Source organism: Arachis hypogaea, chromosome 2 (assembly GCF_003086295.3).
Source record: "Arachis hypogaea cultivar Tifrunner chromosome 2, arahy.Tifrunner.gnm2.J5K5, whole genome shotgun sequence".
Lineage (NCBI taxonomy): Eukaryota > Viridiplantae > Streptophyta > Magnoliopsida > Fabales > Fabaceae > Arachis > Arachis hypogaea.
In genome coordinates this window covers 99,706,753-99,778,841 of record NC_092037.1, presented here as the reverse complement: position 1 = coordinate 99,778,841, position 72,089 = coordinate 99,706,753, and the positions used below count along the sequence as shown (strand labels likewise).

Sequence of the window (72,089 nt, the reverse complement as noted above, 5' to 3'; positions counted from 1 at the left end):
TACAGGCCTCTAAAGCCCTTTTCATTGATGCGCACTGATCGGTGAGAAACCCTTTCGGAGCGTTTCCTCCCATGCAACGAAGCCAGCATTGAAATAACCATTTGAATGATTCAATTTCTTCGTTCTTCATCAAAGAGCATCCGAGAAGTGTTGACTGACCGTGGTGATTCACCCCGACAAAAGAACCACACACCAAATTATACCTGAAACGAATTACCATGGTCCAGAATGCAAAATCATTAGGTACACCCCAACAAATGCTTCGAATACACCCAATGAAATGGCCAATATACACCTCTGCTGCGAATTCGTAAAAATAAATTAATTTAGCATCATAAACAGGGACAGTTTGTTACCTGTTTGTATTGTAGGTGGTGTCGAATGAAATGACGTCTCCGAAATACTCAAAGGCGGCTCTGCTTCTTGCATCGGCCCAAAAAGCCAGCTTAATCGATTGATCATCCTCGAGTTCGAGCTCAAAAAAGAAATTCGGATTCTTCTCTTTCATTCTTAAGAAATATTTCCCGAATTCCTTTGCATCTTCTTGTTCGGAAACATTCCGCACTTCCCTGGTAATGTAATTCCTCACGTCCTTTTCGATAAAATTTAACTCGCGGTGACCCCCGGCAGCCGCAACAAATGATTGGTAGGTTTTGCTTGGTCTGATACCAGCCTCATCGTTATTCTCTATCGTACGGCGAATGGACATGCTTAGTTCCCTGTGCTGTTTGAGCATCTCTGCTTTGCTTGGACAGCAGGGGTGTGAATGATCCAGCACAACCTTTGAAATGATCCAAGAACCGACATCCTTCAATGTGTGTATATAAATTCTTGCAGGACAGTTTAAACCGGCTGTCGGATTGGTCTTCTCGGTTGGAGATATTTTAGATTTCCATTTTCCCTCTCTGCTACATGTAATCAGTTGATTCTTAATCTCGTTTCCCTTCCTATTTGTGCACCGAACTCTTGTAGAGAAACCTGCAGCCTTGGCGTAGTTCCTGTAAAATTTTCCAGCATCTTCAAGGGTGGTAAAGGTCATTCCGACCTTCGGAACAAGCTCGTCATCAACAACCGAGAGAGGCTGCACAATACACCGTGTCAGAACTGTGAATACACCCATAGATATGATACAAATACACCCAATCATGTCTAATATGATACACCCGAACCGAAATAACTCAACTACAGAATGACCTTTAAAGCCATAAACTGTCAATACACAGACTGCAGAATACACCATGTCAAAAACTAAAAACACACCCAATCATGTCTGATATAATACACCTGAACAACAACAACTCAATTAAAAATAACAAAAAACCAATAAAGTGTATATACACCCACACTTCTAGCTAAAATACACCCAAAGAAGAATTGATCTACACCCGAGCATCTGCTATAAATTCCAGGTAATTAATCAATGTTGAGCAATTTTTAAACTACACAATGCTATACAAATTACTGTAAATCAAACCTCAGGAACTTCGTTAGATCCATAATCCACTTCGCCTGGATTCAGCACACAATCTGAGCTTGAAGGATCCATTATCTTCAAAACGAGTTCAAACTTTGATTTCAGAAAACAACAAATCAAAAGAAAAAACGAAGCTCGAGTTGCAGAGAGAGAAAAAGATAACGTAAACGAAGAACATACCAGTGAGAAAAAGAGAGGAAAAGATCGATGGAGAAGAATGAGGGAAGACGCGCGAGAAGAAGAACAACCAAATCTCAAAATAACGAAAACGAAGAATGAAACAAATATTTTAAATTTGGAAGTTAGATATACGCGGGATATTATATAGCGCGTGTAATCAACGTACGTGGAGAAGCGCATATTTTAAATTTATTGTTTAATAAACTTGTAAAGCATACAAGCCCTAATGGCTTGTATGCAGAGTTTTTCCGTATATAAAAACCCTTCTTGTTTAAGTATGTATTCTTAAAAATTCTCATTGCCACATAATTGTCTTTGTATTAAATGTCTTCAGCGGATTTTATCAACAAAAAATATTTTTATTTCACCTTTCTTTAAAAAAAAAATAGATATTTAAGCGTGTCTTGTTTGGAGATTTAGATCTTCTAAAGTTTAGATTTTCACTTTAGAGAATAAAGTTAAATTTTTCACCATTAAATATTTTTTTCTCATATTTTTTCTTGATTCTACCTATAAAATAAATAGTGATAGACCATACTTTACCCTCTAAAATAAGTTTCAAAATTTAGAGTATCCAAATTTTTTATTTGGATAGTAGAGTTGAACTGTTGAACTGTTTAAACTGTGTTCCAAGTTCATTGGAAAATTGAGGAACTCAAGTCAGTCAAAAATGTAGTAATCATTATAAAATAAGTAACATTAGCTTACCTTAGATGAACAATAAAAGTGGATTAATCCTTTTTTTAATTTTCCCCATATCTCTTTTCTAACTATATTTGTTATTTCAACGTCTGACAAATTATTAACATGGGATAGAGTAATAGCACATGCACTCACTTCCGTAATAAGTTTACACCACTTTTTAATGTCAATAAATTTAAAATTAATGGAAATAAATAAAAAAAGAGAAACAAAAAATTGGGGAAAACGACAAAACAAATCAAATAAAAAGGGTTGAACTAGTTATTTTATGAATGAATATTTTTAAAATTATTTTATTTGTTTTTATCTCACTTCTCATTCTCATACAAATGCGTCCAACAATATTTTTAAATTTTTTCTTGAAATTAAATAACGAAGAAAAATTATTTTGTCTCACAAACTATAAGTTAATTTTTAATTTTTACTTAAATAAAAATAATATGCTATATTAAAATTAGTAAATATTAGTTAGTATTTTCTAATACTACTATAATAATAACTTTACTTATTAAACAAAAGAAAGATAAAAAATAGTGGTTGATATTTTTTTATTGAAAATAAAAAGATTCGAACCCGCAACTTCTCAAGTGAATATAAAGAGACTATGTCATTTAATTTATAACTCATCAGTAATTGATATTAAATCTAATTATTCATGTTCTTTCATCTGTCGATTTAAGTTTTTGGTATAAACATATAAGTGTTAGACATAATATTAAAATTTTTATCATAAAAAAAGTCTGAAAAAAAAAGGAACTTCAAAAATCTACGCTTCAAATAAAAAAAGAGTAGTGCTAGGGAGCCAATGACCTAAATGTACAATCTTTGGTTTATGAATAAAATGAACATCACCTATACTATCCAGAATAACCATCCGGATACCAGGGATAATAAACATCTCATGTTATAAAAAGCTAATTTTGGGTTCACCAAGGTTCGAACTTTTGACCTTACGGATCTGGAACTATAATATCATGTCCTGAAACCACTCATCCCAAAAACGTAACTTGATAAGACAATGTAACACTAATAATCATATCTCTAATACTTTCTAAACCTTCATTGTATGTTTAGGTCATTGGCTCCCTATACTTTCTCATAAAAAAAGCTCTTGTATTCATGTTAGATATATTATTTATGTATTTTTTATTAATTTAATTTTTCAGAATAAATGCTTTTATGATGTAAATGAAATATATATGACGGTTTCAGTGGCTAAGAGAAGGGGGGTTGAATCTTAGCCCCCTTTTTGCTTAATTGCACTTGCTGACTTGTTGGACCAATTCTGGAAACTTTTAGTCTTTTTATCTCATCACTGCACACGAGACTTTTTCTTTTGTCTCGTCCTTAGCCACGAGACTTTTCTTTTTGTCTTGTCCTTAGCCACGAGACTTTTCTTTTTGTCTCGTCACTTGGCACGAGATAATTTTGATTTTGCTCCTGTGAAGTAGAAACAGAAATTGAGTAGAAAGGAGAAGAAGATTACACCAGATATATCCTGGTTCAGCTGCTAAGTGCAGTGCAGCCTACATCCAGTCTCCATCACAAAAATGATGGAATTTCACTATAATCAATCTGATTACAACTTGTAAAGTGCTAACCCAATTTACAAGGGGATTCTCACAGAATCATGAAACACAACACAGATGTACAAAGAAACTCTAAGACATCTATGGCTTTTTCTTTTAATTTTGCACTCTCTGCCTTTTTTCACTCTATGGCTTTTTCATACAAACCTCACTATTTGCCTTTTTCCATGAGACTCAAGACATGACAAAATTAAACAGAAAAATACTGAACAGAATACATTGAAGGAGAAGAGAAAACTGTTAGCTCAGGTAGCTCTGAGAACTCTGTGCCTTGCACTCTCAAATTTTTTCCTTTTTTCAAACAGTGGTTGTTCACCCTTATTATAGAAGAGGGAAGCCTCCACTTATTGAAGCCAAAAACCGAACCAACTTCTTCCTCCTTCAACAAACAAAACCGGTTCGGCCACATAGAGAGAGAAGAGATAACCATGCAAAACCCAACATGCAATTACCTCTAGTCTTTCCTTGATCATCACTCTTCATCAATCTGGGCACTCCATCCTTGGCTTCCTCTCCAAGATGGATTTCTGGCCCTTGATGCTTCATGATGATGATGACTTCATCTGCTTCAATCTCTGCCTCAACCATCACTTCGCCACTCTAGCTACTCCCTGTGGTGGTTGAGCAGAATCAAAGACAAGCCATGTTTCAAGAATCTCACATTGCTGGCTGAATCTTCATCCTCCATTTTTGGTATGGAGAGGCTAAGATATCATCACCATATCTTACCATATGTGATAAGAATCTCAGCCACTATATACCTTTCTTTTTTTTTTCGTACCATCAACTCGATGGTCTTTATGCATGCAACTTCTTCTTTTTCTTTGTTGATGAGCATAGCGTCCATAGCTTCCTGGACAAGGACCGAAGAAAGAAGCAAGAAAGAGATGAGAGAGAATAAACACCTTAGAAGAAAAGCAATTCAATGTGATAAACCACTTTGTTGGTAAAAGTTGCTTTTACTTCCCTAGCTTAGAGTGGCGTGTAGTCATAATGACCATCAATCAATTCAGCTGAACTTTTCTCTCTCATATTTCCCATGTATTAATTGATAATGTAATAGATTTTGAAATCCATCACATGGTGAAATACTTAGATCCGTTGGAAGCATTTTGCTTTCATTTTAATCTTGGTTTCGGACCAAGTTTGGAACCATTCATCACAAATGAGATTTGGGCTTGTAGCATTGAAGTTAGAACTGGCCCAATTAGTTAACATTTGCTTTCCTGATGAGTATTGTTTCGGATCAAGCATGGAAAAATTAACCATGGGCTTGGTTGTAACAATATTGAGTTTGGCCCATCAATAAGAAATTCAGCCACTAAATATAAGTCATGCATCAAGGCTGATTATTGGGCTTAAACCAGAAACTCATTTCTCGGCCCAACATAAAATCTGCACAATAAAATTATTAATTAAGCAAATATGAATCAAGATCAAATTAATAATTTTATAATTAAATATTTTAATAATGTTTGTTCATCATCAAAATTAAATAAGAGTTTTCCAAACTCATCAATATATAAAAAGCTAAAATACATGTATAAATTCATAAATTTAATTTTAAAATATTATCAATATAAAAAAAATTTATACATATATCTAATTACATAATATTACGCCAACGAAAATAACTATCTTTTACGTGTCAATTATATGTCAATTATGTAAATGACCATCCAAAAAATACGAGTATAATTGAACGACTATATAAATGATTGGACATCAAAATTAAACTCTAAATTTATACATTATTCAGAAGAAGTGAAGTGAAGTGATGATATCCCCGGAATAAATGTGGTAGATGCTTGAACTCAGAAAGATGTCGGATAAAAGTGACCAACACAAGTATGGCAAAGACACTGACCCTTCAAATTTCAAATAAATATTAACTAACCGAAATAATAATGGACCATGGTAAAGCCATATCCTACAAAGACTATATAAGGTCCCATATACGCAGCAATGGAACTTCTATATGGATAAGCCATGGAAAAAACTTCACCCATTTTTCTATGTTATACATCACATGTTACTAAACCCTACATGTCAATGCATGCATTATTATTATTATTGAAGTGATATATATATTATAAATTACGTATCATGCAATTGTTGAAGCGTATTTCAAGTTCTTTTGTTGCTTTCAATACTTGTCAATAGAAATGAAATTGTCTCAACTGAATGTGACTGAAGCATAGATATGTAATTAAAGAGTGTTGAAGAAGTGAGATTTGAAATTTTGGGGTTTACATTGTTACCTGAATTTTTAATTAGGAAAAGAGATAATTAAAGTAATTATTTTATTAATTTTATATTGAATTTATTTGATGATTATCCCATCAGATATTAAACTTGTCTCTAACCGCTTTAATTAAAATTTTTTACAGAAATATTTATAAATTATCCACTAAAATAGAGGGGGAAAGTAGTAGTCTTTTGCTAGACACCAATCTTTGGTTTTATTTTCATTTTTTTTCATTACTTTTTTATTCGAAAACATAAATAGTTCATTAGTATATATATATATATATATATATGTATGTATGTGATCAAAATTAATATAATAAATCAGTCTTCAAAAATTTTTTAGTCGAACAATTTAATTCTCAATAAATTTTAATTATCAAATCAGACTCTAATTTTTTATTTTGCTAGATATATCAATTTTCATAACAATTTTTGTAAATTTTTAAAATTCTTATGTCAGTCTTTTATATAAGTAAATAATTTAAATACTAATTTATCTAAAAGATAAAAATTTAAAAATTCATTTAATAATTAAAATTTATTAAAAATTAAAATATTCAACTAAATATTTTTTAAGAAATTATTTGGACTATTACTCCAAACAATGTTGGATAGAATTGAATTTACTTTACAAAATAATTATATATATTATACGATCTAACATAATACTATATGTTTTAAAAAAATCATGCTAGCTAAGAAAAAGAATGTACCTAGCATGTGGAGAAGAATAACTTTCCACCTTGATTCTCTGATCTTATAAATGATTGGAGTGATGTGTGTATTGCATATGCCATACAACATTAGTTGATTGGGTCCAATATAATTTAAATGTTTTCTTAAAATCTATATTTTGTTATATAGAAGGAGGGATAGTTCATCTATTCTTTTTAGCTCTCATTAAACTGAAGATAAGATTACGACATATAATGCAATAACATTATTGGCATCAATGGACCAATCAGGATTCATACATATACACGAAGAGGAAAAAAAAATGCTCTTATTAGGAATGAAGTCCACTTGATAAAATATTATACAAAAAAAAAAGTTTTGTTTTAATTAATCTTAATTATAATTATTGTATTAAAATTATGCTGTAATAATAATTTCGTACATTCGCTTACACTATAATTATTATTATGACATGGTACTATATAGAACTTTTATGATCTAAAATTAAAGATTCAAAATTTAATTTTTATTGATAAAAAATTTAGCACAATCCATTTTTAACCTATAAAATATGAACATTGATACAGACATAGAATACAATATGATACGAGACATAGGGATACATAAATTTTAATTTTTTATAAAACACGTAGATATTGCATATATATAAATTATAAAGTATTTTTTAGATAAATTATAATTATATTTTAATTAATTTTAATTTTTTTAATATTTTTTAATTATATAAAATATTTAAAATATTTTTTACATTACCAAATAATAATATATATTATTTTTAAACTCATTTAAGAATATAAATTAAGAATAAGGTTGGATACAATTAGGAATGGCAAGCGGGAAAGTCCGTTCCGCCAGAAGCCTGCCCTTTGGCGGGTTGACGGGCTATTTTTTTTTTTTTACTATTAACTACTAAATAATATATATAATTTCACAACCATATAAATATTATAATTTCTAAAGGAATAAAAAAATTATATTTTTTATATTCACAAATATTAAAATTTTTGTAATTATAAATATTGTCTTTAAAGTAAAATAAACATAATTCAAAACATAATTATAAATATTGTCTCTAAAGTAACATAAATATAATTTAAAACACTCAATTTTCATTTTCATACTCTTGTAAGTTGGGTTGAGAAAAATTGAGTTTTGGCCGAAAAATTGCAAAAATACCCCCTTGCTAGAAACAACTAAGTCCAGAGGAAAAGTCCGCCCGCCCCGTCAAAATCTACGGTTTAAGCGGTGCGGGTTAAGTGAACTTTTGCTCTTTTGCGGTTCTAATTTTTCATCTCGGCCTGCCTTTTTGGCGGGTTACGCAGGCCAATTCTAGCGGATTAGGTCCGTTTACCACCAATAGATACAACTGATATATAATGATATTTAAATGTGTCAAAACTAAAAAACTATTTTTATTTTTATTAAGATATGATTAAATACAAAAATACTTAAACACGTGTGTCAAACGAATGTTAAATGAATATTATATCCACAATGTGTTTGACATGTAGAGATAACAACTTAAAAAAATATGGGTGCTTCATAGTTTAACCAATAAAAACATAACAAGATTAGAAAAAGAAAATATTAATTACAAGCTCGTTGGCAGTCACTTTAGTTGATCAGTTGAATCGAAGAAAAGAGAAAAATGAAAATTTGTATGAAGAATGAAGTTGTAAAGCAAGAAAACTGGCTGGGAAAGAAAAAGCTTTTTTCCTCTTTTCCACATTCTTTGTGTCTGTTTGTCGCACACTTCAACAAGGAATTAAATACATTTTTTTCCTCCCCTCCATAAACATAACCTTAACAACACATTTAGAGTAAACCTTCTAATCTAATTAATGATTTTGACCTACCAAAAAAAATGAAGGATAAAATTGTATTGTTACTTAATTATTTTAAAAACTAAATCTTTCGTTTAAGTGACAAGTCAATTAATCATTTTATGTAAAATTAATTATACGTAGAAAAAGATTAATATATATCTGATTTTTAAATAATTAATAAAAATTATGTTGTCCTTCATATTTAGTTTTTAGTAAAAAATGATATCTATTATTTACAGGTAGACAGCAAGCTATTGGTATATATGTAAATATTAAATTAGTAAGACTCATTTTATTTTAATTTGTTGTGAATCAATTTAAATTTAGGGTATTAAAATATATTTACATACAAAATTAAATTAAAGTTTCTCAAAAAAATATAAAAATAATGAAGTATACAAATAAAAGTGAAAGGGTTTATAAGTGAGAAAGAGATTGCAAGGAATTTGACAAAGTGGCAGAAATACAAGAGCATGTGCATTCTGCTATGCTCACATGCAAGAGTGTAATGCATTTTCTTCGAATTGTCTCTGCACAAAGAAAGAAAGATTATCATAATAGACACACACACATCATACATTTTATGTTAAGTCCTTATTTTCATTATCAGATTCTGGCATTGCCATCTACCTCTCAATGAAAAAGCCTGACATGAAATTCTCTCATTATTGCCTTAATTGGAACTTCGAAAAATGCTATTTAGAACCTCCAAATCTCTCCAATAGTCTTTTCACTATTCAGACTCTAGTCAATTTATCAAGTGTACCGAAAATATCGGTGATCCAGTTGTTTTAACTGTTAATTTTAATTAATATATATTATATATATTTTTTATAATTCAAATCAACAGTTAAAATAACTGAAACACTAATATTTCCGATATACCTAAAATTTTTCCTAATTTATTAGCATATTCACATACATTAGTGTACTTATCAAGTTTCACTTCTAATTTTTTTAGATATTCTTTATATTTAACTTAATTTTAAGAATAAGAATTAATTTTTGATGTACACAATCGTTTAACTAGATTTATATATTTACATGATTTTTTAAGTGGTAAATTTAAAAATTAATTATTTTATTGATGTAACACGATTGATTGTTTGTGTAAAATTGTTTTATATTGACAGTATTTAAAAATTAAATTTTTTTTAATACTTAATTTTTTATTTTTATTTATTAAAATAATAAACTAGATGTTTATAAACATCTCATATTTTAGCGTCCAGAAATTATCTCTTACAAGAATCGTTTTTTTTTTTTCAGTTTCTTATGTTTTATTTATTTAAATAAATTGGATGTCTATAAACATCTCACATTGTAGTGTCCGAAAATGATCTAGGATTTAATATTTTTTTTCCTCTTTCTTATCACTTTAGTCCCTTCTCCCTTTGTATCTCAAGTATTTCCATTTGATGGGGTGATGAAGTGATGTGATGTTCAAATAATTGAACCCTTTATAGCTTAAGTTGGTTGGCTTCATAACTTGCTTTAGGAATAGACCCAATTTTTCATCACCATGCAACGCATGATTATTTGCATGTGCACGTTGTATAAATATAACAATGGAAAAGCTAGCACTTGTGGATCATACGCATGGATAAACCTTTAATAATATTCTATGGGCTATGTTAATTAACACTAGACTAAAATGTATTTTTTGTTTTTAAAATTTGACAAAAATTTTAAAAATATTTTTAAATTTTATTTTGTTTTAATTTTATTTCATAAATTTTCGATTTACATTAAATATCTTTTTAGTTGACGGCTAATTTATCAAAAAATTTAGGACTAATTTAATTAATAATAATTTTATAAGAACAACTTTTAACACAAGCAAATCAAGTATAATTTTTATGCATTTTTGTTGGATTGTTCTTAAATATTTTAACAATTAGCTATCAGTTGTATTTTTGATGAAATAAAAATTTTTTGAGATGAAATTAAAATAAAATAAAATTAAGGGATATTTTTAAAATTTTTACTAAACTTCAAGGACAAAAAATATATTTAATCCTTAAAACTACTAACTAATCTTTCCTTTCTTCTAAATTAAATAATGATGTCATCTTATAGTTTATACCAAATTTTCTAGGGATTCTTTTTTCAGAAAAAGATAATTAGTTCCATCAATGCAATAATATAATTTTTGTATATTATCTTTAATTTGGACACTGTGTAAATACTTCAATTTACGTGAGTCTTTTTAAATAAAAGTGAATTTGAAGTTCTAAGCTGTTTAATTCAATCTAGTAGTGACTAAAAATGTATTCTCACATGATGATGTAGATGTATATAATTCATGTGAAATAATGTTGGAATAATGATGTACCTATATATTGTAGAACATCAAGCAACTGAAGCAAGAGTTGGGTTGCACAAATTGATGATCTCTTAGAATATGGTTTGGCCATTGTGAAGTCCCCTCAAATTGTCAATCTTAATTAGATGAGAAATGTTATATAAACATGGTTTTGAGTTTTGAGTTTTGACAATCAAATAATTCTAAATACGGTTGTTATTAATTAATTAATTAATTAATTATAATTGAATTTTTTAAATTAATAAAATAAAGAAAATACATGGTAGTCGTTAAAAGAATATTAATATTAAAATAATATTTTTTATAAAAAGTGTAGACCAGTGAGATTGTTTTGAGTTTATGTAGGATCCATAATATACATATTTCCTGTTTTTGTATAATTTATCTGCGAAAATTGCTGTTTTATTAGTTTTTTTTTTTAAATTTGCCTTGTCAAAAATAGCTTTAAAACAGAACTTTATTGGGCTCCTGGTTACATATAAGAATAAACTGTTAAGCCCAAATATATGAATAAAAAACTTGAAAGGTGGAGCTGGCCTGTGAAATTTAAAAATTCCAGACCAAAACAAAAAATGGTTTAATATTTATTTAGAGAACAAAAGATAAATGGTTGAATAATCTTTACTTAGTCTATTTTAATCTTACTAATTACTATAAATTTTTTTTTGGGTGAGATACTATAATTTATTCATGTAATTTTCTGCTGATAAAAGCTCACCACTCAACATGGTAAGAAGCTAAGAGTGTAATCAATTGTGCTATGAAATTCCTTTACTAAGTTCTTATATAATGTATGAGTGAGTTATGATGAATGACAAAATTTACATTGTAATATTTAAACATCATAATAAAACAAATTAAAATGAAGACCGGTAAATAATCCTAGAGCACAGCACTTAAATTGAACTTTGACATTATTTTAGATAAGAATTTAATTTTGATATACTGTCATTGTAAAGTAATTTTATATGTGTATCTAATTAGGTAATGCCATCTTTTATATTGATCGCGTGAATAGTCATTCAAAAAACGGAAATAATTCTACATCTTTATAAAATGTTTTAAACTATTAGTATATCAAAATTAAACTCTTTAGATAATGCACATTATTTGTGAAATTTTAGTACATATACTGAGGATACTACTATTAGAAAGGTGGGGATGGTTAATGAGACCAGCAACCATAAACCTTAATTAATTACCACAATATCTCAACACACGAGAGTTATACATATACTAATTATTATACATAACACTAAATATAATAATCTACCATATACTATATGATTCAACTAAAATTATAGAAGAATGGAATGCCAGTGTTGTTCAACCACTCACTACCCTGTATGAACTCACCAACAGTGAATTGGCTTGCTTCATTGGAACTATTAATAACCCTAAAACCTGGCCAATTAACTCTACCGCTTGTGTTTGAACCTGGCCCCTTATTCATATACTCACCATAATAAAGTGTGTCCAATGCAAATGTCTCATTCCATTCAAGCCACCCTTTCGGATCAATCAGATCCTCCATGTAAGATCTAAGGTACACCGTTCTCGAGTATAGTTTCCATGGCCTCCCTAAGTAACTCTTGAACGACGATTTGACCGGAATTAGGTCCGATGCGGCGGCGATCTTGCAATTCAAGATCGAAATTCCGGTGTTCTGGTTCGGATCTTCTCTGCCTTGTGCGGTGAACAGATTCTTCTGATTCTCGTTAGGTTTTCGTGCGTAGAGGTTGCAATTTTGGAAGAGTACGGCGGCGTTGCCGAATATGAAGTCAACGGTGCCGTAAATGTCGCAGTCGCGGTAGAATTGGCGCATGGAGTGGACGTAGAGGGTGTCTTGGTAGCCGACGAAGCTGCATTTGTAGAAGGCGGAGAAGTCGGCGCCGCTTCGTAGAGCCACGGCTTGGTGCTTGTCTGGCCCGGCTGAGTTCTCAAAGGTTATGCCCTTAGCTACGAAGCCTTGTCCTACCACAGCTGCATGCATATAATGCAACAAATATTAAGTTTAGGTAGAAACTCAGGTCCCGAAGTGATAGTTGATAGTTTTTTTTTTTTTTTAAACCAAAGGTAGGAAACTCGAACCGACAACCTCTTAATTGAGTATGAGGAGATTATGCCATTTGAATTATTATTCATTGGCTAGTTGATAGTTATTAGATGACAATTTAATTAAATTTATTAATTTATTTAAATTACTTTTTAGTTTGTACTTTATGTTTAACTTGGATGGATAGTGAGATGAATTACAATATTTTAAAAATCGAACCAAACATCGAAGTGGCAAAATAAAAAATTCGAGTAATTTATTAGCTTTTGATAAAATCTTTTAATTTTTGACCACTTCACTAACAATTGATCTTTAACCTGAATAAGATTAATTTGGTAGTTGATTTTCGATTAATCAAATCGAATTAACCCGTAATCTAGTTTTTAGAATCATGAGATAAAGCATTGAAATTGTTTTATAGTAAATAAACATTTCATGAAATTATCTAATCTTGCATTATTATATATTATCAGTAATAAAATTAAATAATTAATTTTATTATTTATAAAGTCATTTAAATTTAGATAAATGTATATAATTAAATCACTATGTTAAATTCTTTAGATTAAATTGATAAACTTGTTAGGATAAGTGACTACCACATAAAAGAGAAAATATTAATTAGGTGATTAAATGAATAATTTCGTTAGATAATCAACAAAAATTTAGTTAATAAGTATTTTTGAATTGTATTTTATATAAATTAATTGTCATTAATTAATAATTATTTAAATTTTATTTTAAAAAATATAAAATTAATTATTATTAATTACAGTTATTTAAAGTTAATTGATTAAGAATGATTTATCCTTACTTTTCTTTAAACGAAATATGGAAGAAAAATTGCTATCCAATTAATTAGTTTAATTTAGCACTAAGTTCCTTATCCTTTAGCATTACTTATTAATTGGTCATAACTCATAACATGTTACAAGCTATCATTGTGATAAGGCACGCAAGCGTTTTGCAAGGATTCTTAGTTTCTAACATTTAAACTTTATTGTATGTGAAATTGACCTGTCAGATAAATAAAGTATATATGTTCTTAAGAAAAGTAATTTTATACGCTGAAAAAGCCGAAAACAAGGCATAAAAAAAGCTAAGAAGCAAGTGGGCCTAAATAACTATTCTGAAATGTAGTTGGGTTAGTGTGATGAGTAATAGATTCAGATCCAGAATATGATTCCCCTTTAGTTGGGGTTTGAACTTTGAACATGTGGACCCTGTTTATTTGACCCAACTCAAAGGCAACTCTTCTTTTCAGGAATAAATGTATATGTACATCTTCTAACATTGACCATATGGCCATACCAAGATAAAAAAAAAAAAAACTAATAACCAGCTAAAAAACATGACATATCAAATTGCCTGTTCAATTAGTTGCGCAAATATTTATATAAAAATAATAATTTAAATATTAATATAATATATTAAAAAATTTAATTAAAAAAATATTATTTTTATACTAAAATCAGCCATTAAAATCAACCATCAATATATTTATATATAAATACATGTATAGTTTAATTTATTTTCAATATATATTTTATACTAATAACTGAATTTTGGTAGTTGATTTTGGTATACACATAGCATAACTCTTTAATTAAATTATCTAGTAATTTTCACATTATAGTAACATTTTAGATTTTAGGTTAAGATGATATCCCTCAACTGTATCATCTATAGTTAAAGACTTACACACACTTGAGTATTCTCTTATTTTGTCTTTGTATTGCTTCAGAGTTCAATTGTGTCGGTACTGGGGAGCTACGAAAATTTCAGTTAAAACAAAGAAATTAAAAGTTGTCGGCAAGTGATTATCCAAATCTATGTTATTTGAAAAAAAAAAAAACTAGAAAGGACATTATAGAAATGCGTTACTTGCTAAGACTCTCATGATTCATGAAACCGAAGCAACTGACACAATGAAACATAATTTTGAATTTTCTAATAAAGTTTAAATATTAACCAAAAACAGATAAATAATCATAACATACAACAAAAATGATTTTGAGACATACAAGAAAAAATTTAAAATATTTAATAATTTTAATCATTAATTTTAATTAATATATTATATATATGTTTTATAATTTATATAATATTAATTAAAATTAACAACTAAGTTTCAGAAATATTTAAAATTTTTCCAAAAGTTTATCTCTAATGAGTACATATCGTTCAATATCCAAAGGTTAACACATTGTATATATGGGACATAGAAGAAGACACTTCATACCCCCAAAATACATGCATCATCGTACAAATAGCAGTATTAGTATAAGTACTAAAGGGTAATTATTTTTCTTTTAACTTATTTTTATTTTATTTTTATCTTTTGTCAGCTAAAGATAATATATAACGTCTGACCTAAGGCACATACCACGTTTAGATAGAACGTGTGTGGGTCAATATATATGTCATAATCTGGTACAAATTAAAAATCTCACTGTACTATTAAAGCAAAATTTGTTAACATTTTACTCATTATTGATGAAGTAGATTAAATGATCATGGACAAGAAATGTCTCACCCTCATAAAAGTTTGCCTTTCATAATTTAATTATCCTACGCAATATATTTCTATATATAATCTAATCTAATGGTGTTTTATTATGTAATGATTGAAAAGGAAAGTTTGTACATATATATCTACTACTATATTATGGATGGAATCATATGGACCATAGCCTATAATTTTTTCAGCATTGTATTCAATCACGAAATATCATCGAATGAATCCTCTAAGATTTTAAAAGGGCATAGCCTTTTTTCCTTTAGACTTTTCGTGGTTATATTATTTCTCTAAATTTTAAGCAAGTGATGAAGTGTCCCACAATAAAAGATATGTAGCATTACCTAACTAAATTGAGTTGGTCTAGTGATTAACTCACTAGTTCGTTTAAGCAAGTGTCGGGAGTTTGAATCCTGTCTTGTATATGCAGCAATCCATTGGTCAACGGCAAACCCTTGAATGGAGCTCAATGCTCAATACCGCGACGGATTAGTTCTTAACTTATCGGGTAGAGAGATACCGTAAAAAAAAAAATGTAACATTTTACTTTCTAGGCTCTAACTGTAATAAGCTGGGTTGAAACTATAGAACCCTCTATTATTATTTATCATGTGTTGTTTCTAGATTCAAAAGATAGGGTTTTATTGTTGTAAATAAATTATACAACAGGAAATTTCTTTAAATTTTGATATAATATTCATAAGATTTTGAAATATCAATAATTTATATATATATTTTTAAAAGTTAAAAATGAAACTCAAACTTAAAATTTTTAGATAAAAATAAAAAAATTATGTCATATGAGTTATAATTCGTTGGCATCGATAATTTATATCTTATTATAATTTATAATACAAGTTTAATGAAGTAGTTGCAAGATGCCTTTGAGAAACCCAATGGTGCCCGTGTTACGTGTATAAGAGTTCAAACCAATATATTATTTAAAATAATTTCCCAACAATTTGTTTTACTATAAGAGTTCAGCAACCAAAATCAAGGATTTCAGTATCATTGTTGAGATAACATGTGAGCTCATTATTATCAAGTTGCCATGCTTTTGTTGTCTCTTCTATATTTTTTTTTAAAAAAATTGTTCCCTATTTAATTTGTCTTTAACATAACAGCCACACCTCCTCATAATAATAAACCAATTTTCAAACTTTATTAAGCCATTTCATGAATCTCACTTGTGATTAATGACAAGGGCCTGCACCAGTTTTTGTTTTCTTCCCTTTATTTTTTTAATTATTGTGTAAAATATATATGAAATAATTCACACCAATATGTATGTCTCATTTCCAATAATCAGTAGATATAGATTTATGAAAATGAATAAGGGTGAATTATAAAAAAATAAAACTAAACCTACCAAAATATTAATAAATTTTTAACAATATATATGAATTTTTATAAAGTTTAATTACTCTATTAATCTTTATAGTTTTGTCAAATTTTTAATTAGGTTTCTATATTTTTTTTTCAATTGAATCCTTATACTATTTTTAATTTTGTAATTGAGTTTTTTCATGTAAAAAATATTAAAATTAATAGAATATTTTTTCTAAAATACATGTTGTAAAAAATTTAATTAAGTTTTTAATTATGAATATCTTCAATTTGTAAAAAAATATCCGATTAACTAACTCTAATATTTTTTAACTAAAAAAAATCTAATTATAAATTAAAAATAGTATAAGAACTTAATATAAAAAAATATAAAAACTTAATTATAAATTTAGTAAAACTATAACAACCATCCAAATAATTAAACTTTTTGTAACTAACAGTTTTAAAAAAATTCTAAAAATTATTTTACCATCACTCGACTTATTAATCTTTAGTAAATAATTTTAATACTTCACTCTAAAAAGAATTAATAAGAAGTTCAAATAATTAAAAAGCAGAAAAAATTAAAGAGAGAAAAATGGTTACCAACAGTAGCTGATTGAAAAGTGGTCCAGCCATCGACAACATTCCTACTTGCCTTGAGAATGGTCCTTCCAATGCCATCTCCAATAAACATCAAATTGGTCTTCTTTCTAATTACTTCCACATTCTCGAAGTATGCTCCACTTTTTATGTATATCACAAACCTAATATATATATAATCACACTTAATAATTAACAAAATGTTAACTAAATCATAACATGTTAACAAGGCATTATTATTAGTTTATTACACTTATTGTATGTACTTTTCTACACCTAAGATTCTTTTTGTACTTTGAGATAAAACTATATTAGGCTAGATTCATCTATTGTTATATACTAAATAAACATATTCTGTTATTTGAAATAAAAAAATGTGGTTAAATTTTTAGAAGACATAATTGGTGTAACAATGAGTCAAAGTTGAATTAAGTAAAGGATAAGAAGTTTGATTACTGCATTTTAATTTCATTCTTCAAAATAAAAATATTAGTAATAAAGTGCATTATTCATATATATTAAGTAGAGTCCAATATGCTGTTATAAAAAAAAGAGCAGTTAATTTTTAAGTTGTGCTAATTTAATATACAAAATAAAATAAATACACTTGCCATTTTTCTTAGCTAAATCAGCTTCAAAGCTCTTATAAATGATCATTCATATGAGATTTTGCTGAAAATGTAATGCAATGAGTGAAAGGCATGAATGATTTTCTTTAAATATAGTATAAAATAATTTTAATAATATAATATATACCTGGTTGTGCTGGAATTAGGAGCCATAGCTACAGCTTCACCAATAGTAGTAAAATTTCCAGAACCATCTTTAGCCACAACAACATCAATCTTAGTTTCATTCACATTTCCACCTTCTAGAAGCTTCCTATCCTTAGCAGAAACCCATGAAGGGAACCCTTTCTTCATTGTTCCATATTCAGCAAACACTTCTTCTTTCTTCAAACTTGTCTTCACTTTCTTCAACATTGCCAATGAGTTACTAACATGATGTGATATCTCAATCACTTTCTCCTCTATCAACCCTCTCACAGCATTCCCATTTTTGCTTTGTGAGAAACCATCAAGACAAGTGTACAAATTTGTCATTGCCCCACTAAGTAGAGTTTGCAAATCTTGGTTGGAAGATGATGATGATGATGGGTTTTTTGAGAGATCAAGAATGGTGGTGTTGAGTTCTACTATGGTGTCATCAAAGAGTTTGAGACAATCATCTAAGGCTCTTTTCTCAATGGTGTTGAGAGTGTTTTGGAGATTCTTGATTATGGTGGTGCAGTTGTTGGATGAAGATTTGACTTCATGGACTGTGTGGTTGACTACTTTGGAGATTATTTGCGGCATTGTTTTTGTTTCAAGGTTTGGGAATGTGGATAAGGTTGAGACACAGAGATCAGGGTAGAGTGTTCCTTTGCATTTTGAATGTGCTACTAATTGGATATGGTTTTGGAAATGGAGATGTTTTTTCCCTTCTTGTGGTGTTGTTGATTTGAAATTTGGGGCTTCAATGAAATAATTGAGATGTGTTGCTAAAAAGATCAGTGCAAAAATCATGGATAGGATTGGTATAAAGGGGAAACATGGTGATTGTTTTCTGAGGTTGTTCATTGTAAAGAGCTTAAGAGGCAAAAATAAAAAGTGTAGTAGAAGGTTTGGTTAAAGGTGTGAATGTGTGGCTGTGTAGAGTGCTATATATATAAAGAGAAAAGAAAAATAGTATTTGAACTCATTTTACTTTTACACACTCAAAATATAAAGAGAAAAGAATATCATGCTTTTGTGTGTAAAGTTGAGCATTGCATTTGATGTTAAAAAAGAAAAAATGAAATGTGTTGTTTGAGTTTGAATTTTTCTGTAGATTATGTCACAGAGATGGCATGAAATTTGACCCTTTTTGAATTTATATTAGTTTTGTCAAATAGGATCATAATGTGGCATGGATTTTAAATGCTGTCTAAATTAATGGTTCTTAAGAGGATGAAATGTATGATTATGTGTGACAGCTTTTAATCATTTTGGCTCCTGGTTTAAGTGTTGCAGCTATGCAGCTAGGAAATGGAATGAAATTTGCACCCAAAGCATATGATTTGATTTTCAACTTTGTTGCTATCTATTGTAAATTATATTATTTTACTTTTGTAGTGCAACAATCCTACACAAAATTATAGTTTAAGAGACTGAAAGTAAGAAAAAAAAAATCAGAAAATGGAGAAAGAAAGCAGAGTTGAAGGGACTATGTTGTCACACACAAAATAGAAGAGGAATACTATAATAATTAACCTCCTACTACCACAATTTTTGCCCTAAGCACTTCATATTCGTAACATAGCAACATTCTGAATGCATCTTCATTTGTTAAAAAAAATGCTAGTGTTTATAATTTTACATGATTTGCAGATGACATTTTTAATGATATTTTGAATGAAAGCTGTAATAGAGAAGATCGCGATATCCTGGTTCAATTCCAGCAGTAGGATCTACATCCAGTCTCCATCACAAAAAATGTAGAATTTTCCACTATAAACAAATTCAAGTTACAATTATCAATTCAAGCCAAATACAAAAACAAATTTACTGATGAGAGTGAATTACAATTACAATTCTATGTCAATAAAAATTAATAACAATAATGCTTATTTATCAACCTATAGTACTATGCTGTTACATACAAAACATAGAAAATCATCTATAAACCGCAACTAACCTATAACAGCCATATCAGAATTACCAAACTCAGCCTAATCTTTGCTTAGTACTAACATGCAAAAATTGCTGCTACCACAATATTTGCCCTATGCACTTCATATTTATAACATAATAACTTCCTCAATGCATCTTCATTTGCCCAAAAAGAAAAAGGCAGCTGGTGCTTAAAAATTTATTTTATTAGATAGAGATATTTTATAAAATTATCGCATGATTTTGCAGAAAAATATGCAAATGACAGTTATAATGATATTGTGAATGAAAGCTGTAATAGAGAAGATGAACATCACGATATATCCTGGTTCAATCCCAAAATGGGATCTACATCCAGTCTCCACCACAACAAATGGTAGAACTTTTCACTATAAACAAATTCAAGTTACAAATACCAATTCAAGCCAAATACAAAAACAAATATCTCAAATGCCACTCATGGCTTTTTTTTTATGTTATCACATCCTAGCTCTCTTGCCTTTCTCATGACAGAAATTGATGCTCACTTTCTAAGCTCTCTCTTTCTTATAAACAGAATAATTCATATCAGCTATCCTAAAATAGAATGAAATGATGAAGACATGAAAACTCTCAGAGAAAAAAGATAATTGCACAATATCAGTCAAAATATATAAGTAAGTTTTTCCTTCCTATTTTGGCTTATCGAAATTCTGTTCTACATCATTTACTTCTTCTTTTGATTTTGTATGAGGATGGTGTCTTCCATGAATTCAGCTTTCGTATTGATGCAGAGACCACACCTCGTGAAATCATTCTTGACCAGGTTCCCCTGCTCTCCAAATTGAGCTTACTCCAACTTTGCTTCAATTTGTTTCTTGCTGCACCAAAACAAACACATTATAAGAACTCATACAATTTTGGCTCAGCACACATTAACTTATACCAAATCCAACAAAGGGCACGGGCAAGCAAGCAGGAGCAACACCAAGAAAGGTAATGAAAGACCTTCCATTTGGGTGTAAGACAAGGCATGGTGGTGCAAAAGTAGCTGATTGAAATAAGAAGAAAAACCATTAAAATAGAAAAGGTAAAAAATGGAAGGGAAAGATTTCATCATTCTCAAGGTATGATCCTTGAATTAACAAAACAAGCTTCAATAGACAGAGAAGCATCCTTACAAGAATGGAGGTGCACAACCGAACTGCATTAAATTGATGAGTCCCAGAAGAATCATTTAATGTCCCTATACATGAAGAACAAAGAAGAAGAAATTAGGAAAAAAAAGACCAAAAAATTGACATTGTATACCATTATATGTTCCCAAAAGTAGGCATTGACTAGAGTGGTGATTAACAGTGTGAAAAGAGTAGGAGACAGAGAATTTGAATGAGGTATAGAAATATGGAAATAAAAGTAAGATTATGTTGGAGAAGATGAAGTGGGTTTGGGATATAGAGAGATAGCAAAAGAGTTACCTCTTTTAAGATGTTGACTCATTGAGGATCTCTGTATCATCAACATATATTTGGGGGATGTGGGAAATGGATGGCCAAATGAGGGGGTCCTTCCTCTCTATGCCTTCACCCAACAACTGACATTTCCTGATGGAGAGTTTCCTTAAAGAGCCAGGCAGCCTTATTATGTTCTCCAGCTTAGGGCACTCTGAAATTGATAAGTCTCGGAGGGACTGTGACTGTGACACCTCCAGAGATGTCAAATTTTCACATCTTTCAATTGTCAGATCATCGAGATTTGGGAACACCGGCAATGCGAAGGATGTAAGCGAATCACAGCTGTTGTGGATTTCTAATGTCTGTAGCGAGTGATGTTGTTGGTGTTGCATTGGGAATTCTACATTCTTGCAGTTATTGATCCGCAAATCTTGCAATGAAGGAGGCAAAGAATCCCCTGGAAATGATATAGCTGATGAGCACTCTGAGATGTGTAGGTGTATGAGAGAGGTTGGTTGGGTGTGGGTCATGGCCTCAAACACATATTCCACCTGCTGCTCTCCATTAACCCATAGTGTCCTCAACATGGAAAGTGGTAGCTCCCGCATTCTTGCTTCCTGTTTGCCACATATTCTTAAATCGCGTAGGATTGGAGCTCTTGGCAGATAACAACCAATCTCCTCGCATCCTCTAATGTAGAGTGATTTCAAAGACGGAAGGAAAGTGGGCAAATCTCCTCTTAACTTAGGGCAGTCCTCTATACTAAGCTCCTCAAGTTTCGGAAATGGTGCATCATCATCATCATCACATTCATATGACTCCCATTCCTCCAAGCAAGGCATTGTTTGAATAACGAGAATTTTAAGGGATCGGAAGGGTGTCTCCTGATGCTGATGAGTTCCATCACCCTTATAGAATGACCCACCAATCTTCTTCACCTTCTCACAATCTGAAATCCCCAATCTCGTTAGAGCGGGTAACTGTCCAAGTGAAGGAAGCACCCAACAATTCCTGCATTCCCTCAGATACAACTCAGTGATGTTGTGGTACGAAGACTGCCCTACCCAATCCGGAAACATCGTACCTCTGTAACCCGATAACCTTAGCATCTTCAAGTCTTTGTGAGGACGTAATTTGTCAAGTACATCTTTTTCACTTTGGGAATCACAAACCTCACTTTCTTCATATGATGACCACCACAACTCCAAAGCATTCAGGTGTATTTTTTCATCCATCCTTGCATTCGATGCTTCACCACTATTCTTGACATTCTCTAACTTCTGAATAAACAACAACTCATGAAGATGTGCTAGTTCTCCCAATTCTCCAATCCCATTCTCTTCATGTTTGCCCGCAATATAGCCACTTAAAAATTGCAAATCTTTTAATTTGCTCATCTTTTTTGGCATCTCTTCTAAATCAGTGCCGGCAATATCAAGATGACGCAAATTCACAAGATCTTGCATGTTGGACGGAAGCTTTTTAAGTTTTTCACAGTTTCTCAACTTCAAGGTTTGCAAATTGTACAAATTATTCAAGGACTCCGGCAATGTCACGACAAGTGTGTTAGAAAGATTCAAATAACGCAAGTGGATCAATTCACCAATTGAATCAGGCAATCTATCAATTTTAAATGATGCAAATGACAAAACACGTAAGCGCTTCAACTGTGCTAGTAAGCCACAAGGATCGATTCCCTCTTTGTGTCCACGGTATAAATATGCCTCGATTTGAAACAGGGTCCTCAGATGACTTAAACTCTCACATGCTTCCAACATCTTCGGGACTGAATTATTGTCGCTGACATCATATGACAAATGACGAGTTTTTGTATCATGTTGGGCTACATTCTCGTGTTCACAGATTCTAACAAAGAACTTTTCACCATAGAATGTCGCTACATCATGCATGAGATCGTGCATCACAAATGAATTTTTATAAGCATTCTTTGAAGGTTGAAAGAATGATCGTGCAACTAAATCATTGACGCATTTATGACCAAGTTGTTCTAAAGTGCTTCTACTCTTTGGTTGTTGCAAAAGATCTTCAGCCATCCACAACAATATCAATTCATCTATTTCGAATTCATAATCTTTGGGATATAAAGAACAATAGACAAAGCAACGTTTTAAGTGTGAAGGGAGACAATGATAGCTTATTCTCAATGCAGGAAGAATCCCACACTCATGTTCAGAAAACTCCCAAATCTCACTCACCAAAACATCTTCCCAGTCGCTTACATTATCCTTGGTTTTCAACAAGCCCCCAAGTGATTTAGCAGCCAAAGGCAGTCCTTTGCACTTCTCAACAATTTTTCTACCAACTTCTTTCAAAGCCGAACGATCTCGGGAATCAGTAGGAAAGAATGCATGATTTTCAAACACCGACCAACATTGTTCATTATCCAACAAACTCAAATTGTGAGCTGGAATTGTTTTCACCATAGAAGCAACGGTGTCAATGCGGGTTGTGACAAGAATCTTTCCACCCTGACTTCCACATTGGAAGGGACCTAGAAAAGTTTTCCAATCATCATAATGATTGGTCCACATGTCATCGAGAACAACCAAAAACCTCTTCCCTGTTACCTCATTCCTCAAACGTTGTTGAAGTGAATCTAAATCATTCATGTTGCAAGAAGCAGAAGTAGCATTCTCCACTACAGTCTTTGTCACCTTAAGAACATCAAATACTTCACCAACACAAACCCATGCTTTAACATTAAACTTTTGCTGCACTTGGTCATCATTGTAAACCAATTGAGCCAAAGTAGTTTTTCCTATTCCGCCCATACCCACAATGGGGATGACAGTCACAGGTGATTCAGCATGAAGAGTATCATCTAACAGCAATTTGATTATCTTCTCCTTATCTTTGTCCCGACCAAATATGTCAGAACTTACAACGAGAGATGTGGATGGAGTTCTCGGCATGTCCACCTTGGCACTCTTCTCCAGACAAAGTAAATCTTTATGTGCTACAACAGACTCTAGTGTACCAACTATTTTTTCCATGTCACCAGTATCTTCAATATATGAATCAACGAAAGAACCTAAGGAAGAGGAGATACCTGGATCTCTTAGAGTGGTGGGGATGGCGGCCTTAGTAGTGGAGAGCTCATCGACCAAATCATCAGCCATATAGAGAGCATCTTGGAGATCAAGAAGCCACTTCTTTACTATCTCTTCAGTGAACTGCTTCTGCTCAGCATCATCAAGAACAGGTCGAGCCTCATACAGACTTTTCTCCAACTTTCGAAGCAAGATTTTCCTTTCCGGGAATGAGTCGTCTTTAAGTATTAGAGAAACCTTCTCCAAAATAGCATCAACAAAGGAAGTGAGATAAGCTCCACTATAAAGTTTTGGAGCCATGATTGGATCTCAAGTGCAGCGGATGGGATCACAACAAAGAAAGAAAGGTGAAGGAAGAGGGAAGAAGGGTTCACAGTTTGCAATGTACTCTCTGGGTTTTCTCAAACAGGAGCTAGAAATGTTTGATTTGTGTGGTGACTAAAATTGACTTGATGAACGATGAGTTTTATGGTCTTCCGACAAAATCACGTGGTGCAATAATGCTGGCTTTTAATAAAGATGATGATGTCAGAGCACAATTATGGTATTACCCATCGGTGAAAATTTTCACCTTTTTATGTTATTCTCAATAATATTATTTTAACATACAATTAGTTTCCACAAATCTTGTTCATTATTATTAAAACAAAGAAATAAAAATTGTAACACATTTCGAAACAAATACTCTAAATTTTTTTCTTAATTAATGTTGTTAGACGTAATTTTTTTTATCATATAATTTCTTAACATATATTTTCTTTACAATTGAAAAAAAAAATAAAGAATCCATGATTGTTATCGAAATATAGATTTGTTTGAGGTAACTATCAGTCATTTCCTACAATTTGGAATCTGCACTCTGCACATCAATCAATGATTGAAAGCATCCAAAGTTTTTTTTTTTTTGTCAAGAGCATCTAAAGTTCCAAACAATCATAACCTCATCCGCAGTTCCATTGTTGATGTTTCATTGATTTTTTTTTTTGTATTTGGAGGCCCAAATATTAGTGAAGTCTCTTATATTGACTTCTATGAAGAAAATGGTGGTGGAAAAAATGATAAAGAAATGGGCCTTTTTTTTTTGCAAAATAAATAAAATAAATATCTTAATTATAGAAATAAATAATTTGGAGAGTTTTTTTTTATCAATTTTCGTAACATACTTTATCTTATTTATTCTGTAATGAGTTAAGTGTAGGTGTATCTCTTTTACCGTGTAAACGAGATAAACCACAAACCAAGGTCTACGTATCACGTGTGTGCACATGTTATGTGGGGGAAGAACGAACTCCACGCATCTCGTTTACACTGTAAACGAGATATAAATAAATTAATTTTGTTTACTATGTAAACGAGATACATGCTAACTTAAAACGTTGACACTATAAACGATATATAATACGATAAAAATCAATCAGCTATAAAAAGAATTTTCAAACCGTTGGTATTCTCCATAAAAATCTAAATTCTTCTTTTCCATTTTTCTTCAAAAAATTTATTAAAAATGTTTAGTGGTAGTAGTTTCTTTGTTGTGATGGTGTATCCCAACTATCACATGAGAAATAGTGACAGTGGTGTTATATTTTAGTGTGAGAATCTTGCGCTGCTGCGCATTCAGAGAGCAAATTCTTTTCCGAGTTAAAGAGTATGATATTGATGCACATCGGTAGTTGGGAGAGAAAAGAGGTTGGAAGAGTTGGATATAGGATGCTAGCACTAATGAAAAATGGTGTATTTCGATTTCGTCCATTCTACCTCGATGGCGATGAACATGTGCGCCTAAAGTTTGACGTCCATGGGAGAATCATAGTTAAACAAGTGATTGAGTTTTCTGTGGAGGTTCGTGATGTTGGTGGTGGTAGTTCTGGCAACTTAAATTTTGTCCAAGATGACCCACCTCTTACACTATGCTAGTCCAGTGATAGACATGGACATTGACGGTGAGGAGTCTAATGAAGAGTACATTGTCAATAGCCATGAAAGTGGCTCCTCTGAGGATAATGACGAGGATGAGTTCATACCAGAGACTCCTATTGGTGGATCAGTTCGATACTTTTTGCCTACTTCGCAACGAATTCCGAAATTATCAGCTGTACCCAGTCACTGTCATACTTTGGATTTGGACGCAAGGCACGAGGTAACTCCATTTTTCAATATGGAGGCGGATGATTACAACACCAATGGTGGTGTGGAGTTTAGGATTGGTCACAGATTCAAAAGCAGAGATGCAGTACTGTAAAGTGAAAGGCATGAAGAATTACAGCATTCGAAAAAGTGTTGCGTATCGAGTTGTGGAGTCGGATCGGTTAAAATATCATGTGCATTGCCGGTAATTTACTGATGGTTGTTCTTGGAGTCTTCGTGTCGCTCTCCAACGCAGTATTTTAATGCATTATCTTATTTGTCATTCTTATTTTGGTTAGAATATCATTCGATTATATTTTAAATTATTAGAGAGGTGCGTAAATTCGGCAGACCACACACGTGTTTAGCCCCCACCATGTCTCAAGATCATCGACAGTTAGGCAGTCTAGGTAGTAGCAGGCGAGACCTCTATTTAAAATTAAAACTTTTTAAAAACTTGGATTTCAAACTAAGTTCTCCAGGATATTCAAATTTAAAATTAAAAATATAAAATTCGACTTAGAAAAATAACATAACGTAATAACATGGATAAACAATAATTAATAATTTTTTTATTTATTTAAAAAAAAGCCTAATGAACAGTTAATCAATAAATTAAATTAAGTTAATTAGTAAATTAACTTTTACTATAAGTAAAGTCGACACCTAATAAATGTTAATAGCTTGCCAACTAACCTATTTTATGTTATTTAAAGATAATCCATTCTACTCGTGTAAAAATACTAAGTCCATAAAAGTACCCTAATTATAACCACATATACTTATTAATTTAAAGATAAAAACAACACTAACCTCGAAGTCGATCGCTCTCGCAATGTGTCGACTGTCATTCAAGCGGTTGATGTCAGAGTTTCGTGTATCGGCGCACGCCATAACATCCTGGCAACTAAAAAATATCAAGAAAATATTCGAGAAACAAAAAAATGAAAGTTAAAGGGGATGGAAAGTGGATCAAGAGGCATTGTGAACGATTTATATATAGGCACACCTCCAGGGACGGACCCAAGCACAACAATGAGGGGGCACTTGTCCCATGGTATTTTTAATTTTTGTTTTAAAAAATATAGTTAAATATAACATGTCCCCACTTCAAATTTTAAATGACCCCACTACAAATAAAATAAATTCAATTAGCTAAAGTTTTAAGTTTATTTTTTATTTTTCTATCATTTTGACTATTATTTAACCTAATCAAATTTAATTATTATACCGTCACTCTTTTATTCTCTTAAACCCTCTTCTTATTTTTATATTTTTAACATTATTTTTCTATTTCTTATCTAGTGGTCATCTTCTCTTCATCAAAAAATAAATTTTAAATTCTCCAATTTTTTTATATAGCTCTTCATGACTCTATGTATCTTTTAATTTTATTGTTTCTATTTTTGATATTTTCAATTGTAATTTTTAATTCAAACAATTATAGTTTAGGTATTAATCTAATATTTTATTTTTTTCGTGACTTTATATATTTTATTTTATTCTCAATTTATTCATCCTTATTATTTATTATTTATTTTTTGTTCTATTATATGTACCTATGTTGCATATAAAATTTTAAAATGAACTGATCAATTTACTCATTTAGAATATATTTTTTATTTTTAGAAATAATAATAAAAAATATTTTAATTACAATATATAATTAAACAGATGTATAAAATATTTTATCTAACATTATATCAAAATTAAATTAAAAAATATATAACAAATTTAATTATTTTAAAAAGAAAGAAAGAAAAAAAATTGTAAATTATGTTTTTATTATTTTATATAAACATACTTTTCATATAAAGATTTAATTTTTTTAGTATTTATATATAATTCTAATTTCAAATTATAAATACTAATGTATCATTAGGCGCTAATGTGCCGGTTAATTTAGTCTTTTATTATTAAATGTGTATAAAAAAATTAGTTAGGATAATAAGTTATCTATAATTTAATTAAAATATTTTAGTTTTAAGTTTTAGAAATTAAAAATATTTTTTTATAAATTATATATAATAAATAGTATTTTAAGAATAAAATGTTTACTAACTCTTTTTAATTTTTATATTTCTATATAATTAATAATATTTAACAAAATTTATTTAGTATATATATTTTTATCTCCACTCCTAAAATTTTCTAGGTCCGTCATTGCGCACCTCATCCTTATCTCGTTTACACTTATTTCGTTCACTCTATAAACGAAATAAAGTCCGTGTCATAACACCTGGGTACATGTAATATGTATGTGACCGTAGGTTTATGCTTTATCTTATTTACACTGTAACAAAATAAGGCATATTATGAAAATTGATAAAAATTCTTTAAATTTCTGTAATTAAAAATATTTTATTTATTTAAAAAGAATTCTTAAAAATGAAAACACTTGGGCTTAAATGGAATAGATCCAAAACTTATAAATATTGAGACTTATCAGTTATTACATAACTATCAAAGAATAAATAAAATCCTAAATTTTATCTAAACCCAAATAACATGGCCTAGATTAACACCTTCAGTTTTAATAAATACATAACTAGTCAAAAAACATTTAAAAAAATAAATAAAATTTTCCAATGATAAAAAAATGAAAAAAAGATTGGCACCGTGTAGCAAAGACAATCATATTGTTAGAAAGCAATAATATTTTAATTTACATATTGATTTTTTTTTTTACTAAAATAAACTAAATAAAGAAAAACAAAACAAAGAAAAACATATTGATCTGATTTAATAATATCTTAGTATAACTTGAATTAGTTCATATTGATTTTTTTTATTGGATTTTATCAATACGTTTAGATTTTATTTTTCAACAAAATATGCAAATTTTCAAATATCTCAATATATAGTATAAAATTATTCTATTATATTATGCCAATTTAGTATTATTTCTATCATTTCCACTTATTTTTGGCTAGAATTTTAACATATACTTTTATTCATCAATCACCATGCTTGTTTCGGACAATAGTTTCTCTCAGTTGTGGTGTGTATTATTTTAGAATTATAAGTTTTATTTTGCTGTAAGAAATTTCTCATTCCCAAATGTTGCAATTTTCATTATGTTGAGGAACTCTTAGGCAGCAAAATATTGAGGAAACTGAATTAAATAAATAAAAGCAAAAGTTCTATATCTATATGTGCATAGGTTCGTTCCTCACTCAAGCGACAAGTGCAATGCACAAACATGTCTTTTCTTTTTTCTCTCAAATTAATTAATGCTTGAAATTAAAAAAAAAAAAGCTTATTTCAACAGGTTCCAAAATACACCATGCATAGTGCAGCAACCATATCATCAATTTGTTCAAGAAATTAGTTCTTTCAGATCATTTCAGAGTTTATCGTTTATCATGTGTATGTGGAATTAGGACATAATATAATAATAATGTCTCTAGCTAGAGGGAGGCGGGTCAAGTTTTAAAACTTATTAAAACTAGCCCAAAATTTCCATCTATTTTATCCATATTAGTGACAATAATGATGTAATATAATTATAAATTTTGAGTTAATAACAAATATTTTGGTTAAGGGACCAACAATCATGATCATCATGACCGTTGCATTAAAGTGTGACACCAATCCACCAATATCGAATTGGTCTACACGGTGGAAGGCTCTATTAATCCCTTTTATATTATGTGAATTTTGAAGGGGAGTTTATATAGAAACATATATTCAAAAGAAAAAACAACTACGAAGGCTAATTATATTCATCGATTTCTGATGATAGAAACAATATACTGAATATGAAAGTAACAGCCATATACTACTACTCAAAACTCTAACCTTGTAATAAACATTCTATGCCGTATGTAGTTTATATATTTATGGCCAAAATCCCTAAAAGTAACAAGCATATAAACTTACTCAAAAGATATGGCTCAGAAGTTCCTGCATGAGACAAGAAAGTTCAATTAGTACATACACAACTTGAAAGATCTTCTGCATATAACCCAATTATTCTACAAGATCTTTATTTAAGCATGCCCAAAGATTTCCTATATTATACAAATTACTCAAGGTCTCAGGCAATGTCACCATAGGTGTGTTAGAGGGATTCAAGTAACGCAGATGGATTAATTCACCGATTGAATCAGGCAAAGAGTCAATTTTAAAGGATGTAAATGTTAAAACACGTAAGCGCTTCAATTGTGATAGTAAGTGACATCGATCAATCCCCTCTTTGTGTTTACGGAATGAATACATATTGATTTGTAACAAAGTCCTCACACCACTTAAACTATCACATCCTTCCAAGTTCTTCACGACTGAGTTATTGTCTTTGACAAATGACGGGCTTAGTACCATGTTTGGCTACATTCTCGAGTTTAGAGATTCTAACAAAGAACCTTTTACCGTAGAATGTGGCTAAATCATGCACGAGATCATGTATCATCACAAATGAACCGTCATAAGCAGTTTTAGAAGGCTGAAAAAATGATCGTCCAACTAAATCATTGAAGCATTTATGACCAACTTGTTCTAAAGCTTCAACTATTTAGAACATGTTTGGGTTGTTTGTCCACTATAAATATAGGTTAGGATACTCAACTTCATTAGTCATTGTCATTTTTGTTTAACAATAAGGTTTGATTATCTTAATTTTTTGGTAGAACCACCAAGGTGTCCTTCTACTTCTTACGAAGGAAATCTTGTTCCAGTATTAGAGATTGAAATCCAATCAATCTTATTGCAGCTAGGGAATGAAATGAAATCTGCACCCAAAGCATATGATTTGATTTTCAATTTAATTTTTGCACTACAACAATGCTACACAACCAAAACTTGTGTCTGGATGAGGTGCCAAAATTATAGTAAAAGATTGAGAGTAAGAAAAAAAAAATCAGAAAATGTAGAAAGAAAGCAGCGTTGAAGGGATTGAAAGCACATAAAAGAGAAAACCGAATTGAATTGTACATTTACTGAATGAGAATGAATTATAATTATAATTCTATGTCAATAAGTTAATAACACTAATGCTTATATACCAACCTGAAGCACTATAGAAAATGGAAGAGAGATGCAGATTTGAATGATAAAGGTGATTTTATAAAATGATAGCATGATTTGCAGAAAATATATGCAGATGACAGTTATAAGAATATTGTGAATGAAAATTGTAATAGAGAAGATGAACAACACGATGTATCCTGGTTCAATCCCAAAGTGGGATCTACAACCAGTCTCCACCACAACAAATGGTAGAATTTTTCACTATAAACAAATTCATGTTACAAATAGCAATTCAAGCCAATACAAAAAAACGAATTTCTCAAACGGCACTATAGCTTTTTCTAGATATTCTCACATCCTAGCTCTCTTGCCTTCTTCATAACAGAAATTGATTCTCACTTTCTAAGCTCTCTCTTTCGTATAAACAGAATAACTCATATCAGCTCTCCTAAAATACAATGAAACGATGAAGGCATGAAAACTCTCAAGGGAAAAAAAAGATAATTGTTCAGTGTAAATAAAAATATAAAACTAAGTTTGTCCTTCCTTTTTTCTTTGAAAAGTTTGTAAGCTTTCTGCCTATTTTTGACAGGTTGCTCCAACTGTATCCATATCATTGAAGGTAATCATGTTGCATTTTGATTGGTCTATCTGTCCTTGCAAAATTATGTTTTTCATCATCCATTTCTTCTTTTGATTTTGTACGAGGATGATGTCTTCTATGAATTCTGCTTTTGAATTGATGCAGAGACTGCACCTCATCTGATTTGTTTGAGATTCATTGTTCCTCCATTCTCTTCTTGCTTCCCCACCATATACTTACATAAAAGTTGCAAATCTTTTAATTTGCTCATCTTTTTTGGCATCTCTTCTAAATCAGTGCCCTCAATATCAAGATGACGCATATTCACAAGATTTTGCATATTGGAGGGAAGCTTTTTAAGTCTTTTACACTTTGCCAACTTCAATGTTTGTAAATTATACAAGTTACTCATGGACTCGGGCAATGTCACGATAGGTGTACCAGAGAGATCCAAATAACGCAAATGGATCAAATCACCTATTGAATCCGGCAATGAATTATGGTCACAAGGAAAGAATTCAAATGATAAAACCCTTATGCGCTTCAATTGTGCAAGTAAGCGACAAGGATCCATTTCCTCCGAGGAATCATGGCTGCTACCAACATTGATTTTCAACAATGTCCTTGCATGTTGTAAATTATCACATGCTTCCAAGAACTTTGAGAGCGAATCACGGATGCCAAGATCATATGAAAGATGACGAGGATAAGCATCATGCTTGGCTGCATTTTTGAGTTCAAAGGTTCTAGAAAAGAACTCTCCACCATAGAATGTTGCCAAATCATGCATGAGATCGTGCATCACAAATGAATTTTCAAATGTTGAAAAAATGATCTTGAAGCTAAATCAGTAAAATATTTATAACCAACTTCTTCTAAACTGCTGACACTCTTTGGTTGCTGCAAAAGACCTTCTGCCATCCACAATGACACAAGTTCATCTCTTTCGAATTTATAGTCTTTCGGGAATAAAGAACAATAAACAAAGCAACGTTTTTAAGTATGAAGGAAGGTAATAATAACTAATTCTTAATGCAGGAAGAATGCTACTCTCATCTTCCGAAAACTCCCAAATATCGCTATTCAAAACATCAATCCATTCCCTCTCATGATCTTTTGTTTTTAATAAGCCCCCAAGTGTTTGAACAGCCAAAGGTAACCCTTTACACTTTTGAACAATTTTTCTACCAATAATTTCTAGAGCTGAACGGTCTCTAGATTCAGTAGGAAAAAATGCATGTTTTGCAAACACTAACCAACAATCTTCCTCATGCAACAAACTCAAATTGAGAGGTTGAATATGATTAGTTTTCACCATAGAAGCAACTGAATCAAGACGGGTTGTTACAAGAATATGACCTCCCTCACTTCCACATTCAAAAGGAGTTAGAAAACTTTCCCAACCCTCACGATTACTGCTCCATACATCATCTACAACAACCAGGAATTTCTTCCCTTCTAGCTTATCCTTCAAATGATTTTGAACTGTATCTAAATCATTTGAGTGACAAGAACTACCAGTTTTCTCTATCACAATCTTTGTCATCTTAAGAATATCAAATTCCTCCTCACCAACACAAACTCATGCTTTAACATGAAATTTTTGTTTCACTTCAACATCGTTATAAATCAATTTTGCCAGAGTAGTTTTTCCTATCCCACCAATGCCCACAATAGGAATCACAGATATTTCACCATCTTTAGTATCATCTAACAACAATTTCACTATGGTATCCCTCTCTTTGTCCCTGCCAACAAACATATCAGATTTTTTAACTAGTGAGGTTGATGAAATCCTCCCTGACATGTTCTTCGCTGCAATCTTTTCCAGACCAAGGATATCTTTGTGTTTCGCAATATCCTCTAGTCTAGCAATGACTTCTTCAATCCTAGTCATAACCATATCCCTATCTTGTGAATTGAAGATACGAAAGTTACCTGGATCCTTCTTATTGGCAGCTTTGGTGCATACTTCATCCAACAAGTCATCAGCATCATAGACAGCATCTTGAAGATTTTTGAGCCAACTCTTCACAGCATTGTCAGTGATCTGTTTCTTCTCAGCATCATTCAGCACAGCTTCAACCACGTTCAAAATATTCTCCAACCTTCCAAGCAGTTTCTGGTCAAGCTTCTTTCCTCGGATCCAGTTGACAAACTTATCATCGGACAGCCTGTCGAAAAGAACATTGAGAAAAGAAGAGAGAAAAGCTCCTCCAACAAGTTCAGCAGCCATGTTCACAAGAGCAAGAAAGTAAGAAAGGGTGAGAGAAGTTGTTTATAGTTTGCACTGGAATTCAAAAATTCTGACGAACACAAAAGGGTAAGAAGGAAGTGGTAGGTTGCAGTGTAGTTTAGCCAAGTATATGGTATTGTAAATTGACTTCAAAATTGAGATGCTTATTGGTCTTCTGCTTCTGGGTGATGTTTGCTTCCATTATTAAGTTGAAGCATAAATTCTTCTTTTGTTTTTACATTCATTCACACATTTCCTACTTTTTATCGAAAAAGTTACTTTTATTTTCTGAATGGAATCCAAATGTATTGAAATGATAAGTATGATGTTTAACATCATCGGGACCATCCTCCACCAACTGATGAGAAAATCAAATGTGAATGGTCCTTTGTTGTATTATTAGCTTTACATACAGTAACCTGCTTTATACAAAACAATAAGGTTTAATTTGTGTTTAAGCAAATTTTGATGCTTTTCACATTTAACCAAAATCACGCATTCAATTGATAACTATTTTGGTAACAAACTACAGCATAGATAATAATGAAGATCCCCTTGTAGTTCTAATTGTTGCTATACTCTCAAATCTCCAAGAAAAGAAGGTAAACTATGTGTGCTATGTAATACTATCTATATGACTATATAATCAACCATTTAAAATATAGAGTAAGGTATATTTTTTGTTTTTAAGTTTTGGCAAAAATTTTAAACATATCTCTAAATTTTATTTTGTTTTAATTTTGTCTAAAAAGTTTTCGATTTGCACCAAATATACTCTTGACAGTTAAATTTTCAAAAAATTTAAAATCAATCCAAAAATAATGCATGAAAATTATACTTAATTTGCTTATTTTGAAAGTTGTTCTTATGAAAAATTAGCCGCCAAGGATATATTTGATGCAAATCGAAAATTTTTTGGCAAAATTGAAATAAAATAAAATTTATGGATTTTTTTAAAACTTTTGCCAAATTTCAATGACAAAAAGTATAATTTACTCTTTAATAATGTAACTTTTTGGCCGAACATGGCAGGTGATATTACATGACTCTTGGTTGGAAGATGATGATGATGATGATGATGGATTTTTTGAGAGATCAAGAATGGTGGTGTTGAGTTCTACTAAGGTGTCATCAAAGAGTTTGAGACAATCATCTAAGGCTCTTTTCTCAATGGTGTTGAGAGTGTTTTGGATATTCTTGATTATGGTGGTGCAGTTGTTGGATCAAGATTTGACTTCATGGACTGTGGTTGACTACTTTGGAGATTATTTGTGGCATTGTTTTTGTTTCAAGGTTTGGGAATGTGGATAAGGTTGAGACACAGAGATCAGGGTAGAGTGTTCCTTTGCATTTTGAATGTGCTACTAATTGGATATGGTTTTGGAAATAGAGATGTTTTTTCCCTTCTTGTGGTGTTGTTGATTTGAAATTTGGGGTTTCAATGAAATAATTGAGATGTGTTGCTAAAAAGATCAGTGCAAAAATCATGGATAGGATTGGTATAAAGGGGAAACATGGTGATTGTTTTCTGAGGTTGTTCATTGTAAAGAGCTTAAGAGGCAAAAATAAAAAGTGTAGTAGAAGGTTTGGTTAAAGGTGTGAATATGTGGCTGTGTAGAGTGCTATATATATAAAGAGAAAAGAAAAATAGTATTTGAACTCATTTTACTTTTACACACTCAAAATATAAAGAGAAAAGAATATCATGCTTTTGTGTGTAAAGTTGAGCATTGCATTTGATGTTAAAAAAGAAAAAATGAAATGTGTTGCTTGAGTTTGAATTTTTCTGTAGATTATGTCACAGAGATGGCATGAAATTTGACCCTTTTTCAATTTATATTAGTTTTGTCAAATAGGATCATAATGTGGCATGGATTTTAAATGCTGTCTAAATTAATGGTTCTTAAGAGGATGAATGTATGATTATGTGTGATAGCTTTTAATCATTTTGGCTCCTGGTTTAAGTGTTGCAGCTATGCATCTAGGTAATGGAATGAAATTTGCACCCAAAGCATATGATTTGATTTTCAACTTTGTTGCTATCTATTGTAAATTATATTATTTTACTTTTGTAGTGCAACAATCCTACACAAAATTATAGTTTAAGAGACTGAAAGTAAGAAAAAAAACATCAGAAAATGGAGAAAGAAAGCAGAGTTGAAGGGATTGAAAGTAGAAGAGGAATGCTATATAGCAACCTGTAGTACTATGTTGTCACACACAAAATAGAAGAGGAATACTATAATAATTAACCTCCTACTACCACAATTTTTGCCCTAAGCACTTCATATTCGTAACATAGCAACATTCTGAATGCATCTTCATTTGTTAAAAAAAAAATGCTAGTGTTTATAATTTTACATGATTTGCAGATGACATTTTTAATGATATTTTGAATGAAAGCTGTAATAGAGAAGATCGCGATATATCCTGGTTCAATTCCAGCAGTAGGATCTACATCACAAAAAATGTAGAATTTTCCACTATAAACAAATTCAAGTTACAATTATCAATTCAAGCCAAATACAAAAACAAATTTACTGATGAGAGTGAATTACAATTACAATTCTATGTCAATAAAAATTAATAACAATAATGCTTATTTATCAACCTATAGTACTATGCTGTTACATACAAAACATAGAAAATCATCTATAAACCGCAACTAACCTATAACAGCCATATCAGAATTACCAAACTCAGCCTAATCTTTGCTTAGTACTAACATGCAAAAATTGCTGCTACCACAATATTTGCCCTATGCACTTCATATTTATAACATAATAACTTCCTCAATGCATCTTCATTTGCCCAAAAAGAAAAAGGCAGCTGGTGCTTAAAAATTTATTTTATTAGATAGAGATATTTTATAAAATTATCGCATGATTTTGCAGAAAAATATGCAAATGACAGTTATAATGATATTGTGAATGAAAGCTGTAATAGAGAAGATGAACATCACGATATATCCTGGTTCAATCCCAAAATGGGATCTACATCCAGTCTCCACCACAACAAATGGTAGAACTTTTCACTATAAACAAATTCAAGTTACAAATACCAATTCAAGCCAAATACAAAAACAAATATCTCAAATGCCACTCATGGCTTTTTTTTTATGTTATCACATCCTAGCTCTCTTGCCTTTCTCATGACAGAAATTGATGCTCACTTTCTAAGCTCTCTCTTTCTTATAAACAGAATAATTCATATCAGCTATCCTAAAATAGAATGAAATGATGAAGACATGAAAACTCTCAGAGAAAAAAGATAATTGCACAATATCAGTCAAAATATATAAGTAAGTTTTTCCTTCCTATTTTGGCTTATCGAAATTCTGTTCTACATCATTTACTTCTTCTTTTGATTTTGTATGAGGATGGTGTCTTCCATGAATTCAGCTTTCGTATTGATGCAGAGACCACACCTCGTGAAATCATTCTTGACCAGGTTCCCCTGCTCTCCAAATTGAGCTTACTCCAACTTTGCTTCAGTTTGTTTCTTGCTGCACCAAAACAAACACATTATAACAACTCATACAATTTTGGCTCAGCACACATTAACTTATACCAAATCCAACAAAGGGCACGGGCAAGCAAGCAGGAGCAACACCAAGAAAGGTAATGAAAGACCTTCCATTTGGGTGTAAGACAAGGCATGGTGGTGCAAAAGTAGCTGATTGAAATAAGAAGAAAAAGAAGAAAAAGCATTAATAAAAAAGGTAAAAAATGGAAGGGAAAGATTTCATGATTCTCAAGGTATGATCCTTGAATTAACAAAACAAGCTCCAATAGAGAGATGTTAGAGAGAGAGAAGCATCCTTACAAGAATGGAGGTGCACAACGGAACTGCATTAAACTGACAAGTCCCAGAAGAATCATTAAATGTCCCTATACATGAAGAACAAAGAAGAAGAAATTAAGAATAAAAAGGATCAAAATTTGGAAATAAAAAAAAGATTACGTAGTTGAGAATGAATATGATATAGAGAGATAGCAAAAGAGTTACCTCTTTTAAGATGTTGACTCATTGTCAATCAAATTCCCATCAACAAATATTACGGAGATGTGGGAAATGGATGGCCAAATGTGGGGATCCTTCCTCTCTATGCCTTCACCCAACAACTGACATTTCCTGATGTAGAGTCCCCTTAAAGAGGCAGGCAGCCTTATTATGTTCTCCAACTTAGGGCATTCTTCAACCCTTAATTGTCGGAGGGACTGTGACTGTGACACCTCCAGAGATGTCAAATTTTCACGTCTTGCAATTCTTAGACCATTGAGATTTGGGAACGCTGGCAATGCGAAGGATGTAAGTGAATCACAGCTGTTGTCTATTGTAAGACCCCTTAGTGACTCGTGTTGTTGGTGTTGCATTGGGAATTCTACATTCTTGCAATCATAGATGGCCAGCTCTTTCAATGAAGGGGGCAAAGAATCCCCCGGAAATGATATGGCTGATGAACAGTTTGAGATGCGTAACTCTCTGAGAGAGGTTGGTTGGGTGTGAGTCATGGCATCAAACACATACTCCACCTGCTGCTCTCCATTAATTACTAGTCTCTCCAACATGGAAAGTGGTAGCTCCCGCATTCTTGCTTCCTGTTTGCCATATATTCTTAATTCGCGTAGGATGGGAGCTCTTGGCAGATAACAACCAATCTCCTCGCACCCATAAATGTCGAGTGATTTCAAAGACGGAAGGAAAGTGGGCAAATCTCCTCTTAACTTAGGGCAGTTCTGTATAATAAGCGTCTCAAGTTTCGGAAATGGTGCATGATCATCATCATCACATTCATATGACTCCCATTCCTCCCAGCAAGGCAGTTCTTCAATAACGAGAAATTTAAGGGATCGGAAGGGTGTCTGCTGATGCTGATGAGTTGCATCACCCTTATAGAATGACCCACCAATCTTCTTCACCTTGTCGAGCTCTCCAATGAGTAGCCTCTCCAGAGAGGGTAACTGTCCAAGTGAAGGAAGCACCCAACAATTCCTGCATCCCCTCAGCTCCAACCAAGTCATGTTGTGGTAGGAAGAGTGCCCTACCCAATCCGGAAACATGGTACCTCTGTAACACCTGATGGATAGCTTCTTCAAGTCTTTGTGAGGACGTAATTTGTCAAGTACATCTTTTTCACTTTCGGAATCACAAACCTCACTTTCTTCAAATGATGACCACCTCAAATACAAAGCATTCAGGTGTATTTTTTCATATATTCTTGCACTCGATGCTTCACCACTATTCTTAACATTCTCTAATTCCTGAATGCACAATGAATCATGAAGATGTGCTAGCTCTCCCAATTCTCCAATCCCATTCTCTTCATGTCTGCCCGCAATATAGTCACTTAAAAATTGCAAATCTTTTAATTTGCTCATCTTTTTTGGCATCTCTTTTAAATTAGTGCTGACAATATCAAGATGACGCAGATTCACAAGATTTTGCATCTTGGAGGGAAGCTTTTTAAGTTTTTTACAGTATCTCAACTTCAATGTTTGTAAATTGTATAAACGGTTCCGCTAGGTTACCAACAGCATATCTGCCAACTTCTGCCAACTCTTATTTATAATTGTGTTTCAGTGGATGTGTCTAATAAAAATGTCTTTTTTATAACTGTGTTTAATAAAAGTGTTTTTATAGATATATTTTCTGGATGTGTCTCTTTATATATGTATTTAAAATATATTAATTATTAGACACATCTACGAATACACTTCCATGAAACACAAATATAAATAAGAGTTGGCAGAAATTGGCAGATAATATATTGGTACCCTATACTTTTCCTTGTATAAATTATTCAAGGACTTGGGCAATGTCACCACAAGTGTGTCAGAGAGATTCAAATAACGCAAGTGGATCAATTCACCAATTGAATCAGGCAATCTATCAATTTGAAATGATGGAAATGACAAAACACGTAAGCGTTTCAACTGTGCTAGTAAGCGACAAGGATCAATTCCCTCTTTGTATCCATATAAATATACCTTGATTTGAAACAGGGTCCTCACATGGCATAAACTCTCACATGCTTCCAACATCTTTGGGACTGAATCATTGTCCATGAGATTATATGACAAATGACGAGTTTTAGCATCCTGTTGGGCTACATTCTCGTGTTCAGAGATTCTAACAAAGAACTTTTCACCATAAAATGTCGCTAGATCATGCATGAGATCGTGCATCACAAATGAATCTAAATAACCATCCTTTGAAGGTTGAAAGAATGATCGTGCAGCTAAATCATTGAAGTATTTATATCCAACTTCTTCTAAAATGCTTCCACTTTTTGGTTGTTGCAAAAGATCTTCCGCCATCCATAATAACACTAATTCGTCTTTGTCAAATGCGTAGTCCTTAGGATACAAAGAACAATAAACAAAGCAACGCTTTAAATATGAGGGGAGGTAGTGATAGCTGATTCTTAATGCAGGAAGAATCCTACACTCATCTTCCGAAAACTCCCAAATCTCACTCGTCAAAACATCTTCCCAGTCCGCTATGTTATCCTTGGTTCTTAGCAAGCCACCAAGTGATTGAGCAGCCAAAGGCAGTCCTTTGCACTTCTCAACAATTTTTCTACCAACTTTTTCCAAAGCCAAACGATCTCGGGAATCAGTAGCAAAAAATGCATGATTTGCAAACACCGACCAACAATGTTCATCATCCAACAAACTCAAATTGTGAGCTGGAATTGTTTTCACCATAGAAGCAACGGTGTCAATGCGGGTTGTGACAAGTATCTTTCCTCCCTGACTTCCACATTGGAAGGGAATTAGAAAAGTTTTCCAATCGTCATAATGATTGGTCCACATGTCATCCAGAACAACCAAAAAACTCTTCCCTGTTACCTCTGTCCTCAAACGTTGTTGAACTGAATCTAAATCATTCATGTTGCAAGAAGCAGAAGTAGCTTTCTCCACTACAGTCTTTGTCACCTTAAGAACATCAAATACTTCACCAACACAAACCCATGCTTTAACATTAAACTTTTGCTGCACTTGCTCATCATTGTAAACCAATTGAGCCAAAGTTGTTTTTCCTATCCCACCCATGCCAACGATGGGGATCACAGACACGTCACCATCATTAGCATCATCTAACAACAATTTGACTAAGGCTTTCCTATCTTCATCCCTGCCATATATATCAGACACCTTAACTAGAGACGTGGATGGAGTTCTCCATGACATGTTCTCCATTGGTATCTCTTTCAGGCCAAGAGTATCTTTTTGATTCACTATGGACTCTAGCCTAGCAATGACATCTTCCATCCTATTAACCCTCTTTCTATCTTTCAAATTCAGAAAGCGAGTTAGGCAGTTACCTTGATCCTTCTTAGTTGCAGCTTTGGTGGTGATTTCATCCAAGAAATCGTCAGCCTCATAGATAGCATCTTTGAGATCGTCCAGCCAGATCTTCACTGGCCCCTCTCTGATTTGTCTGCGTTCAGCATCATTCAGCAAGGCCTCAGCACCATTCAGGATTGCCTTGAACCTCTGGATCATCTTCTCACTAAGCTTCTTCCCTCGGATCAAGTTGATAATCTCAGGATCGGAGAGCCTGTCGAAAAGAACATTGAGAAAAGAAGAGAGGAAAGCTCCTCCAACAAGTGCAGCAGCCATGTTCGGAAGATCAAGAAAGTATGAAAGGTAAGGAAGTGCAGTCAAACTGAGATCTCTCACAAACACAAAAGGGTAAGGAAGTGGTAGCAGCGTAGAAGTTAGTGTGGAGCTGATATTATGTTTTGCAAAAGTAAGTTGACTTGAAATGCTTATTGGTCTTCCAGACAACTTCACATGATGCTTCTTGCTCTCTTCCTCGAAAGCAGTGATCAAGTGTTTATTATATAAATAAATCGTACAGAGAGATCTGTATTTATTATATAAATAAACCATAGAGCATAGAAGAATAAGTGTTTAATTTGAGATTAGCAAATTAATTAAACCATCAGATTTGACAAACACAAGATGAAGAAAAGAAAATTACTTCCGTTAAGAACCATACTTCATTGTCTTGAGAATATCATATCAACCATTTAGCCTAGCTTCACCTTTGCTTGCTCTAAAGACCAAAATGGAAGATCCATTACCCACATTTTACCATCATTTCCTGGAAAACAATAATTTAAATAAGAATATTGTAGAATGATTTCACTTCTTTTTACTTTTTACACATTTTAGTTCTAGTCTTTATTTTTTAATGGAATACGTTTTCTTATAGGTGTAAGGTACCATGCACTAGATCAAATATGATGCAAAAGGAATAGAAAATCCATGTGATGCCTTATGTAATTAAATCAATTAGAAAATAACAAAACCATTACTCAGCCTTTATCTAGTCTGGCTTCTTAGCTTCAGTGAGAGGGAAGTATGATCATAAAAGCTTTTTATTTTTTATTTTTTTAAATTTTATTTTTGGTTAGTTGATTCTAAAAGCTAAATGCATAAATTGGAAGCATGTATCCCAGCAACCTCAACAACATTTTCATGTAGTCTTCAATAATGGTCGCGGGGATATGACCACTGTAGGAATATGATTTTGCTATATATAAAAACTATTTTTTACCATAACAAGCTCACATATTCAAAAGCGATGCCACAAGGTCAACCACTCACCAACACTAATAAACCTATCATAACATTCACACAATTTTCAGAAGGAAAATTTTCAAACAATCTCAAAATACTAGTCTGCAGGTTATAACAGTTTTATGAGAACTCATGAAATGCAGTAAATAAACATGTTAATGAAGAGATCAAAGTTAGAAGAGAGTTACTCAGTGATATATCCTGGATTGATCCTAATGTAGTGTCCCCACCACAAAAAAATGGTGGGATTTTCACTAAACAGATTCAGATTACAAATTTTCAACATTTCAAGTCATTCATACACTCTTAAGGCTTTGGCTAGATGCTCTCACTCACATCTTAACACTCATTCATGCCTTGTTTCTTTCACAGAAAACTGAACACCTCACACTAAACATACATATTTTTATTTCTAACTCATAGTATCTTATAGACTAAATGTCTCTAAGAAAAAGTGACTAATCAGCATGCTCTGATTTACAATCTAAATGTTGGTATTCTTCCCTCTTTCAAACCTTCAACTATATAGTTTCCATCTGTCTCTTTTCAAAAGGCTGTAATGTTGCATTCTTGCTGTATCCTCATCATTAGGAGACACCTTGTTGCATTCTAATTGCGCATGTGTCTGCTGCTCCAAAATTTCTTTCTGCTGAATTATATTGTGGTGCTTATATTTTTTATAGCAAAATTATATTAAGATGTTCCCAAGATGCTTCTTATTTTATTCCTACAAAAGAATCCGACATGTTTTTGTCCTTTTTACCAGGATAATGTTTACTTCAATGATTGAGTAGATATTTCTAACTAATCATCTTTAAAAAAAAAATAAAAAAAATTCTTACCTATTATTATTATTTATTTGAAATATAAATTACTAATTAAATGCAATAAATATATACAAATAGATTGTCATAATAATCATGATTATAAAAGATTTCACTTACAAATATTCAAATCTTATATTATTTGACTTATTTATACATGTTGTATAAGACTCTTATTATTACATTATTTGGTCTATTTACAAATCATGTTGCATACAACTCTTACTACTATTATTTCATTTCTTAATCTCTCATACAAAATGTTGAAAATTCTTCTAAGTAAGTTCAAATTTAACACAACATCTTTTTATTAGATACATTCGAATATGTCATGATTACAAAGTTAATTCATAATTTTATATTATATTTCTGGTGTTTTCATTCAAATTCATTTTTTCGAAACTCTTTTCTTTAATTATTTACAAACCATGAAAACTACACAAATATAAATTTGCACAACTCAAAAATAAAAAACTTATGTCTTTTTTTAAAAGCAAAGTAAATGAATTAAAATTTCTAAAAATAATAATCTATAATTCAATTTGTATTATATTTTAGTTGAATAATTATATGAAATTATATATAAATTATTAAATAAATATTTTGTAAAATATTATTAATATAAAACACTTTAAATTCAACATTAGTATGCATATTATCTAATCAATCTATAAACAATATTAAAATATACTATATAGTATAATTAATTTATCTCCCCGTGCTATGCGCAGATCTCATTCTAGTATGGCTAAAGGCTAAAGTTTCGATTATTAGAATGTGCTTGGGTTATTTGCCCACTACAAATATAGGTTAGGATACTCAACTTCATTAGTCAATGTCATTTTTGTTTGACAAGAAGGTTTGATGAGCTATAATTTTTTGGTGGTACCACCACGGCGTCCTTCTACTTATACCAAAGGTAATCTTGTTGCAACTCTCCAGGTAGGGAACGGAATTAAATTTGCGCCCAAAGCCTATGATTTGATAACTTTGTTGCCATCTATTTGTAACTTTTACTATTTAACTTTTGCACTACAACAATGCTACACAATCAAAACTTGAATGAGCTACCAAAATTAAAGTTCAAAAGAATGAAAGTAAGAATGAAAGTTCGTGCCGAAGATAGCAGAGTAGGGTTGCTAATCTTCTGCATTAAGAAAATTGAAAGAAATAACTCAATTATTCTACAATATCATGCCCATTTAATAGAGTGGTGATTAACAGTGTGAAAAAAGAGGATTCGGTTTTGTATTTACAACAAAACAGCACTACAAATTTGGAAATAAAAGAATGATCATACAGGAGAGAATGAATATGATGTTGAAGATGAAGTGGGGTTGGCATAGAGAGATAGCAAAAGAGTTACCTGTTTTAAGATGTTGAGTCATTGCGAATCCGTTTCCCATTAACATTTATTATAGGGATGTGGGAAATGGATGGCCAAATGTGGGGATCCTTCCTCTCTATGCCTTCACCCAACAACCCACATTCTCTGATTTGGAGAGAATGTAAAGAGGCAGGCAGCGATTGTCAGATGCTTGAGTTTTGGGAACGCTGGCAATGCAAAGGACGTAAGTGAACCACAGCTGTTGTCTATGAATAGTGTCTGTAGCAAGTGATGTTGTTGTTTTTGCATTGGGAATTCTAGATTCTTGCAATGTATGATGTCCAGATTTCGCAATGAAGGAGGCAAAGAATCCCCTGGAAATGATATGGCTGATGAGCAATTTGAGATGTCTAGCTCTTTGAGAGAGGTTGGTTGGGTGTGGATCATGGCCTCAAACACAGAATCCACCTGCTGCTCTCCATTAATTACTAGTGTTTCCAACATGGGAAGTGGTAGCTCCCGCAATCTTGCTTCCTGTTTGCCATCTATTCTTAATTCGCGAATCATGGGAGCTCTTGGCACATAACAACCAAGCTGCTCGCATCCTGAAATCCAAAGTGATTTCAAAGACGGAAGGAAAGTGGGAAAATCTCCTCTTAACTTAGGACAGCTCAGAATATCGAGCTTCTCAAGTTGAGGAAATGGCGCACCGTCATCATCATCATCGCATTCATATCATAAAATTGTAGAAATTTAAGGGATCGGAAGGGTGTCTCCTGATGATGATGAGTTCCATCAGCCTTATAGTCATAGAATTCGCCACCAATCATCTTCAGCTTATCACAACGCGAAATATGCAATCCCATTAGAGAGGGTAACTGTCCAAGGGAAGGAACTGATCAATGCACAATATTGCTCTATATGCAAAACTGAATTTTCCTTTCCTCTTTTTCCTTCTTGTTAAAGAACCTCCAGTATATATAGCAACACTCCAAATTTAAGGGATCGGAAGGGTGTCTCCTGATGCTGATGAGTTCCATCACCCTTATAAAATGACCCACCAATCTTCTTCACCTTCTTGAACCCTGAAATGAGTAGCCTCTCCAGAGAGGGTAACTGTCCAAGTGAAGGAACCACCCAACAATTCCTGCATCCACTCAGCTCCAACCAAGTCATGTTGTGGTAATAAGACTGCCCTACCCAATCCGGAAACATTGTACCTCTGTAACCCCATAAGCTTAGCCTCTTCAAGTCATGTTGTGGTAGGAAGACTGCCCTACCCAATCTGGATACATCGTACCTCTGTAACCCTCGATGAATAGCTTCTTCAAGTCTTTGTGAGGACGTAATTTGTCAAGTACATCTTTTTCAGCGTGGGAATCACAAACCTCTCTTTCTTCAAATGATGACCACCACAAATGTAAAGCATTCAGGTGTATTTTTTCATCCATCCTTGCATTCGATGCTTCACCACTATTCTTAACATTCTCTAATTCCTGAATGCACAATGAACCATGAAGATGTGCTAGCTCTCCCAATTCTCCAATCCCATTCTCTTCATGTTTGCCCGCAATATAGTCACTTAAAAATTGCAAATCTTTTAATTTCCTCATCTTTTTTGGCATCTCTTCCAATTCAGTGCCGCCAATATCAAGATGACGCAAATTCACAAGATTTTGCATGTTGGAGGGAAGCTTTTTAAGTTTTTTACACTCTGCCAACTTCAATGTTTGTAAATTGTACAAATTATCCAAGGACTTGGGCAATGTCAGGACAAGTGTGTTAGAGAGATTCAAATAACGCAAGTGGATCAATTCACCAATTGAATCAGGCAATCTATCAATTTTAAATGATGTAAATGATAAAACACGTAAGCACTTCAACTGTGCTAGTAAGCCACAAGGATCAATTCCCTCTTTGCGTCCACGGTATAAATCTGCCTTGATTTGAAACAGGGTCCTCACATGACTTGAACTCTCACATGCTTCCAACATCTTCAAGACTGAATTATTGTCGTTGAGATCATATGACAAATGACGAGTTTTAGTATCATGTTGGGCTACATTCTCGTGTTCAGAGATTCTAACAAAGAACTTTTCACCATAGAATGTCGCTAGATCATGCATGAGATCGTGCATCACATAACCATTCTTTGAAGGTTGAAAGAATGATTGTGCAGCTAAATCATTGAAGTATTTATATCCAACTTCTTCTAAAATGCTTCCACTCTTTGGTTGTTGCAAAAGATCTTCTGCCATCCATAATAACACTAATTCATCTTTGTCAAATTCGTAATCTTTAGGATACAAAGAACAATAAACAAAGCAACGTTTTAAATACGAGGGGAGGTAGTGATAGCTGATCCTTAATGCAGGAAGAATCCTACACTCATCTTCAGAAAACTCCCAAATCTCACTCATCAAAACATCTTCCCAGTCTGCTATGTTATCCTTGGTTCTTAGCAAGCCCCCAAGTGATTGAGCAGCCAAAGGCAGTCCTTTGCACTTGTCAACAATTTTTCTACCAACTTTTTCCAAAGCCAAACGATCTCGGGATTCAGTAGGAAAAAATGCATGATTTGCAAACACCGACCAACATTGTTCATCATCCAACAAACTCAAATTGTGAGCTGGAATTGTTTTCACCATAGAAGCAACAACATCAATGCGGGTTGTTACAAGAATCTTTCCTCCCTGACTTCCACATTGGAAGGGAATTAGAAAAGTTTTCCAATCATCATAATGATTGGTCCACATGTCATCCAGAACAACCAAAAAACTCTTCCCTGTTACCTCATCCCTCAAACGTTGTTGAACAGAATTTAAGCCATTCAGTTCACAAGACTTAGAAGTTACTTCTTCTATTACAGTCTTTGTCAACCGAAGAACATTAAAATCTTCGCCAACACAAGCCCATGCCTTAACATCAAACTTTTGCTTCACTTGGTCATCATTGTAAACCAATTGAGCCAAAGTTGTTTTTCCTATCCCACCCATGCCAACGATGGGGATCACGGACACGTCACCATCATTAGCATCATCTAACAACAATTTGACTAAAGCTTTTCTATCTTCATCCCTGCCATATATATCAGACACCTTAACTAGAGATGTGGATGGAGTTCTCCATGACATGTTTTCCATTGGTATCTCTTTCAGGCCAAGAGTATCTTTTTGATTCACTATGGACTCTAGCCTAGCAATGACATCTTCCATCCTAGTAACCTTCTTTCTATCTTTCAAATTCAGAAAACGAGTTAGGCAGTTACCTCGATCCTTCTTAGTTGCAGCTTTGGTGGCGATTTCATCCAAGAAGTCGTCAGCCTCATAGATAGCATCTTTGAGATCGTCCAGCCAGATCTTCACTGGCCCCTCTCTGATTTGTCTGCGTTCAGCATCATTCAGCAAGGCCTCAGCACCATTCAGGATTGCCTTGAACCTCTGGATCATCTTCTCACTAAGCTTCTTCCCTCGGATCAAGTTGATAATCTCAGGATCAGAGAGCCTGTCGAAAAGAACATTGAGAAAAGAAGAGAGGAAAGCTCCTCCAACAAGTTCAGCAGCCATGTTCAGAAGATCAAGAAAGTATGAAAGGTAAGGAAGTGCAGTCAAACTGAGATCTCTCACAAACACAAAAGGGTAAGTAAGTGGTAGCAGCTTAGAAGTTAGTGTGGAGATGATATTATGTTTAGCAAAAAGTAAGTTGACTTGAAATGCTTATTGGTCTTCCAGACAACTTCACATGATGCTTCTTGCTCTCTTCCTCGAAAGCAGTGATCAAGTGTTCATTATATAAATAAAGCGTACAGAGAGATCTGTATTTATTATATAAATAACTCATAGAGCATAGAAGAATAAGTGTGTAATTTGAGATTAGCAAATTAATTAAACCATCAGATTTGACAAACACAAGATGAAGAAAAGAAAATTACTTCCATTAAGAACCATACTTCATTGTCTTTAGAATATCATATCAACCATTTAGCCTAGCTTCAGCTTTGTTTGCTCCAAAGACCAAAAATGGATCTTACATTACCCACATTTTACCATCATTTCCTGGAAAACAATAATTTAAATAAGAAAATTGTTGAATGATTTCACTTCTTTTTACTTTTTACACATTTTAGTTCTAGTCTTTTTTTTAAATACATTTTTCATGTGATGCCTTATTAAATCAATTAGAAAATAACAAAACCATGTAATCAGCCTTTATCTAATCTGGTTTCTTAGCTTCACTGAGAGGGAAGTATGATTATAAAAGCTTTTTATTTTACATTTTTTTAAATTTTATTTTTGGTTAGTTGATTCTAAAAGCTAAATGCATAAATTGGAAGCATGTATCCCAGCAACCTCAACAACATTTTCATGTAGTCTTCAATAATGGTCGCCGGGATATGACCACTGTAGGAATATGATTTTGCTATACATATATAAAAACTATTTTTTACCATAACAAGCTCACATATTCAAAATCATAACATTCACACAATTTTCAGAAGGAAAATTTTCAAACAATCTCAAAATACTAGTATGCAGGTTATAACAGTTTTATGAGAACTCATGAAATGCAGTAAATAAACATGCTAAGGAAGAGATCAAAGTTAGAAGAGATTTACTCAGTGATATATCCTGAATTGATCCTAATTTAGTGTTCCCACCACAAAAAAAAAAAAAAAAAAACAAAAAAAATTATGGGATTTTCACTAAACAGATTCAGATTACAAGTCATTCATACTCTCTTAAGGCTTTGGCTAGATGCTCTCACTCACATCCTAACACTCATTCATGCCTTGTTTCTTTTACAGAAAACTGAACACCTCACACTATACATATTTTGATTTCTAACTCATAGTATCTATAGACTAAATGTCTCTAAGAAAAAGTGACTAATCAGCATGCTCTGATTTACGATCTAAATGTTGGTATTCTTCCCTCTTTCAAACCTTCAACTATATAGTTTCCATCTGTCTCTTTTCAAAAGGCTGTAATGTTGCATTCTTGCTGTATCCTCATCATTAGGAGACACCTTGTTGCATTCTAATTGCGCATGTGTCTGCTGCTCCAAAATTTCTTTCTGCTGAATTATATTGTGGTGCTTATATTTTTTATAGCAAAATTATATTAAGATGTTCCCAAGATGCTTCTTATTTTATTCCTACAAAAGAATCCGACATGTTTTTGTCCTTTTTACCAGGATAATGTTTACTTCAATGATTGAGTAGATATTTCCAACTAATCCTCTTTAAAAAAAAATTAAAAAAATTCTTACCTATTATTATTATTTATTTGAAATATAAATTACTAATTAAATGCAATAAATATATACAAATAGATTGTCATAATAATCATAATTATAAAAAGTTTCACTTACAAATATTCAAATCTTATATTATTTGGCTTACTTATACATGTTGTATAAGACTCTTATTATTACATTATTTGGTCTATTTACAAATCATGTTGCATACAACTCTTCACCACTACTCTTAACATTCTCCAATTTCTCAATCCACAATGAGCCGTGATTCATGAAGATGTGCTAGTTCTCCCAACTCCCCAATTCCATTATCTTCATGCTTTCCCACCAGATACTTACTTAAAAGTTGCAAATCTTTTAATTTGCTCATCTTTTTTGGCATCTCTTCCAGATCAGTGCCATCAACATCAAGATGACGCAAATTTACAAGATCTTGCATCCTGGACGGTAGCTTTTCAGCCTTGTACAATTTACCAAGGAATCAGGCAATGAGTCAATCTTGAATGATGTAAATGGCAAAACACGTAAGCGCTTCAACTGTGCTACTAAGCGACCAGGATCAATTCCGTCTTTGAGTTCACGGTATTTCTTTATTTGCAACAGAGTCCTTGCATGACGTAAACTAGCACACGCTTCTGAGATCTTTGAGATTGAGTCATTGTCACTGAGATCATATAACAAATGACGAGTTTTAGCATCATGTTTGCCTACATTCTTGACTTCAAAGGTTCCAACAAAGAACTTTTCAGGATTGCCTTGAACCTCTGGATCATCTTCTCACTAAGCCTCTTCCCTCGGATCAGGTTGAAAATCCCAGGATCAGACAGCCTGTGGAAAAGAACATTGAGAAAAGAAGAAAGCAAAGCTCCTCCAACAAGTTCAGCGGCCATGTTCACAAGATCAAGGAAGTAAGAAAGGTAAGGGATGAAGTTTGTAGTAGTATTCACTCAAAACTCAGAATTCTCACAAACAGAAAGGAGGGTAAGGAAGTGGTAGCAGTAGCAGTGAAGTATTATTATAGTGACAGTGTGATGCATGCTGGCATTATTATATAATTAACCAATAATATTTATTTTGACTTCATATATCCTTTGCCTTTGGTCTTAAGACAAAGTTCATGAGAATCTTCTTGTTTTCTTTGTCCAAAACTGTGAGATGATTTCGGCCTTGAAAGGAAGCTGGATTCCTTCTGATCTTTCCAATTTTCAAATGCCCCCTACAACGTTCTTAGGGGCAAAATAGTGTTTAACAATGCTAAGTATCAATATCAATATCCACTTGTAATTTTTTTTACTTACTTTCAAGGTGAAAACTAGAGTACATAGTAATAATAAAACTTTATTCTATTAATCTTTTTATAACTATATCTACATAAAAGTTTACAATTATAACTAGTGCTATAAGCTAAGATCATAAGCCAAATACCCCCTCCATTCCTTCACCAAAATATATATATTTGGTCTGAATTGTGTCTATTGATTATAAAATCCCAGGATTTGTTACCGGAACTAAAAATATATTTTAAAATTTATTGATTTCTTGATTCATTCAAGCCAAATACAAAAACAAAATTTTCAAACGGTATCACACTAAATTGCTCATGGCTTTTTCTTGATGTTGTCACATCCTAGCTCTCTAGCCTTTTTCATTACAGAAATTAATTCTCACTTTCTAAGCTCTCTCTTTCTTATGAACAAACTAAATCATATCAGCTATTTTTTAAGAGAATGAAATGATGAAGAAATGAAAGCTCTTGAGAAAAAGAGATCAATGCACAATATTGCTCTATATGCAAAATTGAATTTTCCTTTCCTCTTTTTCCTTCTTGTTAAAGAAGCTCCAGTATATAGCAACACTCCAAATTTTAAACGCTGCAAAGGTTGTACACTCTTAAAAAGAGATCAGTTAATTTTTAAGTTGTGCTAATTTAATATACAAAATAAAATAAATACACTTGGCATTTTTCTTAGCCAAATCAACTTCAAAGCTCTTATAAATGATCATTCGTATGAGATTTTGCTGAAAATGTAATGCAATGAGTGAAAGGAATGAATGATTTTCTTTAAATATAGTATAAAATAATTTTAATAATATAATATATATCTGCTTGTGCTGGAATTAGGAGCCATAGCTACAGCTTCACCAATAGTAGTAAAATTTCCAGAACCATCTTTAGCCACAACAACATCAACCTTAGTTTCATTCTAGAAGCTTCCTATCCTTAGCAGAAACCCATGAAGGGAACCCTTTCTTCATTGTTCCATATTCAGCAAACACTTCTTCTTTCTTCAAACTTGTCTTCACTTTCTTCAACATTGCCAATGAGTTACTAACATGATGTGATATCTCAATCACTTTCTCCTCTATCAACCCTCTCACAGCATTCCCATGTTTGCTTTGTGAAAAACCATCAAGACAAGTGTACAAATTTGTCATTGCCCCACTTAGTAGAGTTTGCAAATCTTGGTTGGAAGATGATGATGATGATGATGATGGATTTTTTGAGAGATCAAGAATGGTGGTGTTGAGTTCTACTATGGTGTCATCAAAGAGTTTGAGACAATCATCTAAGGCTCTTTTCTCAATGGTGTTGAGAGTGTTTTGGAGATTCTTGATTATGGTGGTGCAGTTGTTGGATGAAGATTTGACTTCATGGACTGTGTGGTTGACTACTTTGGAGATTATTTGTGGCATTGTTCTTGTTTCAAGGTTTGGGAATGTGGATAAGGTTGAGAAACAGAGATCAGGGTAGAGTGTTCCTTTGCATTCGGAATGTGCTACTAATTGGATATGGTTTTGGAAATGGAGATGTTTTTTCCCTTCTTGTTGTGTTGTTGATTTGAAATTTGGGGTTTCAATGAAATAATTGAGATGTGTAGCTAAAAAGATCAGTGCAAAAATCATGGATAGGATTGGTATGAAGGGAAAACATGGTGATTTTGTGAGGTTGTTCATTGTAAAGGGCTTAAGAGGAAAAATAGAAGTGGTGTAGTAGAAGCTTTGGTTAAGGGTGTGAATGTGTGGTTGTGTAGGGTGCTATATATATTGGAATATGGGGAATAAACAGGGTGGTTTTGGGTTATTGTAAAAATGAAAAAAGAGAAATAGTATTTGAACTCATTTTACTTATACACACTCAAAATATAAAGAGAAAAGAATATCATGCTTTTGTGTGTAAAGTTGAGCATATCATTTGATGTTAAAAAAGAAAAAATGGAAATGTGTTGTTTGAGTTTGAATTTATCTGTAGATTATGTCACAGAGATGGAATGAAATTTGACCCTTTATGAATTTATATTAGTTTTGTCAAATAGGATCATAATGTGGCATGGATTTTAAATGTTGTCTAAATTAATGGCTCTTAAAAGGATGGTATGTGTGATAATGTGTGACACCTTTTAATCATTTTGGCTCCTGGTTTAAGTGCTGCAGCTATGCAGCTATGAAATGGAATGAAATTTGCACCCAAAGCATATGATTCGATTTTCAACTTTGTTGCTCTCTATTGTAAATTTTATTATTTTACTGTTGTAGTGCAACAATCCTACACAACTAAAACTTGTGTCAGAATGAGGTGCCAAAATTATAGTTTAAGAGACTGAAAGTAAGAAAAAAAAAATCAGAAAACAGAGAAAGAAAGCAGAGTTAAAGGGATTGAAAAAAGAAAATGAGAAAACTAATTTGTATATTTACTAAATAAAAATGAATTACAAAATAAATTAATACACTATTGCTTAGATATCAACCTGTAGTACTATGTTGTTAGACACAAAATAGGAGAGGAATGCTATAACAACTAACCTATAATGGCTGTAACAGAATTACCGAACTCAGTCTAATCCTTACTTACTAACATACAAAAGTAGCAGCTACCACAATGTTTGCCCTAAGCACTTCATATTTGTAACATAATGACATTCTGAATGCATCTTCATTTGTTAAAAAAAAAATCTGCTAGTGTTTACAATTTCACAAGATTTGTGGAAAGATATGCAGATGACAATTTTAATGATATTTTGGAAGAAAGCTATAATAGAAAAGATTACGATATATCCTAGTTCAATCCCAAAAGTGAGATCTACATCTAGTCTACACCACTCATAGATTTTTCTAGATATTCTCACATCTTAGCTGTCTTGGCTTTTTCATGACAGAAATTGATACTCACTTTCTAATCTCTCTCTTTCTTATAAATAGAATAACTCATATCAGCTATCCTAAAATAGAATGAAATGATGAAGACATGAAAACTCTTAAGAGAAAAAAGATAATTGCACAGCATCAGTCAAAATATATAACTAAGTTTTTCCTTCCTTTTTTCTTTGTACACTTTTCTGCCTATTTTTGAGAATGAATTACAATTACAATTCTATGTCAATAAATTAATACACTAATGCTTATATATCAACCTGTAGTACTATGTTGTTACACACAAAATAGAAGAGGAATGCTATAACAACTAACCTATAATGGCTGTAACAGAATTACCTAACTCAGTCTAATCCTTGCTTATTACTAACATAGAAAAGTAGCTGCTACCGCAATCTTTGCCCTAAACATTTCATATCAGTCAAAATATATAACCAAGTTTTTCCTTCCTTTTTTCTTTGAACATTGTAAAGTTTGTACACTTTCTGCCTATTTTTGACAGGCTGCTCCAATTGTATCCTTATCATTGAAGGTGCTCTTGTTGCATTTTGATTGATATATCGGTCTTAGCGAAATTCTGTTCTACATCATCTATTTCTTCTTTTGATTTTCTATGAGGATGATGTCTTCCATGAATTCAGCTTTCGTATTGATGCAGAGACCACACCTCGTGAAATCATTCTTGACCAGGTTCCCTTGCTCTCCAAATTGAGCTTACTCCAACTTTGCTTCAATTTGTTTCTTGTTGCACCGAAACAAGCACATTATAACAAGTAGCTGATTAATAATAAGATAATAAAGTTATACCAAATCCAACAAAGGGCACGGGGAAGCAAGCAGGAGCAACACCAAGAAAGGTAATGAAAGGCCTTCCATTTGGGTGTCAGACAAGGCATGGTGCAAAAGTAGCTGATTGAAATAAGAAAAAGAAAGAAAGAAGAAAAACCATTAATAGAAAAGGTGAAAAATGGAAGGGAAAGATTTCATCAGTCTCAAGGTATGATCCTTGAATTAACAAAACAAGTTTCAATAGACAGAGAAGCATCCTTACAAGAATGGAGGTGCACATTGATGAGTCCCAGAAGAATAATTAAATGTGCCTATACATGAAGAACAAAGAAGAAGAAATTAGGAAAAAAAAAGACCAAAATTGACATTGTATACCATTATATGTTCCCAAAAGTAGGCATTGAGTAGAGTGTTGATTAACAGTGTGAAAAGAGAGGGATCAGTTTTGTGTTTTCCGCAAAAGAGTAGGAGACACAGAATTTTAATGAGGTATAGAAATTTGGAAATAAAAATAAGATTACGTAGGAGAGAATGAATATGATGTTGGAGAAGAAGAAGTGTTCCTCCATCATTCATGGTTTGGGTTACCTGTTTTAAGATGTTGAGTCACTGTCAATCAGTTTCCAATCAACTTAAATTTGAGGGATGTGGGAAATGGATGGCCAAATGTGGGGGTCCGTGGGGGTCCTTCCTCTCTATGCCTTCACCCAACAACGGACATTCTCTGATTCTGAGTAGAGTTAAAGAGGCAGGCACCCTTATTATCTTCTCCAGCTTAGGGCACTCTGCAATCCATAATTGTCGGAGGGACTGTGACTGTGACAGCTCCAGAGATGTCAAATTTTCATGTCTTGTGATTGTCAAATCCTTGAGATTTGGGAACGGTGGCAATGCGAAGGATGTAAGCGAATCACAGCTGTTCTTTATTGTAAGACTCGTTAGTGACTCATGTTGTTGGTGTTGCATTGGGAATTCTACATTCTTGCAGTTATTGATCCGCAACTGTTGCAATGAAGGAGGCAAAGAATCCCCTGGAAATGATATGGCTGATGAGCACTCTGAGATCTCTAAAGAACTGAGAGAGGTTGGTTGGGTGTGGGTCATGGCCTCAAACACATACTCCACATGCTGCTCTCCATTAATTACTAGTCTCTCCAACATGGAAAGTGGTAGCTCCCGCATTCTTGCTTCCTGTTTGCCATATATTTCTAATTTGAGGATAGAGGGAGCTCTTGGCAGATAACAACCAATCTCCTCGCAGCTAGCAATTTCGAGTGATTTCAAAGAAGGAAGGAAAGTGGGCAAATCTCCTCTTAACTTAGGACAAAACCATATCTCAAGTGTCTCAAGTTTCGGAAATGGTGCATCATCATCAACATCACATTCATATGACTCCCATTCCTCCCACCAACCCATATCATGAAATTCCAGAGATTTAAGGGATCGGAAGGGTGTCTCCTGATGCTGATGAGTTCCATTACCCTTATAGAATGACCCACCAATCTTCTTCACCTTCTCGAACTCTCTAATAACGAGCCTCTCCAGAGAGGGTAACTGTCCAAGTGAAGGAAGCACCCAACAATTCCTGCATCCCCTCAGCTCCAACCAAGTCATGTTGTGGTACGAAGACTGCCCTACCCAATCCGGAAACATCGTACCTCTGTAACCCCAGATAGATAGGTCCTTCAAGTCTTTGTGAGGACGTAATTTGTCAAGTACATCTTTTTCACTTTGGGAATCACAAACCTCTCTTTCTTCAAATGATGACCACCACAAATGTAAAGCATTCAGGTGTATTTTTTCATCCATCCTTGCATTCGATGCTTCACCACTATTCTTTACATTCTCTAGTTTCTTAAGACGAAATGAGCCATGAAGATGTGCTAGCTCTCCCAATTCTCCAATCCCATTCTCTTCATGTTTGCCCGCAATATAGTCACTTAAAAATTGCAAATCTTTTAATTTGCTCATCTTTTTTGGCATCTCTTCCAAATAAGTGCCGGAAACATCAAGATAACGCAAATTCACAAGATTTTGCATCTTGCTAGGAAGCTTTTTAAGTTTTTCACAGTTTCTCAACTTCAATGTTTGTAAATTGTACAAATTATTCAAGGACTTGGGCAATGTCACGACAGGTGTGTTAGAGAGATTCAAATAACGCAAGTGGATCAATTCACCAATTGAATCAGGCAATCTATCAATTTTAAATGATGTAAATGACAAAACACGTAAGCGCTTCAACTGTGCTAGTAAGCCACAAGGATCAATTCCCTCTCTGCCTCCGTATGAATCTGCCTTGATTTCAAACAGGGTCCTCATATGACTTAAACTCTTACATGCTTCCAACATCTTCCGGACTGAATCATAGTCGTTGCGATCATATGACAAATGACGAGTTTTAGTATCATGTTGGGATACATTCTCCTGTTCAGAGATTCTAACAAAGAACTTTTCACCATAAAATGTAGCTAGATCATGCATGAGATCGTGCATCACATAACCATTCTTTGAAGGTTGAAAGAATGATCGTGCAGCTAAATCATTGAAGTATTTATATCCTACTTCTAAAATGCTTCCGCTTTTTGGTTGTTGCAAAAGATCTTCTGCCATCCATAATAACACTAATTCATCAATGTCAAATTTGTAGTCCTTTGGATATAAAGAACAATAAACAAAGCAACGTTTTAAATATGAGGGGAGGTAGTGATAGCTGATTCTTAATGCAGGAAGAATCCTACACTCGTCTTCAGAAAACTCCCAAATCTCACTCATCAAAACATCTTTCCAGTCCGCTATGTTATCCTTGGTTCTTAACAAGCCCCCAAGTGATTGAGCAGCCAAAGGCAGTCCTTTGCACTTGTCAACAATTTTTCTACCAACTTTTTCCAAAGCCAAACGATCTCGGGATTCAGTAGGAAAAAATGCATGATTTGCAAACACCGACCAACATTGTTCATCATCCAACAAACTCAAATTGTGAGCTGGAATTGTTTTCACCATAGAAGCAACTGTATCAATGCGGGTTGTGACAAGAATCTTTCCTCCCTGACTTCCACATTGGAAGGGACCTAGAAAAGTTTTCCAATCATCATAATGATTGGTCCACATGTCATCCAGAACAACCAAAAAACTCTTCCCTCTTACCCCATCCCTCAAACGTTGTTGAACAGAATTTAAGCCATTCAGTTCACAAGACTTAGAAGTTACTTCCTCTATTACAGTCTTTGTCAACCGAAGAACATTAAAATCTTCACCAACACAAACCCATGCTTTAACATTAAACTTTTGCTGCACTTGGTCATCATTGTAAACCAATTGAGCCAAAGTTGTTTTTCCTATCCCACCCATGCCAACGATGGGGATCACGGACACGTCACCATCATTAGCATCATCTAACAACAATTTGACTAAGGCTTTCCTATCTTCATCCCTGCCATATACATCAGACACCTTAACTAGAGACACGGATGGAGTTCTCCATGACATGTTCTCCATTGGTATCTCTTTCAGGCCAAGAGTATCTTTTTGATTCACTATGGACTCTAGCCTAGCAATGACATCTTCCATCCTAGTAACCTTCTTTCTATCTTTCAAATTCAGAAAGCGAGTTAGGCAGTTACCTTGATCCTTCTTAGTTGCAGCTTTGGTGGCGATTTCATCCAGGAAGTCGTCAGCCTCATAGAGAGCGTCTTTGAGATCATCCAGCCAGACCTTCACTCCCTCTCTGATTTGTTTCTGCTCAGCATCATTCAGTAAGACCTTAGCAGCATTCAGGGTTGTCTTGAACCTCTGGATCATCTTCTCGCTAAGCTTCTTCCCTCGGATCAAGTTGATAATCTGAGGATCGGAGAGCCTGTCGAAAAGAACATTGAGAAAAGAAGAGAGGAAAGCTCCTCCAACAAGTGCAGCAGCCATGTTCAGAAGATCAAGAAAGTATGAAAGGTAAGCAAGTGCACTCAAACTGAGATCTCTCACAAACACAAAAGGGTAATGAAGTGGTAGAAGTTAGTGTGGAGATGATATTATGTTTAGCAAAAGTAAGTTGACTTGAAATGCTTATTGGTCTTCCAGACAAGTTCACATGATGCTTCTTGCTCTCTTCCTCGAAAGCAGTGATCAAGTGTTTATTATATAAATAAAACGTACAGAGAGCTCTGTGTTTATTATATAAATAAAGCATAGAACATAGAAGAATAAGTGTTTAATTTGAGATTAGCAAATTAATTAAACCATCAGATTTGACAAACACAAGATGAAGAAAAGAAAATTACTTCCATTAAGAACCATACTTCATTGTCTTTAGAATATCATATCAACCATTTAGATAAGAATATTGTAGAATGATTTCACTTCTTTTTACTTTTTCCACATTTTAGTTCTAGTCTTTTTTTTTTTAATGGAATACGTTTTCTTATAGGTGTAAGGCACCATGCACTAGATCAAATATGATGCAAAAGGAAAAGAAAATTCATGTGATGCCTTATTAAATCAATTAGAAAATAACAAAACCATGTAATCAGCCTTTATCTAGTCTGGCTTCTTAGCTTCACTGAGAGGGAAGTATGATTATAGAAGCTTTTTATTTTTTTTTAAACTTATTTTTGGTTAGTTGATTCTAAAAGCTAAATGCATAAATTGGAAACATGGTCGCCGGATATGACCACTGTATGAATATGATTTTGCTATATATATAAAAACTATTTTTTACCATAACAAGCTCTCATATTCAAAAGAGATGCCATAAGGTCAACCACTCACCAACTATCAGAACATTCACACAATTTTCAGAAGGAAAAATTTCAAACAATCTCAAAATACTAGTCTGCAGGTTATAACAGTTTTATGAGAACTCATGAAATGCAGTAAATAAACATGCTAATGAAGAGATCAAATTTAGAAGACAGTTACTCAGTGATATATTCTGGATTGATTCTAATGTAGTGTCCCCACCACAAAAAATGGGATTTTCACTAAACAGATTTAGATTACAAATTTTCAAGATTTCAAGTCATTCAAACTCTCTTAAGGCTTTGGCTAGATGCTATCACTCACATCCTAACACTCATTCGTGCCTTGTTTCTTTTACAGAAAAAAACTGAACACCACACACTAAACATATTTTGATTTCTAACTCATAGTATCTATAGACTAAATGTCTCTAAGAAAAAGTGACTAATCAGCATGCTCTGATTTACAATCTAAATGTTGGTATTCTTCCCTCTTTCAAACCTTCAACTATATAGTTTCCATCTGTCTCTTTTCAAAAGGCTGTAATGTTGCATTCTTGCTGTATCCTCATCATTAGGAGACACCTTGTTGCATTCTAATTGCGCATGTGTCTGCTGCTCCAAAATTTCTTTCTGCTGAATTATATTGTGGTGCTTATATTTTTTATAGCAAAATTATATTAAGATGTTCCCAAGATGCTTCTTATTTTATTCCTACAAAAGAATCCGACATGTTTTTGTCCTTTTTACCAGGATAATGTTTACTTCAATGATTGAGTAGATATTTCCAAATTTCTTTCACAAAATTTATTTTTATTACATTTTATCTAATGTATTTTTGTAATGATACGTATATTTTATTTTTAAATTGAATCCAGATTTATTCAAGCATATATGTCTCAACTTTATAGTGAGAGATCCATTATTCAAAAGCTTCTGCTAAGCCAAACAATCCATTTATCATCTATCTATTTATAATCTATAAAAGTTGATATCAATCTTCTATAATAAATTTTAGCCATTTTGCTTTTTCTAATGATATTACATCAGCACTTCTAAATATATATTGATATATAAGAACCAACTAATCATCTTTAAAAAAAAAAATTAAAAAAATTCTTACCTTAATGAGTTTGAAAAACTCTAAATTTTTTTTTGGTGACTAGAAAAACTCTAAATTAATATTAGAGATGATTATTTGCAAAATTATTAATTGGATTTTCGTTCATATGTGTTAATTAAAGAATTTTGCAGTGCAGATTTTCCGCTGCATAGGAGACAAAACTAAAAAATATCTCTTGGTTGGTCACAAGACAAAACGAAAAAATCTCTTGACTAGACACGAGACAGAAACAAAAAATATCTCCTCAAGTATTCTAAAGGACAGTAAGAGTTACTAAGCCGAAAGGGGGCTAAGATTCAACCCCCCTTCTCTTAGCCACTGACAAACCATCATACCTATTATTATTATTTATTTGAAATATAAATTACTAATTAAATGCAATAAATATATACAAATAGATTGTCATAATTATAAAAAGTTTCACTTACAAATATTCAAATCTTATATTATTTGACTTACTTATACATGTTGTATAAGACTCTTATTATTACATTATTTGGTCTATTTATAAATCATGTTGCATACAACTCTTACTACTATTATTTCATTTCTTAATCTCTCATACAAAATGTTAAAAATTTCTCTAAGTAAGTTCAAATTTAACACAACATCTTTTTATTAGATACATTTAAATATGTCATGATTACAAAGTTAATTCATAATTTTAATTATATTTATGGTGTTTTCATTCAAATTCACTTTTTCGAAACTCTTTTCTTTAATTATTTGCAAACAATGAAAACAACAAAAATATAAATTTGCACAACTCAAAAATAAAAAACTTATGTCTTTTTTTAAAAATAAATTAAATGAATTAAAATTCCTAAAGACAATAATCTATAATTCAATTTGCATTATATTTTAGTTGAATAATTATATAAAATTATATATAAATTATCAAATAAATATTTTTTGTTTGACAATAAGGTTTGATTATGTATAATTTTTTGGTGGTGTACCACTACAGTGTCCTTCTTATACCAAAGGTATTCTTGTGGCAACTCTGCAGGTAGGGAACGGAATTAAATTTGCGCCCAAAGCCTATGATTTGATAACTTTGTTGCCATCTATTTGTAACTTTTACTATTTAACTTTTGCACTACAACAATGCTACACAATCAAAACTTGAATGAGCTACCAAAATTAAAGTTCAAAAGAATGAAAGTAAGAATGAAAGTTCCTGCCGAAGCTAGCAGAGTAGGGTTGCTAATCTTCTGCATTAAGAAAATTGAAAGAAATAACTCAATTATTCTACAATATCATGCCCATTTAATAGAGTGGGGATTAACAGTGTGAGAAAAGAGGATTCGGTTTTGTATTTACAACAAAACAGCACTACAAATTTGGAAATAAAAGAAAGATTATACAGCCTTATAGAAATTTAAGGGATCGGAAGGGTGTCTCCTGATGATGATGAGTTCCATCACCCTTATAGTCATAGAATTCGCCACCAATCCCATTAGAGAGGGTAACTGTCCAAGGGAAGGAAGCACCCAAAGTTCCTGCATCCAGCCAGCTGCAACTGAGTCATGTTGTGGTATGAAGATTGCCCTACCCAATCTGGAAACATCGTACCTCTCTATCCTGAGATGCTTAGCCACTTCAGGTCTTTGTGAGGACGTAATTTGTCAAGTACATCTTTGTCACTTTGGGAATCACAAACCTCACTTTCTTCAAACGTTGACCAGCACAAATATAAAGTATTCAGGTGTATTTTTTCATCCATCCTTGCATGACGTAAACTATCTCATGCTTCTGAGATCTTTGAGACTGAGTCATTGTCACCGAGATCATATGACAAATGATGAGTTTTAGCATCATGTTTGCCTACATTCTCGACTTCTAACAAAGAAGTTTTCACCATAGAATGTCGCTAAATCATGCATGAGATCGTGCATCACAAATGAATTTCTATAATAAGCACTATTATGAGGTTGAAAAAATGATCGTGCAACTAAATCATTGAAGTATTCATAACCAACTTTTTCTAAAACTAGAATGTGACCCGCGCGATGCGCGAGACGGTAAATTAATAATAGTATATAATAAATATTAAAAATTATTATGTTTTGTAGAATTAAATGAAATATGTATAAACTAAAAATAAATTTAAATGATTTTATTTAAAAGAAATGGTAGTACAAAGTATTTGGATGTTGGAATTGATTTTTGCATTTGGTTTAATTGATGGAATTGGTCTTCTTATGTGACACTCGTCTTCCTTTTTTTTATTGGTTGCTGTTAGAGTTGCTGCTTTCTTCTTTCTGTCATAGGTTGTTGTGAAGGCATGTTCCTATGAATTGGTGAGTTGTGTGCACTTCCTTTTGTGTTGTTTGCTCCCTCTTTGCATGTATGGTCTTCTTCCGAAAATGTGTCTTGAATTTGTATCGTTTTTTTTTCTCCTCAACCTCTTGATAGGTATGTGATCTTCGTCTGATGATATTAGTGTTGGCGAAGTTGGTTCCTATAATCAATGAATAATATAAATTAGAAATAAAAATGATGTTTTAAATAAGTGATTTTTTTAGTATTATTTGTTTTATTTGTTGTAATGGGTGTTGCTGTTCAGTGTTTTTAGTTGGAACAAATGTCTTGGTAACGGTGTATTGTTGAGAACCTTCTTTGAGATTAAACTCATTTAGTTTGACTTCAAAAATAAGTGTGAGGTTGCACAAAGTTTTTCAATTGGGGTGGTGCTTCAAAATCATTACTTTTCTGGAGTGTGATTAGATTTGAAGCAGTTGTGTCCAACAATTTTTTTGCTTCGCCATCAAATAATACAAAAGTTGCTGTAGCACTTTGATCTGAAACCTTTAATTGAATTCTGAACCTAAAATAAGTATTGGGTTAATAACTAATAATTTGCTAAATGAGATTATGAAAAGTATATAAAGTTACCTTATGGTTGGATATTGTGGTGTTTGATTACATGTACCACAGATATAGTTGTCTCCTTTTTTATATGCTTTTTTATGATACTTTTCACATTCAACATAGTTCCATCCAAATTTGTCATCAATTCCGTTTATAATTGCTAAAATTGTAAAGATCTTTTTCTATTCCAATATTCCATTTATGTTATCATTAGGTATATTGTATTTGAGTAAGAATGAATGTATGATGCATGTTGTGAGATTTTTTTGTCATACCTGATAATCAGATTCCCATTGCATAGCCATTAGATCTTGAATAGTTATTCGATTTCTAATCATTCTACTCTGAAGATTTGTATTGGCATTGTCTTGGCTTGGTATCTCTATTACTTCTTCATGTTGATCAGTCCTGTTTAGGAATTTTTTTTATATTTATTAAATTGAATAATTAAATAAATGAATTAATTTTTGAAAAATTTATTAATTATGAAATACCCATAAGTCAGCTGTGTGAATTCTTCAATTTCTGGATTGATATAGATTTTTGTACTTGAAGTTGTGCTAACCTAATAATCACCTAATATTATAATATAATAGATTATATAAAATAAGATTGTGTTGTATTGTGTCAATTAATGTATTATATAAAATATAATTCTTTGAACTAAAAAAAATAATAAATTAAATTTTTTTTAAAAAGATCATACCTTTATATTCACTAACCAATGTTGATGTGAGTGCAACAATTTTTTGACCCTTAATTTGTGTTGTAATTTCTTTATTTATCTGATTTGAGAGATTTCTCCACAACGTGACTTTCAACACGATGTTCCTAAAATTAATAGTATTTTGTTAATAACTATATATCTAAATGAAAAATGAATTGGTTGTATATTTTTTTACTCTTTGAGTATCAATTCCATTCTTCGTATTTTTGTGAGTTTTCCTTTAACATCTACTTGTTCTTCTTCTATTGCATGCAGTTTTTCAATGACATCTACAATAAAAAGAACAAAAATGTGTTGATTTTTTTAATAAATTATTTTTAATAAGAATAATTGAAATAATATAAAATAAAATTACCTGTTAAAATTTGTCTTTGACCCACTCTGTCAGATAATGTTTCAAGTGATGCAAATTTAAAATAGTGTTGGAGAATGTTCAAAATTGGATCTTTGATTTCTTTCACAATAGTTATTATTAAAAAATTTGTATTTATAGTACCTTTAATTGCTCTATACAAATCATTTGCATTTTTTATTTTCAATTTTTTTATAGTATAAACTTTTCCTTCTTCTAAGAAAATTTTGAATTTGTTTATCATATTTTTCTTCACAATTACATGAAGAGGTGTTCCCTCCAGTGTTAGTAAATCATTGTTAACAATTAGTTAAAAAAATGATTGCGTTTATTTTTTTAAATTATTAGAAAAGGAACAATGATTATCAAATTGAGAAAAGTTTAGCTTTAACGATATTAAAATATAATTATATATAAAGTATTATAAAATAATATTAAAAGTATAAAAAACAAAAATAATTAAAGCATTTTTTTAAATTCAATTTAAAAACAGAATAAATTTGTTTATTTTGTACCTTTTCATCTAATATAATCATTTCTAAGAAATGAGGCTCCTCTTTATTTTTAGGTGTTAATATTTTTCATAGACGAACCACGCGAACTTTGATAAACCAATTGTCCGTATGTTTGGTTATATTGTCCAATGAATGATGCTCCATTGAGTAAGTTTGAGATGTTGTATAGTTTGGAAAGAAATTTCTTATGGTAAATTTGATGTTATTTTAAAGAATAGTGATTAGAGACTTATATAAATAGTTTAAATAGTATATAATTTAAATATTTGTAACGTAAAATTTATTATGATTAATAATATTATTATGACATTTATTATATGGATATTTATTACATTTAATGATTGAGTTTATAGAAATTAATAAATTAATTATTGGTGTTATAAAGTTATTATATTATTTATAACGGTAAGATATAATAAATATAAGAATATAGATTTAATATCTTTATAGGTTACAAACTTAAATTCAAAATTTATAATTTAAAAAGACTTGGTTGAAGAATATTTGTATATTATATGAATTTAATAAAAAACTTCTAGATTTATATGGATTTAATAGAAAACTTTTAGGCTATTTGCAAATGTTTAAGTTTTAGGAAGTTTTAGAATACTTCACCTACATGAATAAAATACACCCGATGCTTGGTTTGACTATATGATACTCTTTTTGTATTGTAGAGATCCAAAGTTGAGACCTATGTTCGCTGAAATAATGGCAGTAGTGAAGTAATATGCAATAATAAATTAATTATTAGTATAATAAATTTATTGTATTATTTATAACGGTAAGATATAATAAATATAGGAATATGATTTCAATGTCTTTATATGTTATAAATTTAATTTCAAAAATTTTAATTTAAAAAGACTTGATTAAAAAATATTTGTATATTATATGGACTTAATTAAAAATTTTTAGACTAATATTAATAAAAAATATTAGTCCTTAACGTTTTTCTTTAAACAATTAATATATACTAACGTACCGAAAATAGCGAAAAGTTTATTAGCAGTAATTCAAAATTAATATTCTAATTACTTAATTAAATGATTTCATAAAATTTTGCAGTTAAAATAGAAGCCAATACATCTTCTTTCTGCCCATTTTTTCTTATCCCACTTTTAAAGCAATTTATTAATTAATAATAGTATTTTTATCTGTAATAATGAATAATACCAATTATTCCTAATAAAATACATAAATTAGCAAGTTGAATTAGATAATATCATATTATTAAATGTGATCGGTCTTTGGTAGATCAAATTGAATGCCGATGTCTTAATGCTAAAGATGACCAAGCATTCTACCTAATATGATATTGTCACATTTAAATATATATTTTTTAGTGAAGTAATATGCAATAATAATGATATAAATTTATTTACTAACTAATAAATTATTATAAGCTTTAAAATGTAACTTTAACCTATTTAAATTGTTATATGTGATTAAGAATATTACATAAATTTCATAGACCAATTTTAAGTGGTTTAAATTATGATTTATAAATGATATGATTAAGAATTTTGTAAAAGAAAAAAAATAAAAAACTGTAGCATAATATATAAATAAATTTAGAAGTATACAAAACTAAGGAAAAAATATCCTTAAATTCAACCCATGGTTATATGTGCAATGTCTAAAAATAAGTATTGAGATTTAATTTTTGGATCAGTTAGAGCATTGTAGAGGTCGACCTTATTCCGAAGCGTGTTATACCTGTAGATACAACCATTTTCACAAAAAAATATATATGAAAAATTTTAGAAGAAAGAAATATAAATATTACTCTAGACGTAAGAAATTTATTACTTATGAAGAAATATATTATCGCAAGTTTTTTCAAAGGAGTTTGATATGAAATTACTCATCGACTCACAATGTGTAAGAGATGACTTACTTTATAGAAGATATATTCTCATGAGTTTGTTGAAATGCCATTGATATGGAATCAAGTACTGCAAGCATAAACGACTGGCAAAGAATAAGTTTATGAATAAAAAAGATAAAAGATAGATTAAGTATATCTACTTTAATTTCTTATATAAAATTACCTCAATGTTGTAATCCTTAGGAAAATACTTGGCACGAATTTTCTTTGTTAGACGAATTTTCTTAGTTGGCCTGGTTTCTGCAATTGATGCAATGCGGAGAGGTGCCAAGAAGAAGAGGGTTTCGAGAAGCTCGAGAAGAGTAAAATTTGATTCGAGGAAAACACAATGGCTCATACTGGAAGAGCATGGAGGAAATAGGATATTGGTACGGAGAGGTGCCAAGAAGAAGAGGATTTCGAGAAGCATGAGAAGAGTAAGGAGTTTTCAGGCGAGAAGCATGAGAAAAGTAATGAACTCATTGGTTTTTAGAGGTTTTTTTGAGGTAAATGTTAATTTGTGTTTTTGTTGTTTTTTATTCTGTTTTTTAGTTTTTTTTTTTAATTTGAAAATAGAAGTTGATTTGGCAAGATTTGAGTGGTTGAAATTTGGCAAGATTTGATTGGTTGTTTCTAAAATTTTGCCACGTAAGTAATATTGCTGACATGGCGTTAGTAGAATAAGAGGAATAACTTAGAAGTAATGTGGTGCATGCTTATGTATCTACTTTTATATATTAAGAATAGATGCTTCTACTCTTTGGTTGTTGCAAAAGATCTTCTGCCATCCACAACAATATCAATTCATCTCTATGGAATTGATAATCTTTGGGATATAAAGAACAATAGACAAAGCAACGTTTTAAACGCTGCAAAGGTTGTACACTCTTACTCCAACTTGCTTCAATCTGTTTCTTGCTGCACCAAGACATACACGTTAGAATAGCTCATAAAAAAATTTCTTAGTCCATAATAACCAAATTTAAATGTGTCCTCAAAGTTAATTAATTTTTTAATTCAACAGAAACGAATGCTATGTAAATATTATAAATGTGACCAACATTTTGAAACCTTAAAAAAAGACTTATTTCAAAATGGAGGAAGTATCATCCTTGAATTTTAATGCTAACTCTCTTTTACTATACACAATAAGTTCATCTATAGCTTTCTTAGTTTTATGCCAAACAGATTAAAATAGTCTTCATGAATTATACAGATATAGAGGTTATTAATGATATATTTGTTTGATATCTTGAATCTTGAGTGTTGATTTTAGAGAGAAAATATTCATCAAAGTGAATCCTTAATAGGTAATGCACTAATACTTTCTGTTACCAACCCAACTAAAGTTGCTCCACACCAACTCACTAGATAGGTAGATAGCAACAAATTGTTTTCTTGTCCATTGGTGTTTTGATGTTCTTGTTTCCATGCTTTGAATAAAAGTATAAAACATAATATTTATTGATAGTCACCTGAATCAATGAAGTCGCGGACAAGGCGAGTGCACCATCAATCCTTTGAGGAAACAGGCTCCTAATTCATAATTCTCATTCTCTCTGTGTTTCTGTTTAGCTACCATATGTAAACTCCAAAATCTATCAAATTATATATTTCAAATATATCAGATAAATTAGCATGTTTTGGTTTCAGAGAATGAATTCTGATTCCATTTCCAGTTTTCAATATTAGTTACAAAGATATTTTTAATTTTAAGATTTAGTGAATAAAATATGAAAACTAACATACCTATGCTCATTTACTGAGTTATTTCACAAAGAAAACTACATCATTTTTGTAATTAATAATAAAAACACAAAAAACTAAACAGAAGACATGATCATACACCAATCCATCAGTGTGCATACTCACCTAGAATAGCAGTGTAAAAAGGCGTGGCAGAGGGTTCATCAGAGATGAAGCAATTTGATACCCATGTGATCTGGGATTCAATGTTCTTCCATCATTCTTGCCCATGTGATTTGTACATACTTTGATGTAGAGAAAATCAAAACCCTTACTAACAGTGGTTATAAAAGGTGTATATTGTTTAAGAAACATTATAAGAATAATGCAGTGAAGGTCCTTGTCTATTGCAGTTTTCATAGATGAGACTTTGAAGATTATAAAATGATAAGAGGATTTCTACGGTTAAACTTTTACTGCAAAAGCTAACAGTTTTCCAATACTATGTTCTAAAAGGTACCCATTGCATGGTCCACTGCATCCTGTAGCCAATGGAGTGATGTTTGCTTCCATTATTAAGTTGAAGCATGATGTGATATCTCAATCACTTTCTCCTCTATCAACCCTCTCACAGCATTCCCATTTTTGTTTTGTGAGAAACCATCAAGACAAGTGTACAAATTTGTCATTGCCCCACTTAGTAGAGTTCGCAAATCTTGGTTGGAAGATGATGATGATGATGATGGATTTTTTGAGAGATCAAGAATGGTGCTGTTGAGTTCTACTATGGTGTCATCAAAGAGTTTGAGACAATCATCTAAGGCTCTTTTCTCAATGGTGTTGAGAGTGTTTTGAAGATTCTTGATTATGGTGGTGCAGTTGTTGGATGAAGATTTGACTTCATGGACTGTGTGGTTGACTACTTTGGAGATTATTTGTGGCATTGTTTTTGTTTCAAGGTTTGGGAATGTGGATAAGGTTGAGACACAGAGATCAGGGTAGAGTGTTCCTTTGCATTTTGAATGTGCTACTAATTGGATATGGTTTTGGAAATGGAGATGTTTTTTTCCCTTCTTGTGGTGTTGTTGATTTGAAATTTGGGGCTTCAATGAGATAATTGAGATGTGTTGCTAAAAGGATCAGTGCAAACATTATGGATAGGATTGTTATAAAGGGAAAACATGGTGATTTTCTGAGGTTGTTCATTGTAAAGACCTTAAGAGGAAAAATAAAAAGTGGTGTAGTAGAAGCTTTGGTTAAGGGTGTGAATGTGTGGCTGTGTAGAGTGCTATATATATAAAGAGAAAAGAAAAATAGTATTTGAACTCATTTTATTTATACACACTCAAAATATAAAGAGAAAAGAATATCATGCTTTTGTGTGTAAAGCTGAGCATAGCATTTGATGTTAAAAAAGAAAAAATGGAAATGTGTTGTTTAGTTTGAATTTCTCTGTAGATTATGTCATAGAGATGGCATGAAATTTGACCCTTTTTGAATTTATATTAGTTTTGTCAAATAGGTTCATAATGTGGTATGGATTTTAAATGCTGTCTAAATTAATGGCTCTTAAAAGGATGGAATGTGTGATTATGTGTGACACCTTTTAATCATTTTGGCTCCTGGTTTAAGTGTTGCAGCTATGCAGCGATGGAATGGAATGAAATTTGCACCCAAAGCATATGATTCGATTTTCAAAATTTTTGCTATCTATTGTAAATTTTATTATTTTACTTTTGTAGTGCAAAAATCCTACACAACTAAAACTTGCGTCAGAATGAGGTGCCAAAATTATAGTTTAAGAGACTGAAAGTAAGAAAAAAAAATTCAGGAAATGGAGAAAGAAAGCACAAAGCAGAGTTGAAGGGATTGAAAGTAGAAAAAGGAGAAAACTAATTTGTATATTTATTAAATGAGAATGAATTACAATTACACTTCTATGTCAATATATTAATACACTAATGCTTATATATCAACCTGTAGTACTATGTTGTTACACACAAAATAGAAGAGGAATGCTATAACAACTAACCTATAATGGCTGTAACAGAATTACCTAACTCAATCTAATCCTTACTTATTACTAACATACAAAAGTAGCTGCTACCACAATCTTTACCCTAAACACTTCATATTTTTAACATAATGACATTCTAAATGCATCTTCATTTGTTAAAAAAAAACCTGTTAATGTTTACAATTTCACAAGATTTGTGGGAAGGTATGCAGATGACAATTTTAAAGATATTTTGAATGAAAGCTGTAATAGAGAAGATCAAAAGCTGTAATAGAGAAGATCTGAGATATATCCTGGTTCAATCCCAAAAGTGGGATCTACATCCAGTCTCCACCATAAAAAATGGTAGAATTTTCCACTATAAACAAATTCAAGTTACAAATATCAATTCAAGCCAAATACAAAAACAAAATTCTCAAACACCACTCATAACTTTTTCTAGATATTCTCATATCCTAGCTCTCTTGCCTTTCTCATGACAGAAATTGATACTCGCTTTCTAAGCTCTGTCTTTCTTATAAATAGAATGAAATGATGAAGACATGAAATTATGAAAACTCTTAAGAGAAGAAAGATAATTGCACAATATCAGTTAAAATATATAACTA

At 32.0% G+C, this 72,089-nt stretch overlaps 9 protein-coding genes across 16 annotated transcripts in view; all 9 read right to left on the bottom strand.

Annotated features, from left to right (window-relative positions):
- Nucleotides 1–12,212: 12,212 nt before the first annotated feature.
- Nucleotides 12,213–19,473, bottom strand: LOC112756559 (pectinesterase). Its single transcript, XM_025805179.3, has 3 exons — nucleotides 18,303–19,473; nucleotides 17,550–17,710; nucleotides 12,213–13,026 (listed from the first exon to the last, which is right to left on the bottom strand). The coding sequence occupies exons 1-3, from the start codon at nucleotides 19,163–19,165 to the stop codon at nucleotides 12,332–12,334; spliced, it is 1,719 nt and encodes a 572-aa protein (XP_025660964.1). The 5' UTR covers nucleotides 19,166–19,473; the 3' UTR covers nucleotides 12,213–12,331.
- A 1,084-nt stretch (nucleotides 19,474–20,557) lies between these two features.
- LOC112756533 (putative disease resistance RPP13-like protein 1) lies at nucleotides 20,558–25,218 on the bottom strand. Of its 4 annotated transcripts, none has more exons than XM_025805161.3 (4): nucleotides 21,694–25,218; nucleotides 21,397–21,461; nucleotides 21,224–21,266; nucleotides 20,558–21,096 (listed from the first exon to the last, which is right to left on the bottom strand). In XM_025805161.3, the coding sequence occupies exon 1, from the start codon at nucleotides 25,038–25,040 to the stop codon at nucleotides 21,699–21,701; it is 3,342 nt and encodes a 1,113-aa protein (XP_025660946.2). In that variant the 5' UTR covers nucleotides 25,041–25,218; the 3' UTR covers nucleotides 20,558–21,096; nucleotides 21,224–21,266; nucleotides 21,397–21,461; nucleotides 21,694–21,698. The 4 variants fall into 4 exon arrangements, with proteins under 4 accessions (XP_025660946.2, XP_025660952.2, XP_072062490.1 ...); XM_025805167.3 differs by having other exon boundaries at nucleotides 21,162–21,266; nucleotides 21,694–25,212; XM_072206389.1 differs by having other exon boundaries at nucleotides 20,558–21,266; nucleotides 21,694–25,212.
- Nucleotides 25,219–33,367: 8,149 nt separating this feature from the next.
- On the bottom strand, nucleotides 33,368–33,961 carry LOC112729589 (putative disease resistance protein RGA3). The gene has a single exon (XM_025779762.1). It carries the CDS (start codon nucleotides 33,959–33,961, stop codon nucleotides 33,368–33,370), a length of 594 nt encoding a protein of 197 aa, XP_025635547.1.
- Nucleotides 33,962–37,594: 3,633 nt separating this feature from the next.
- Nucleotides 37,595–42,649, bottom strand: LOC112729581 (putative disease resistance RPP13-like protein 1). The gene is made up of 3 exons (XM_072206423.1): nucleotides 38,660–42,649; nucleotides 38,477–38,541; nucleotides 37,595–38,326 (listed from the first exon to the last, which is right to left on the bottom strand). The coding sequence occupies exon 1, from the start codon at nucleotides 42,550–42,552 to the stop codon at nucleotides 40,357–40,359; it is 2,196 nt and encodes a 731-aa protein (XP_072062524.1). The 5' UTR covers nucleotides 42,553–42,649; the 3' UTR covers nucleotides 37,595–38,326; nucleotides 38,477–38,541; nucleotides 38,660–40,356.
- Nucleotides 38,665–40,032, bottom strand: LOC140177591 (putative disease resistance RPP13-like protein 1). Its single transcript, XM_072210721.1, has one exon. It carries the CDS (start codon nucleotides 40,030–40,032, stop codon nucleotides 38,665–38,667), a length of 1,368 nt encoding a protein of 455 aa, XP_072066822.1.
- A 7-nt stretch (nucleotides 42,650–42,656) lies between the features above and the next one.
- Nucleotides 42,657–49,276, bottom strand: LOC112756551 (putative disease resistance RPP13-like protein 1). Its single transcript, XM_072206419.1, has 2 exons — nucleotides 45,436–49,276; nucleotides 42,657–42,766 (listed from the first exon to the last, which is right to left on the bottom strand). Exon 1 carries the CDS (start codon nucleotides 48,960–48,962, stop codon nucleotides 46,644–46,646), a length of 2,319 nt encoding a protein of 772 aa, XP_072062520.1. The 5' UTR covers nucleotides 48,963–49,276; the 3' UTR covers nucleotides 42,657–42,766; nucleotides 45,436–46,643.
- Nucleotides 49,277–52,851: 3,575 nt separating this feature from the next.
- Nucleotides 52,852–53,346, bottom strand: LOC140177590 (probable pectinesterase/pectinesterase inhibitor 40). Its single transcript, XM_072210720.1, has one exon. It carries the CDS (start codon nucleotides 53,344–53,346, stop codon nucleotides 52,852–52,854), a length of 495 nt encoding a protein of 164 aa, XP_072066821.1.
- A 1,563-nt stretch (nucleotides 53,347–54,909) lies between these two features.
- LOC112756524 (putative disease resistance RPP13-like protein 1) lies at nucleotides 54,910–59,804 on the bottom strand. Of its 3 annotated transcripts, XR_011867235.1 has the most exons (4): nucleotides 56,179–59,804; nucleotides 55,853–55,901; nucleotides 55,609–55,710; nucleotides 54,910–55,542 (listed from the first exon to the last, which is right to left on the bottom strand). XR_011867235.1 is itself a non-coding variant. In XM_072206414.1 (2 exons), exon 1 carries the CDS (start codon nucleotides 59,503–59,505, stop codon nucleotides 56,218–56,220), a length of 3,288 nt encoding a protein of 1,095 aa, XP_072062515.1. In that variant the 5' UTR covers nucleotides 59,506–59,804; the 3' UTR covers nucleotides 54,910–55,901; nucleotides 56,179–56,217. The 3 variants fall into 3 exon arrangements, 1 of the variants encoding a protein (XP_072062515.1); XR_011867232.1 differs by having other exon boundaries at nucleotides 54,910–55,710; XM_072206414.1 differs by having other exon boundaries at nucleotides 54,910–55,901.
- Nucleotides 59,805–71,763: 11,959 nt separating this feature from the next.
- Nucleotides 71,764–72,089, bottom strand: part of LOC112756509 (putative disease resistance RPP13-like protein 1) — a 6,508-nt gene continuing 6,182 nt past the window's right edge. For all 3 annotated transcript variants that reach the window (XR_003179373.3, XR_003179374.3, XM_025805131.3), the window contains one exon: nucleotides 71,764–72,089. This exon is cut by the window's right edge and continues 308 nt beyond it. The gene's annotated coding sequence lies outside the window, so the exon portion shown is untranslated.

What these genes read in the sequence shown, in the direction of transcription:
- LOC112729589 (XM_025779762.1), bottom strand. Translation starts at nt 33,961, where the DNA reads ATGACAAAGATTGTGATAGAGAAAACTGGTAGTTCTTGTCACTCAAAT.
- LOC140177591 (XM_072210721.1), bottom strand. Translation starts at nt 40,032, where the DNA reads ATGAGCAAATTAAAAGATTTGCAATTTTTAAGTGACTATATTGCGGGC.
- LOC112756524 (XM_072206414.1), bottom strand. Translation starts at nt 59,505, where the DNA reads ATGGCTGCTGCACTTGTTGGAGGAGCTTTCCTCTCTTCTTTTCTCAAT.
- LOC112729581 (XM_072206423.1), bottom strand. Translation starts at nt 42,552, where the DNA reads ATGGTTTATTTATATAATAAATACAGATCTCTCTGTACGATTTATTTA.
- LOC112756559 (XM_025805179.3), bottom strand. Translation starts at nt 19,165, where the DNA reads ATGAACAACCTCAGAAAACAATCACCATGTTTCCCCTTTATACCAATC. An exon ending in CCTAATTCCAGCACAACCAG is followed by an intron (nt 17,711 to 18,302) that starts GTATATATTATA and finishes TATATATATTAG; the next exon opens with GTTTGTGATATACATAAAAA. An exon ending in TTTTCAATCAGCTACTGTTG is followed by an intron (nt 13,027 to 17,549) that starts GTAACCATTTTT and finishes ATATGCATGCAG; the next exon opens with CTGTGGTAGGACAAGGCTTC.
- LOC140177590 (XM_072210720.1), bottom strand. Translation starts at nt 53,346, where the DNA reads ATGCCACAAATAATCTCCAAAGTAGTCAACCACACAGTCCATGAAGTC.
- LOC112756551 (XM_072206419.1), bottom strand. Translation starts at nt 48,962, where the DNA reads ATGGCTGCTGAACTTGTTGGAGGAGCTTTCCTCTCTTCTTTTCTCAAT.
- LOC112756533 (XM_025805161.3), bottom strand. Translation starts at nt 25,040, where the DNA reads ATGGCTCCAAAACTTTATAGTGGAGCTTATCTCACTTCCTTTGTTGAT.